At 36.9% G+C, this 72,089-nt stretch overlaps 1 protein-coding gene across 2 annotated transcripts; it reads left to right on the top strand.

Annotated features, from left to right (window-relative positions):
* The first annotated feature begins 9,017 nt into the window (after nt 1–9,017).
* LOC131044344 (fluoride export protein 1) lies at nt 9,018–35,723 on the top strand. 2 transcript variants are annotated; one of them, XM_057977652.2, is made up of 8 exons: nt 9,018–9,135; nt 9,281–9,382; nt 22,223–22,595; nt 33,894–33,971; nt 34,295–34,393; nt 34,532–34,724; nt 34,916–35,325; nt 35,416–35,723. In XM_057977652.2, exons 3-8 carry the CDS (start codon nt 22,269–22,271, stop codon nt 35,638–35,640), a joined length of 1,332 nt encoding a protein of 443 aa, XP_057833635.2. In that variant the 5' UTR covers nt 9,018–9,135; nt 9,281–9,382; nt 22,223–22,268; the 3' UTR covers nt 35,641–35,723. The 2 variants fall into 2 exon arrangements, with proteins under 2 accessions (XP_057833635.2, XP_057833637.2); XM_057977654.2 differs by having other exon boundaries at nt 9,281–9,351.
* The last annotated feature ends 36,366 nt before the right edge of the window (nt 35,724–72,089 follow it).

Genomic DNA, 72,089 nt, shown 5'->3' on the forward strand with positions numbered 1-72,089 from the left:
CTCTTAACAGGGTTTCAACCTTTAACAGGGTATATAGCCATCCCTTAATCAGGTGATCCCTAATAGGATCGGTTCCTAACAAAACCTTTATTGTAAAGTCTTTAACTGGACTAGGCTCTTAACAGAGCGGACTTCAAAAGAGTTCACAAACAAACTTGTGGGTATTCATCCCCACCGTGGTTTTTCCCATTTGGGTTTCCACGTGAAAAATCTCTGTGTTATGGGTTGTGAGGTTTTCATGTGATGATTGTGTGATTCTAATTAAGTTAGATATGCATGCAGTGTTAAATGGTTGTGGTATTATTGATACAACTCATGCATGATTATATTGGTGAAGTAGTCATCAAGATTTGAGATTTGTTGAATGTTGTCTGAAGTATTTTTGGTTAACTAGTATTCCTATGGTTAAGTACAGTGGTGAAGACAACCAGTTATCTGTGTTTTGATTTGTCAAAGTATCGAAGCAAGTTTTTGTGTGTACTGATTCACCCCCCCCCCCTCTCAGTATTGGTTAGGACCTTAGTAGTTCATCATTATTCATCAGTTTCATCCCATTTGCTACAATTGTGTATATATTCTTTCTTTCGTCATGTATTGCCTGTCTATCAAACTGCCAAGGTCTACCCAACAAAAGGTGACAAATATCCATAGGCATAATATCAAACAAAAATTCATCATGATAATTTCCAATTTTCAATTTTACCAAGCATTGCTCACTCACTAACAACTTATGATCATCTTGAATCCAAGCTATCTGGTAAGGCTTAGGGTGTTTCAATCTTTCCAACTTTAATTTATTCACCATTTCTTCTAAGACAAGATTATCCTAACGACCACTATCAATAACTACTTTGCAACAGTTACATCTAGTCTTGAACAAATTTCTCCTCTGCAAGGGCTCTTCATCCTCTCCAGTATGACACAAAGCTCTCCTCATCATCAATAGTTCTCCATCTTCCAGTTTGTTAGTTGATCTGGTGGGGTTTTCTTCTACCAAGGATGTTCTTCCAGTGTTCTTTATCTTCCTACATTCAAAAGCACGATGCTCTTCTCCTCCACACTTAAAGCAAGTCCCTCTAAACACTTTCTTATCTTTTCTTCTATCATCTTTTCCAAAAGTTTCATTTCGGTAGCCATCAGGTTCTCTTCTCCGATAGAAATTTATGTCATCCTTTCGGTATGAACTACCATATTCTCTTACTTTTTTGTCTTTGTTTTGATCTGTACAAGTTCCTCTCCCTCTGGAATATCCTATTCCTCTCTGAAATCTTCCTTTGGAAAACCTTCCACCTCTACCACTTTGTCTCTGCTCATGTCTTTTGTTCAACTTCTCTTTTGCTTTTAGGGCATATTGATAAACTTCTTCAACACTCTACAACTTGATCAAACTAAGTTCATCTTGTATAGACATCCACAATCCATTCAAATATCTGGCCACTTGTTCAACCTCATCATTGACATGTCCGAATCTAATATACAACTAGTAGAATGCTTCAGTATACTCCTTTAGACTTGATTCTTTCTGCTTCAAGTTCTGCAACTTCTAGAATAGGTTTACTTGGTAGTCAATTGGCATAAACATTGATTTTAACTTGGCAACCATTCGCTCCCATGATTTGATCTTCTCTTTACCTCTTCTTTGTTTATCAACCTTCAAATGTTCCCACCAAAGAAATGCATGACCTTTCAACCAAGTACATGCATTTCACCTTTCTTTCTTCTGCGATATTCTCAGAATCAAAATACTTCTCCATCTCTGAGATCCAATACATTAATTCATATGAATCCAACTTTCCATCATACTCCGGTGAGGTAAAATGTGGTTTGGTGTTTTCCCTACTCAAAACCCTCAAGAACCTCTCTTCATTTAGATCGATTGCCGGTGGATTTGTTGCTTGTTCTGCCAGTGCTCCCCTTCTTCATCATCACCGCTCACAACTTCAATATGTCGACCCCTTCTCTAGGTTGTTTCAACAACTTCCAACAGGGTTGCAATTACTCTCAACATTTCCATCACCACAGGGTCTGCATTCCCACATGCTCCACCATTCTTATTTCCTCTTCATGCTAGTCCTCTGCAACTGTAAGTTGGATCCACAATCCACCACCCCACAACAAAATCTTCAGGACAACGCAATCTCTAGAATGAAATCTCCCTTTGATACCACTTGGTGCAGTCACGATTAGGAGGGACCTCAATGAGATCTATATGGACCGTGCATCAAGAATAAACAAAACGAAAGAAAGACAAGATGATGGAGGCAATGCAAAATTGATTGATTATATCATGAAAACTGATTACAAATAACTGGTAACATCTGAGATACAAGATTCGAATTACTAGCCTGCTATATACATGCTCAATTACATAATCGCTCAACTTGAGACCTCTAATTCTTAAGATATGTCTTCTAAATTATCTCGAATGAATTATGATGTTTAATTACATTGATTTATATGGTCTAGAGGGATCTGGGTCAGCCCAAGAAGAATCAAACAATGATGAACATGATGAAACATGTAAAACCACCAGGTCGACTTCCATCCAAATAGAATCCTTCGAAAAATCCAAAGGACGAAGTGAGGATCAAAGGGAAGGCCGGCCACACGCCAAGGAACATTAGAATCAATGAACTGAAGCTCCACAAGCTACGTAAAGGATCTGCAAGATTCACCAATAGAAAATAGGTCCAAGTGGTTATGGGGTTCTAAGCTAGAAAACTATCTCAGAATCTAGAAGTGCTAACTTGCCAGAAAAAGATCCAAATGTTCAATGGTTTAGGAATAAGGAAGATAATCATGATTACAATCAAAATCCAGCTCCACAAGATTCGGCAAGAAAATGCAAGAAAATGCAAGAAGAAATGCTAAAACTGAAAAATAGAAAACAAACTGAAAAGAAATGTTTTTGGTTGATGCAAGATTGCCAAGAACCAGGGATACTCCTGCATCACTTATAGTTATGTGTAGTGAAATATGCTTTCAAAGGAATTGAAATAATTTGAAAATCAATTCAAAAACATAAAATAATGCAACAATCAAGATTAGGCGAAAGAGGTAAAACACGCATATAATTTAATGAAATCAAACTATATTTAACCTCCTGTTTAGTAGATTTTCCCATGATATTCTATTGGATGTGTGCTCACTCAAAAATTTGACAATATAAAGACACTAAAGTGAAAAAAGAGTGAGACTGTTATAAAAATGGTCAAGGGTTGGATATATAGATTGAGGGTAAGATTGAATGGATGGTGGATATTAAATGATTAAGATCAAGGATAGAGAATATATTAGTTCTCTTACCTCATGGGATGGTGCCAAGTAGAACTATTAGGTGAGTTGAGAGGGAGATGAAAGATTGGAGGGGAATAAAGCAATTAAAAATTCATTTTGGGTACTTGAGGGGATAAGCCCATGTGCTTGATATGATGGGAGGAATTGACCATACTTAATTATTATGTATATGATTATGGACTGGGTTAGGTGGAGATTATGAGATAATAAAAAGTGATGGAGGATGTGACATCTGAGGGGGAATTATATTTGGAGGAAATAGACTAAGGATGGGGGTAAATTATTAAATTAATCATTTAGCTTAGGTTAATATTTAGAATAAAATAGAAGAAAACAAATGATATTAATTAAATAATAAGATATTATTTAATTAATATAAATGATGGTAAATTAGATGAAGTAGGGGTAAATTGACCAAAGGTGGTCAATTTTAGGTATCCACAATAGTAGTTTAATCTCCACTGTCCTCACAGGTACTTGATTTTAGGTAGTATTGTACTTGATAGTGTTGCAAGGTGTGTGCCCTTGGTCTCATTGTGTTGTGTTGTGCAACGCTCGGGTTTGTGACATGGCTTAACTGCCTCCCATGGATTCTATAAGTCTAGTGATTGTATCGAGTATTAACAAGTCGATCTTTTGGTGCAACGACAATCACACTTGTAACAAGTGGTATCAGAGCTTGGTCATAGGTTCAAACCCCTCATTTGCGCTAGGGGGATTGTTGCAAGGTGTGAGCCCTTGGTCTCCTTGTACTATGCAGCGCATTGCTCGGGTTTGTGACATGGATTAACCACCTCCAGTGGATTCTATAAGTCTAGTGGTTGTATCGGGCATTAACAGGTCAATCTTTTGGTGCAACGACAAGCACACTTGTAACATATAGAGGCATAGATACTTTGTTCAAGTGCAATAAAGCACCAAGGAAGAAAATATTTGAATCTATTGGCTCTCACTTTATATATATTTTTATAAAATTAGTGTTGTATAAGGAAATATGCCTAAAATCAGCAAAAGAACATTATACTCTATCTTCTTGGGGATTTAAATAATATTGGTGTTGTTTAGATCTTTGAGAATTTCCCTTGACCATCGTGAGTTTTCTACTACTTCAAATTGGTCCTTCCTAATTTTCCAAAACTTCTAAAAGGAAAGAGTGGGGAAGTAATTTGGCCTTGGTGCCTTATCTAAATAGAGTTGGAATATGGCCAATCTCAACTCCTCTTCAAAGATCAATGCCATAATATTTTAGTTTTTTGTTGTTCTTATCAACAGATGATATTACCTAAAATGTTGCCAAATCTTCCTAGATTAACAACACCTTCTCTTGCCAACAAATCAAATGAAAAAATTCAATTACCTCTCTTTGGATATCTTCTAGCCTTTATAAGGTGTGCACATCTTAGGACATGATGTTATTGATTTTATTTTTAATTCTTCTCATATTTAACACATTATAGAAGTATTTTGTGTTTAGATCCCCATCTAAAATCCAACTTCTCTAAATTTAGCCTTCCACTACATCTCTTCCTTAGCAAGGATATCTGAATGTTTTACAATATTTTTGTAGGCTTTGAGAAATATTCTTGGAACATGATGTGGGAGATTAGGCTCTTTTTTTAGATCTCCAAACCATTCTTAATTCTTATTTTATCCATGAAGATATTCTTAAAAGAAATTTTGTTTTGGTCTCTAATTTTTTATTTGAGATACATTAATCTTTTTTAAAATAAAATATTCTACCATTGATAGATTAAATCCACAAGATATTCACTCCTAAACAACATTGGCTTGAATTTGAATTAGTGGGGAGTCAATAGTTTGTTTTTAGAAATTAAGAGCGTGATAGGGAAATTTTTAAAGACAAAGACTAGGATGATAGAGGATTTGAAGAATTGGGGTGAAGACAACCTATTTATTGAATATATCCATCCATTTTACTATACTTGTGAAGCATGGGTACAGAATGATAGATCTCTATTCGTACTCTCAACTTATCCTCATTTTTTATGGGACCATAGATGTTAAACATATGAAAGGACAAATAGCAAGGGCACAACTTACCTTTAACAACGCTCAATTGGATGACAATGATAAAGGATCCACACATGCATGTTTTGGATTTCAAAGGACCCCGAGACCACCAACAACGTTGTTATCCCCCACCCTAAAATTGCTCATTCCTTTACAATGGTTTGTAAATTGTAGGATTTCTTCTATCTTTAGCTTTATTTCTCGAAGAAGTACAATGCCAGTTGACCATCATATTTGTCAATTTGACACTTTATTAAGTGTCATTTGCTAGGGGAATTTAAAACCTAACATTTTGCATGCAAATATTCATTAATCTGTATGGGAGGGGGCTCCTCCCTTATATCTCAATATATATTCCTTCAAAGATGACTAGTTCATAGCTAGAGTAAATTCCTCTCTTTTTTATTTATTTAATTTATCTTCATTCATTTCTTCTTTCTTAATTTAATATTGTATTTTAGAATCTTGGTAGAATTTTCTGCTATAGCCCTCTCATTATGATAATGGATCATAGAGTGTAATCCAAAATGTTGATGCAAACAAAATCGCACACAATAAAATCTAGAAGCAAATCAATAATGCTCCTCAAGTCAATAATTTCTAATTCACTCTCCAAGTCCTTGTTTGAGTTTACCATGAGTATGAATCCTCATCTTTGATTTTCTCTTCATCTACAATTTCTTGGAACAACACAACTTTCTCATAACAACCACTAAGAAAGGGGTTTAGTAAGCTATATTTTGGAAAGAAAGCACTAGATTGGCCTTATTTAGCTCCCCTACCTCTATGGAGGCTACCAATTTATTTAGAGATCAACCTCGTTACATTTGGTTCTCCTAGGTAATCAGATTCCACATTATTATAAATTTTACAATAAAATTGTGGCTCTTCAACTTCTATTGATTAAGCACAAGAGTTTGTGGATGTAACTAGGTTTATTCCTTTGGGGATTTTATGGATTGAGGCAATCCAAATTATTTCACAAATGTAGGAGTTTCCTTCAAATAAATCATTGTCTTGGGAGATTGTGTGTCCTACAATATTTTTGATCTTTGAGATTCTTTCTTTTGTCCAAAATTTAATTAGAAGGTTGTAAACCTTGAACCAAATAGGCAAATCTAGGGGCATGCATGCATTAGGATTAAAATTAGGGAACCAATTTTATAGGAATAATGATGCATAATTCAAGCTCCACAAGCCATTATAGACAATTTCATCTCTAACCAATTTAAATTCAAAACAAGCTAAAAAGAATCCATTCAAAAGGAATTTCAGTGTGAACGACACAAACCAAGATTCCTCCATTCATTCCATAATTTTGTCCCTTGTAAAGTTTTTCCCAAAAACTTCTCAATGAGGGCACAATCTTGGAAGATGGGCACATCTCCACCATCATCGAAGCTGATTGAAAATTTGAAAATTGAGGAATCTCTTCACTCCATGTCATTATTTTTCTTTCAATTTTCCTTCACATGATTTCAAATGCAAGTCATTTTTTATTTCTATCAAATTTTATCTTCTATCAACTCCTTATAATTATGTCGAGAGGCATAACACTACAATGGCACCCACCTAGCTATTTTTTTCGTGTAATTTTAATGACTAGATAATGGATAATTTAAAAATAAGTTAAAGACTAAAATTTAAATTAAAAAGAAACTTTCTATTATTATTATTATTATCTATTAAATACAAAAATATATATATTTAAATCTAGATTTAAAAGAAACAAATCTAAATTAAAAAGCAACTTCTTGTTATTATTATTATTTATTAAACATAAAAAAACAACTATATTTTTAAATCTAGATTTAAAAAAAACTTCTGATTTAAAAAATTATGTTTTTAAATCTAGATTTAAAAGAAACTTTCTATTTTCATTTTTTGCATGCAAATCATTTCATATTCCATTTTTTTAATAAAAATCGTAAGACTAAATTCTAATAAATATTAACCATATGAAATTAATTATCTATGCTAAAAGTAAATATTTTTAAATTTGATATCTCTACATAAATTTTATTAATAAAATATAGGTATGTTAGTTTTTGATAATAAAGCAACCAAAATAGGGGGGCTGACCTGAAAGAACAAGTCTCAAAATAGAGCTAAACCAGCAGACACACAACAGTCAAACAACAGTCATCCAATCCCTACCTTAAACATCAAAAACAAAAATCGCCTATAGCTATTGGATAACCCAATATTGAAACCAATCTCGTCCAAATAGCCCCTTAAACAATAGATACACAACATAATGTTCATAGTATAATAACTGAGGAAACTAGCAAGAGTCTTATACTTAAAAGGGATCCAACCGATCCAGAAAATAAAACTATAACAAAAAGGAACAACTTCCACCATTAAACATGTTTTCCAGCTCCCAAGTGCCCTGAGAGTGTGAGCCCAGTCCAATCTTCAGCAAGGAACTCAAACAATTCCTTCGTGGTGTCGCCTTCCAACTTGCTCTTATCCAATTTCTCCTGATGCAACAGGCACATTGAAGTAGCCAAGGAGTGCATGACCTTTATGGGGAATTTCTCAATTTTGTTGACGTGGGACTCGAGATTCTCCAGCTTCTTCTTCACTCCATTCAGGTCCTCGAAGATGGCATTACAACCCGCACACTGCACTACCACCTCCTTCTCCCCACCTTCAGCAACAGTCTGCCCACCCTCAGGCTTTCCTCCATCCTCCTCAGAGATATGCGGGGGGGAAGTGTTAGAATAATGGGAGGCGATTTTATTATCATCCTTGTTTATCTCAGAGTCAGGGGCCTTAGTACCCAACTTAGAGGAATCCGAGCCTTTCGTAGCCTCCATCTCATCCTCAACCTTATCACTTTCAACCTTCTCAGAATCTCCCTCCTCCTCATTAACATAGTTCTTCCTAACAAGCCAACAAACCTGTGGGATCTTCGCGGGGTCACACTATCCTTCGCGTCAAACTCGACTAACAAAATTTTAGGTATGTTAGTTATAAAATAGATAACATACACATTTTTTATTTTGGAGAGCAACTCCACATAATGAAAGATTACTTCCCCATGTTACTAAAAAAAAATACAAATATTAAAATGAACAATAAATATAAATGTATATAAGCATGAATGCAATAAATGTGTATATATAAAAACAAGTCCTAATAAAAATAAAATAAAACCAAATATATACAAATAAAAAATCAGTAACAATAATTACTGAAAAAAAAACTCAACTTTATATAAAACTGCACCATTTATTACTATATAATTACACATACCACTCTCTCAAAAATAGAAACCCGATGCATTAAAAATTAGGCCAGTATATCAAAATATAGACCCAATACATTAAACGGCATGTCAAAATAGACCCAATACATTGAAAATTAGGCCGGTACGTCAAAATTGACCAAATACAAAAGAAACGAGTCCCTAAGTTCAACAAATAAAACCTATTTCGAAAGTGTGTGGTCTAAATTGTCCATCAAATTCTCTTTCTAATTCAACGTGCCAGCGGGGCCTTCCTAACCGTGGTTAAGCATCCGGTAACCGCGAAGGCTGCCACCCGTAAACGATACGCGGCACATGGTAAGCCTTTTCCGGAAATCTCCATTGTACAGGTGTTGCAAAATTGAACGGTGGTGAGTTCGAACCGCAGTAGGAGTCCGGTGAAATATCCCGAGACACGCTATAAGTGCCGTGTTCGAGGAAGTTCTTTTACCTCCATATGTGAATAGCTAATCTGGTGTTCCCTGATTTTTCGGGCGAGGGTTTTGGGGGTTATCTAAGGGAGGTGTTATCTGGACGAGGAGAAACGAGGACAAGTAGGGCCTCTGAAGGATTTTATTTTCTGTATTTTGTTCTTCTTCCAGTTTGATTTCATTATTATTTCCTAAGCTTTTATGTGAGGAAGGTGTTATTTGAGGGAGGGCAGCCTGGGCCGTTTCATATTTTGCCTCCGATTTGCAGGTTGAATTTTCTACGGAGCGGAAAGGGTTCGACTTTGACAGATCTGAAGACTCGATCAGGCAATATTTAAGGTCGGCTACATCTTTGCTTTCAAAACAAAAGGTGCGCTCATCAGCATTTAAGAACCTCATTTCTATTTGTCTGCTGGTGTTTTATGCCATCTTTTGTTTTCTTGTTTGCTCGGATCGGATATATTTCAGCTAAATCTTTCAAGTTTTAAAATAGAAAATGCTCTCTCTTTCTTTTTCTCGTTGGCTCGGATCGGCTATATTTGAGCTAAATCTCTGTGGAACTTTAAAAATAGAAAAGGATATTCATGACTATTATTAGATGAAATTTTTTCCGTTTAAAGGAGAAAAACAAATCTGAAATAGATAATGCTCTGTTCATATCTATGTTGTTGGATGAAATTTTTTCCGTTTTCAGGAGAAAAACAAATCTGAAATAGATACTTAGGAAATACACAAGCATACAATAGCGAAAATATCATATACATGCATGTTTTGTAAAAATTAGTCAGAGTATAAATATATAATTTTATTTTAATGTTAATGCTTTTAAAGAGTCAAGTATTGTATTGCTGGTAAAGAGTTAGTATTTGTCATGATTCAGAATTTCAGATTTTCAAACTGTAGTCTATCAAAATATTCGAAAAAAGATAAAGGAAACAGATAGTCACCCTGTAATTTGGTGTAGAGGCTAAATTTTCTTTATCGATTTTCCTTTAGATTTAGTGACGGCGTCTGTTTTAGAACTCTAAGTCAAGGAAATGTGAAAATAAACAGATATGTGATAAATTTATTCGGACTTTACGCTGAGAAAGCCATAGCCAATCATATTCTCGCTTACAGATGCAGTCTTTGGAAAATTAGTTTATAATTTATGGCAGTTTTTTGTATTTTATGAATGTAAATAGAGTTGTGGTTATGAGACGAGCCACGTAAAGCACGGAGAATGTTGGAAAATGTGAAAGGTAGAGTCTGAAATGTTTGATCAGTTTTGAATACGTGGCGGGGGATGTCAATTGCAGACTTTCTAGAAAGGAAGTTTTGTGATGTGAATAGAAGACTTTAGAAAGGAAGTTTTGTCATGATTAGCACGAAAAAGTATATTGATGTCATTCAATCCTAGAAAAACGCCTATTTGTTGGCATATGGAAATTCTTGTTTTTGCATGCCATAAAGCTGTTTTTTAAAATTTTATTTTGTTTTACCTTTTTGTGTTGTTTATCGAATTGGAAGGTTCACTTGTTTGTTATGGCCAGTTGTGGACCCCTCCAAAATGGAGGTTTGTGCCATTTTTAATCAAGGTGAGCACTGAGACGACGTTAATACAATGGGGCTGGGGCTTAGGCTTTTATTTTCATGTAGAAAGTAGTCCTTTGGTTATGGGATTAGAATGCCCAAAAGAATCTCAAATGTGTAAGGGGGAGGTTTTATGTAGTTTAGTTCTCTCCCTTTTTGTATGGAGTTTAGGTATATACTTTAAAGTATTTGTCAAATTTTTTTTTTGGAGTCATATAAGTTATTTTTGCTTTGAGTTGTCCTTAATCAAGATGATGTCTATGAGAATCATGGTACATTTTTTTTTCTATTAATTTATCAAATACCAACAATTAATGTAGGTTAACAATTATTAGGAATTGAGATTCTAATATAGATTTTTTTTTTACTTTCATGGGAGTCGATTCAACTTCCTATCGATTCTTTCTAATCCATAAATCATATATAATGGAGCATGCAATCATTTGTCCATGTAGACAAATAGGTAGACAATATAAAATAACAATTATACACCTTTCTTAAGGGTATGGCATGTATATAATAAATAGTCAAATTATCAAACAATGATATTTTTGTTATTTTGATTCCATATCTCTTTCTTTTTGTATCTTATCTCAGGCTTCTACAAATGCCTACAAATTCATCAAGATCCTCATCTAGAGAGTTGTCCACCAAGATTCAAATCTAGGTCCTTTATTAGTGGTATTAGAATAGTTTTTCTTCATTTTAGATTAGGTCTATCATATGCAATTAGATTACCTAAGCCTTGATATTATATCATGAGAAGCATCAAGTTACTTGTAAACTTGTTTCAACATGGCGAAATGAACACAAGAGGATATACGCATGATAAGTAATAGTGAGATTGAAGAAGCAATCATAGATCAACAAAATTTTTTGCTCAACCAATTTTTAGATATCAAGTGGATCCTTTGGTGATCAAGTCTTTCTTAGGTTTTAGATAAAGCTAGACATGCTTGTGTTTGAAATTAAGATTAATGTCTATCTAGATAACTAGTTAGATTCTTACTTTACCATGGATGACTTCTCCAATTAGAGAAGATTATAATTGCTCTCATAAACAATTTATTCACTTGTAAAGAAGTGGTGGTGAGCCCATGCACTTTGAGATGAGGAACAAATAAAAGAAAAACATATAAGCCAACTTAGGAGAATTACATGTAGTGGCCACAATAGTTGCAAGGAGAAAACTAGTTAGTCTAGGTCTATATTAATGACTTTCTTGATTTCTATATAAAATTGAGCTCATTTGAGTCGAAGTAGCATCAAGTCCTCAAGTATTATATAAGTCTTTGACTAGCCATCTAACCTAGGTTGGAGTTAGTCAAGGACAAGATGATGAGAGAGGCTTATTGCTATGTATGAGCAATTGAGGAATTCAAGGAAAAAGCTAAGTAGGAAGTAGCTAATAAATTAAAAAAGATATTCCATTTAATCAAGAGAAAACCATCCAAGATAAGTAACTGTTGTGATAGGAAATAGAGGTATAGACATTTCAACACTCAATATAGTGCTTTGAAAAATCTACTTACAAAGGTTGAATTAGAGGATGATGATGTCAATCTATCAGAGGAAATCGCTAATACAAATCCTAATGTCCTTAAGCAACAAACCCCTTAACAAATGAAGTTGAAGCATAAAAAATATTTTGGACATCTATGTTGGTGAAAATGTAACCATTGTAAATTATAATTAGTGATGTTAGCATGAAGAATCTGATCTCTTCAAAAACCATTGAAAGATTAAGGCTACCAACCATACTTCATCTATAGCCCTACAAACTAGGATGGCTCAACTCCTATAATACTTAAGGTATACAAGTTGATTTCTCCAATATCACTCATATAATATTCATCCTTTTCAAGAAGAGATAATCTATGTTAAATCATCCTTACTTAAGGTATACAAGTTGATTTCTCCAATATCACTCATATAATATTCATCCTTTTCAAGAAGAGATAATCTATGTTAAATCATCCTTGGGCATCCTTAAGTGCATAGTCTTAAGTGTGAGTGTAGTGGAAATCTACGCAATGTAGTCGTAACAATAGGCAATAAGAGAAATCAAATTCTTGAAATGAATTCATGCTCTTAAACACTTGTTGTGCTTTCTCCAAAGAAGATCGTGTTATTTAACTATCGATACTTGACATTACACACCTTACCTTAATGGAAGAATGGCTTATTGTGACAAAGACATTAGATTTTGGAAACCATGTTTACTTAGGTTATATGCTTGTACATAGAGTTGTAGAAAGGGCAAGCTATTATAATAAGTTAAATGTTTCATTGAATAATAGATGAAATCCATGATTTTGAAGCTATTTCCTAGTCTCAATGCAATTGAGACTATTGCTTTTTTGATAAGCGAGAGAAATATTCTGCTTAGACTAGATTTTCTAGATATAAAATATACTAAAAAATCTATATTTGATTAGCTTACATCATTTAAAGTTCAAAACATTTATATCACTATAATGATTTAAGTTAATAGGGTAAATCATCGTTGGTCATTTTCTTTATAAAATTTTGATATAACTTTGATCTTTCACATAGGATTCTTTAGTTTGTGGTACACTAGATTACACCTCAAATGGTCATGGTGACATGCAGACTACTCACTAGTCTCCACCAATTACCTTTGATAAATAACATTATATAGGATCAAACACTTTTGTGGTAATCATACCTCATCTCCAAACATTTCTACGATAGCTTCACTAGGCCCCCCTACTTCTCTAGAACACACTAAATAGTTTGACTCACAATTTTCCTAACATATCAATCTTGAGTGCCACTCTACAAACTTTGTATAGTAGGTTGACACAAAAACCATGGTGGAATAGATTAGGCTTATGATATGTCATCATCTACCAACTCATCAAGGACACACTAGCAATTAATTCATATGTGTGACCATTGGGAGATGAAAGTCAAACATAGGAAATAAATCTACTTCTATAGGAGATAGTTCAACATCTTAATAACTCTCAACCTATATAGCATAATTTTTTGTAACCTATATATAGATATTTGTAACATAGCTTTTGCACATGTGTACAACTTCATTTAAATCCTCATTTAGAGAGCTATTCACCAAGATTGAAACTTGGGCTCTAGATCAAAGGACTAGTCATGATTGAAGCCTTTTTAATTTGTCTAATATCTAGCCAAGGAATAATAACTTTAGATTGTTTTACCAAATCATAATTCCATCTTGTCAAGTTATGTATGTTGATCATGAACTAAAAGGATGTTTTTATATCAGGGCCAAATTTTGTCATAGATATCATGTATGGGATCATGAAAGTAGTATGATTTAAACATTTTTATAGATGATTTTAGAGTTGGTAGATCTCTTGATGTGCTAGGTCTATGTCACTTTTGAATGCAATTAGTTATTCTACATTCCACTATCCTATCTAGCCACGTGTTAATTATGGTGTTTATTGGAGTACGATGGTTTTTTTTTCTATTAATTATAAGGAGAACCAAGTACAAATATACAACAATCAAGAGTGTATGTTGTCCAGAGTATACTAGTTACATAGAGTATATTCTATCAAGAGATTACAATCTAAGTTCATATAGTGTTGTTCCAGTATTTTGTTCAGATTACATCCAGCCTATGATGTACAAAAAGGATCAACAAAAAGATAAGTGTCTAATATCAACTAAGACTGAAAGTGATGTGTCTTAGGTGGCTATGTCCTCATTAGCATAAGTATCCACCCAAGCTATCTAGCCAGCTGACCCTTCCATCCACTTGAGTTCCTTTCTCCCATAAGATCAGATCAATTGGGATTTGCTATTTTTTTTGCGGAGCCACTCTTCCACTCTTGTTGTTTAACTCTCTACCAAAGTTTTCTAGGCCTTCTTCAAAAGGGGTTATCTCCTGAGAAGTTCTAGCCCAAGAGAAACCATGTGAAATCTCAGTGGTGTAGAAGTTGGCTCTTCCACCTTGGAGTGAGGTTTCAAATTTCTTCTTAGGAATCCTGAATGCTACTATGACTTGCATCATAACATCACGAAGGATGAGTCTCCTCAGAGACTGAGTAAGCTGTCTAGACCTGTTACTAAATATATCATTAGTCCTATATTTCTAGATAATCCACATAATTTCAAGAGCAAATACAGACCAAAACAAGTTGCCACCTTTCTTAATGCCGGAAATGAACCTAGAAACAATATCAAAAGGCAGAATATTACCCCCACTGAACAGTCCAAAACCATTCCAGATCTCTCTAGCAAACAAGCACTTAAAGAAAATATGTTCAATTGACTCAGGAACTTGAAGTTTGATGGGCAGTTTGCTAAGGATGAGTTTCCAAAGGAAATATTTCTTCTTGGGCTCAACAAGTTTGTTCCATAGACACTCAAAGGTTTTCTGCCACTGTGGGGGGTTGAGGTTGAGGGACCATGATTGGTTAAGATGGTCAATCACTGAGTAATTATCAACCAAGGTAGAGTAAATAGTTTTGGCTTTGATGCTAAGCAATGGGGTATCATCGGTCCAACAGTAATCCACAAAACTCTGGGTAAGGGGAATACAGGGTTTAGGGAGGCCAAGGTGAGAGCAAGCATCTAGGAGGATAGTATAGTTTTTCGACTGGGTATGGGGAATATCATAGGATTGCATAATATGTTGCTCGCTTAGAAGACTACCATTTTGAATGATGTCTGAAAATTTGTTTAGCCCTTTTGAGTTCCAAGTCTTAGCAGAGCACCCTTGCAATGCAAAAGGGCTAGTGTCTTACCTTTGTGCTCCAAATTCCACCATATAGACCTATCACCATTGATTTCCTTCTTTGAACCTAGAATGTTACTGCCAGAAATGAAGGTTCTTACCATGTCCCATTCTTTCCATATGGATTTAAAGACTGCAGAGCCCTTTGGTTTGACCTCAATATGTCCTGCAATAATGTCATTAAGAGGAAGTCCCCTCCAATGTGGGCTTCTCTTTAGGGACAACTCTGGCAATGTTGTTCCTAATGAAAAACTTCCAAGGCTCATCTCCATTAAGTGACTTGAAGATCCACTTGGCAGCCAGAGCTATTCCTTGCCATCTCAAATCTTTGAGACCAAGACCTCATTTGCATTTGCTCATACAACACCATTGCCACTTAACTGGACTCTTTCTTCCTCCTTTACCATCTGACCATAAGAAATCTCTAACTTGTTTTTGTATATGACAAAAATGATAATTGCAAAAGAGCCATGTAGAAGAGAAATATATGTTGTAAGAAGAGAGTATCTTTCGGCACACCTGGGCTCTCTCTGCTAGAGAGAGATACCTTTTATTCCATTTTCTTAACTTCCTATCAATCCTATCTCTAATCCAATCCCACATTTCTCTTAGATAAGGACTGATAGAAAAAGGGATACCCAAATATCTGACTTGAAGGTTAGGTTCACCCCATTGCATAGAGTATTTATTAAACCAGTTAGGAGCTTGTTCATTCCATCCCAGCATGATGGATTTGGTGAGGGAAAGCTTGCTGCCTGAGGCATCTTAAAAGAGTTGGAGTTTGGCCATTATATTCTCTATGTTTTCCTCATCAAGTTTTGCAATAATAGCTGTGTCATCAACAAACTGAATATTTAGTTCATCACCATTAGGGAGTTGTACCCCTTTAATTCTAGGAGAGGTACTTTGATCTCTCAAGAGATAATATAGGGAATCTGTTGCAATAACAAACAGGGCTGAAGAAAATGGGCACCCCTGCCTGATAGACTAAAATAGCTCAAAAGGTTCAGATTTCTTGCCATTGACTTCCACACAGGCTCATGCCCCATTCATGAGAGTTCTCACTATTTGACAAAAGTATGCAGGGAATCCTAGAGCTTCAAGCATCATATGTACAAAAGACCATTCTATTTTGTCATAGGCCTTCTCAAAGTCCAACAACAACATGGAGATTGATTGTCCTGAGACTATCCCATTCCATAGCTTCCCAACATGACAAGAGGTTTTCCAAGATGTATTTGCCTTTAACAAATCCGGTCTGTGACTGGTTAATGATTTTTGGAAGGACGTTTTTCACCCTTAGTGCCAAAATCTTTGCTAAGATCTTATAGGAGACATTGAGTAATGTAATAGGTCTCCAATTTTTTATCAAATCTTTGTCTCCATCTTTGGGGATAAGTTTGATAAGGCCACAGTTAATATTCTTCCCCAAGAAGCCTTTCTTAATGGCTTCACTGTATACTTGATTCAAATCCTCCCCAATCCATCCTAAATATTCTTTATAGAATTCCACTGTAAGGCCATTTGCACCTAGGGCCTTGTCATTACTGAGTGATCTAATGGTATTCTCTAGCTCTTCTACCGTGACTCCTTTGTTCAAGGTCTCGACATCTTCCTCTGAAATCTTCTTAGGATTAATGTTTTTGATTCTAGATTTGTCCCAAAGTTTACTCTGCAAATTATCTTTCGAAGTGAAGAGTTGCTTGTAAAATTGAGAGAAGGCATCCAGAATGTCTGACTGATCCTCAAGAGTAGTGCCATCCTTGCAGATGTTGTTAATGCTTTCTCTGGTTTTCTTGCTTTTGAGAATATGAAAGAAATATTTAGAACCTCTGTCTCCTCCTTCCAACCAATTAAGCCTAGCCCTGATTTTGGCACCCTGAATTTTAGTGTTCTGAGTCCTTCTAAGTTCATCCTTGGCCTGACATAGTTCATCTAATGCACTTGTATTAAATGGGTCTCTTTGAATGGCTTCCTCTGCTCTAAGGAGCATTAGGTGTGCACCGATTTCTCTATTCCTAGCATCCTTAGCCCTTTTCTTGCCCACTGTTTGGAAAAGATTTCTCCAACTCTTAATACATTCATTCCACTTGGAGATAGAGCTGCAATGTTGAGCAATCCTACTATTAAACATCCTGATGATGAATATTGCTTGCATAAGATCCTCATCCTGTAGCATTAGGGAGTTAAGAGCAAATGCTTTTGGGTCTCTACTTCCTCTCATAGGGGGGGTGCTGGGAACAACATTGGTTAAAATTGGATGATAATCCGAGAGGGTGAATGGAGAGACTTTAACAAGGATGTCCCCTTCTCCTCCCAAGTTTTTAAAAAATTCTCGATTAAAATAGAATTTGTCCAATTTGCTATAAATTCTTTTGCTACCCTGCTAAAATTTGCACCATGTGAAGCAGATCTGTATGAAGTCCCTCCTCCTCCTAGCCAATGGGTCTCATAGCTTATGCTTGTGGATCATTATATTTCAGAAGAATTTCTCATCACCTTTCCACTCAAATTTGGTACCACCACTTTGTCCAATGGGTCTTCTATCATATTAAAGTCTCCTCCAACAATCCATGGGATCTCCTCCATCTGGTACATCCATCTCCATAGTTCTATTCTCTCTCTGTGATCATTGGGTGCATAGATAGAGTAGATTCCAAAGAGTTGGTCCTTATATTCTAAGATAGCCCACACCACTCTATTTTAGGGTGAGCAACCCCATCTAGAGACATATTTACTCCATTTATTACTGATCAAAACAACACCTCCTTTCCCTTTGGTATGATTAGTGGCATAATAATTTGCATCCTTCCAGATGCACTTCATACTGATATCAAGTTGAAAGCCAGTTGCTTTTACCTCCTGTATGAGTAGGATATCTGTCTCTCTATGCATCCTCAAAAATCTTTAAACAACATATTTTCTATCTGGGGATTGTAACCCCTTAACATTCTATGAGAATTTTTTAAAATCCATATAAACTTAGGGGGCATTGTCCATTGGGGCTCTAAAGCTCTTAAAGAAGCTAGGTAGAGGGCTTGAGGTGGCCTTCTTAGGATGATTAATAATAGCACCCCCACTAGGTCTCCCTCTCCTTCTCCTAAAATCAACAATTTGTTCAGACCCTGTTTAGGGCTACTCATCTTTTTATCTTTATGTTTCTTAACCTTACCTTTTCTCTTCCTCTTCTTGCCCGCCTCTCGCTGTCCCATCAATTCCATGGCCTCCTCCACTATGCTCTCATTATCCCGAGCCTTATAAGGAACAATGGCCCAGGATGTGGCCTTCTCTTCATCAAGAATAACTTCTACTTTAGGACAAACCTCCATCCCCTCTGGTTCTTCACCAGTACAAGTCTGGCCAGGGACATCTTTAGCAATTCCCATCACTCTGTCGGAGTCCAGACCAAGAGGGAGGGGGGGGGGGAGGTAGTAGAGGGCATACTAGGCATAGAATCTCTAGTCCCCAATTCTGAGTTATCAACAACCCTTATTATATCAAAAGCGGCCTCATTAGGGTCTACACTATCCAAGGGAGAGTCCTTGCAACAATGGTTTGTTGACCCCTCCACTGCCCTCACCTCCTCTGGTTGTTTGAGGTCCCCAACACAGTCATGAGGGTTGTCCTCAAATATTCTGCCCGAGCCTACATTGGGGGAGTTCAAAGTTTTGGGATCCTTAGTAGTGTCTTTGACAGACTTAGTAGAGAGATTGTTGAACACAAGATGTCACTGAGAGGGGGGGTGAATTAGTGATTTCCAAATCTTTTCCCTTTTCTATCCTATGTGTATATATCGGTTAACTGATCTAACATAAATCATACATACTAGTTAGATGGGAGGATAACACAAAAGGAACCACAAAAGGGAAATCACATAACACCTGATGTACGAGGAAAACCCAAGATGGGAAAAACCTCGATGATAAGTGTTGTTGGAGACTACTGCTCCAATCCAACCTCACAATGAAAACATCGGTTACAACATTTAGGGCATCAACCTAAGGAGTACCACTCCCGATTTAGGGCACCAACCCAAGGAGCACCAACCCCTGATTTTTGGGCACCAACCCAGGGAGCACCAACGCCTGCACCGAGCTCCAACTCAGTGATCTACAATAAACATATAGCAGATACAAAAGTAATATTCTTGTTACAAAAGAACTTTGTAACTCTCATACACGTCTCTCCACCAGTTCTCCAATTCACTACCGGTTCTGCTTTCTGAACACTACCGGTTCTCAACTTGCTCATTACTTCAGTTGCAGGTTTAACTCCTCACTGTTCTCTGGCTTGCCGGATCTCCTCAACTGCTTGCACTGCATTTCAACTCCTCTGCCCTTTTTGCAGGTTCTAGCACTGTTGATTTACATCACTGCAACTCACTTTGCAGTTTACCAGTTTCTCTGTCTTTGTCGGTTTTACTTCTGCCAAAACCTCTCACCGGTTGCACCTTCAACTCTCAGTCTCTATGATCTTCAATGAAGTCTCTGACTGGTTGGCTCATTGCTGCTCGTTCACTCTTTATCCTTTATCATCCGGCCTACAACATCATCAATCGTCTTTAGTCATCAGTCGACATACTTATATTTGATTTTTCCCGTCATGACCGACATTCAAACTTTTGGCTTGCTCGAGTTTTCTCATCGACCTTGAGGCAAATTAAATTCAATCAGATCTTCATCCAGAGATTGACCACCTACAAAAGATCAACCAGACTTCACCAATCGTTCTATGTTTAGAACATGTTTGCCCTATTTGGCAAACATGACACCTGGACACTCGACCTCGATCATGAAGTCATCAAATCAGATCTCTGTCCTCTAATCAGTCTCAAGCCACAATCTTCTACTCTTGACCCATGAAACATGCTATCCACATTAATGTCGACCACTCACCACCTACCTCACTGACAACACTTCACTGACCATAGTGTGCATGACACCTATCTCCTACATGTCATCATAGTCGGCATCCACCTCTTCTAGGTCTTCTGTGTGGATCCAGACAAGATCATTGACGAACCACACAATCGGGTTCATCTACTGTTTCACACACTGCCGGTTTATACCCTAATTGGTCTGTCTTCACCCTTGCACTTTGCTTCTCTTCCGGTGGAACACCTAAACCAGTCAGCACACTTGCCAACCTTTTTTTTGTGCATCTTCAATAGATGGGAGCTTTCTGCATTTGCACTTTGTCAGCTTACCTGTTGTCATCTATACTGGTACTATCATCTACATGTATACTAGTAAGATACCATGCACACCGGTGGTACCAAGCTTCATCTATATTCCAACAACATCCTCTATCTGCAATTGCTCAATCTTGTCGCCTTCATCAATAACCCGTTCTCTAATTAACTAGTTTGTCAAAGTGACAAACATATCCTTTCTTCTCTGTATCGGCAACTCATCATGTCTACCAGGCTGATCCGGTGCATATCTCTGATCTCATGCACCTAAGGCAACTTAGTGTTTCACCAATTCATCCGGTGTGAGCCTTCAATCACCCGTCTTCTACTCTTCTGTCTTATCTCAGAGGACTATGATGCATTCCATGCATAATAGGAGATAAGCTCCACTTACCAGCGGGAGTGGATCCTTGTCATCTGCATCCAACATTGCACCAATATGGTTTCCCTGGTTGAGTATGCATATCTTCAAATAGGCACATATGATCCGGTTGGGCACACTCACTATCAGTCATCTCTTCATATGGTGACTGCATCTTTATCCGGTGGGAGTCCTATTGTTTCACGTCCACACAACATACTAGTAGCCTGCACATACTTCACCTTTGGTGTTGATGTGATTTTTATAACATTCCGCCTTTTCATCACAATCAACAACCCAACATCTTACTCTCTTGTTGGTTGGCAACAATGCATTGCCAACATGTCAGTTACCGCTCTGCAGTCCTTATGTCTTCAACTCAAGTCAACACTAACCTGTGTACCGGTGACCTGCTAGGCTAGGTGACATCAAAGACATCATATCATGTATGTATCAATGACAATACTGTACATACATCTCCCATATCGGTTGCCATCCTATACCGGTTGACATCAGTGACAACCTAATGACAACATAGATTATCTTTAATAACTTTCTGGATTCTGTCTCTTGTTCCCACCATGTTCTTAAGTTTTTCTAGGATAATTTGTTGTGCATTGAGGGTTCTATGAGGTGGGGGGCTCATATTACCCTTGGTGTTGGAAGATTTAGTATCCATAGGAGGGCTCATTGAAGGTTCTTTAACAGAGCCTTTGGAAAGATCCCTAATCTTATCATTGATCCCATTCAACTTGTCTATCAAAGAATTGCCTTCTCTGAAAACCCCTATTCCAGGGGGGTTTGGATTACTCTTGGTTTGAAGAATCCGTCTCGTTACTATGTTCTTCATTATTTTTGGAGATGACTACTTCCTTGTTCAACTTTTTACCCTCATTGGGGACCTCCTTAACACTAGCCATTTCTTTATTGGATCGATTATTAGAATTATAATTTTTTTGTCACTTTCATCGAATTGTATTCTTATATAACAATTTTTTGACAAACTGTAAGGATAATGTTATAGAATAAAAAATTAAATATTTGAATATCTAGATTTCTTTTAAACCCCTTTCAAAATAACGGATGTTTTTTTAATTTCTTTACTAATGTTTTTTGAATTCTTGAATAGTGATTGTAATATTTTCATGTTTAAATTTTCAAACAATTTTATATTTTATTTATATTTGTGGCTCCAAAATTTGGGAAATTTATATTATATGTCAAGGTATTGAATAGATGTATTAGAAATACCTAGATTGAATGTGGACCATCAAGTATTCATACAATAATTTCTTTTAAATTATATGCATTTATATATTTTCTTCTTGGTTTTGTATAGATTTGACGACAATTAAAGTATTGTTGGTTAGACAACCAATCTCCTAATGGAATCAACAATCGTAGAGGAAATTGATGAAAGTGAGAGAGCAGTAGAGGCTGGTGATGATGGTGGAAGACGATCGCTCCAGGGTAGTGCAAGGTATGAAATAAATGAGAATGCAATTGAGATGGGATTAAATGGTGTGGGAGTGATGCCAAATGATGCTTTCATTAATTCTTACCCACATGGAGATCCTACATGGACCGCAACTTTTCTTGTATCACCATTGCCTTCCGATATTATTGCACCTCCTTTGTCAAACCACTCTTCAATGGTTCTAAAAGAAGAAGATGCAGATAAAAGACAACACCATCAACACTCACAAAAGCAGGTTAGTTGCTAAGTACTAATCTAATGTGACGTAATTCATGTTTCTTTTATATGCATCTTATTTTAGCCATATAGTCATAAAATGATGTACAAGATTAGGTCTTCCCTTCTAGGTATTTAATAATATTAAATTCTTATTAACCATATTAAAAGTTTATGAATAAACATATTTTTTGGTTAATGTTAAACTTTTGAAAATAATTATTGGCACATGCTCTAATATATAATCTATGTTTATAAAGATATCATTCTCAATTGATTTTTCTTATAATCTGACCATTCATGTGACAAACATTATCATGTGGTTCATATTCTACCCTCTTATTCTTTTATATTGGTAATGTGAGAATTTGAGACAAAAATGATTACAACAACTTCAAAGGTTGAAGCTTATAGAAAAAACACCCAAAATACATACACTCCTACAAAATTTAAAAAATTAATAGTCCATAGTGGCTTGATATTGACATAGCAGTAAACCCTCTTAGGAACCATAGGAACCACTTAAGACCATAAAAATTATCAACTTTATATCCATTCAATACATTAAATTGAAAATAGAGGATTCATGTTGTGCATGCCTCTCTAGCTATGTCCTAGTAACTAGCATAGGATCATTGATTATCATAGATCTTGCAACAATTTGTTAACTAGGCTAATTCTTATTTTCTAAATTTGGGCTTGTACCTTTTTCCACCTTTGTGGATGCACTTAAAATTATCCATAACCCAACCCACTAATTCCCCTTCCCTCAAGGAGTGAGTGATCAACCTTGGTTTTTTCACTATTTACCTCTAGGCTCTTTTGAAATCTTCCTCAATAAATACAAACATGGTAATACAAATTTCTACACTTGAATTCCTATCCCAATTCACAATTTGAAGGCCATTTAAATATTTTAGAACAAATAGCCTATTATACTTCCTAGCTATATTTCCCTCCACTCTTGGATGTCTAAAAGACCCTTCGGATATCTCCAGTCTTTCAACATTGTATGAAAAAATTCTTCCACAAGGTCTGTTTCCATTTTCTTTTAAAAAATATTTTATTTCTCGAGCACCATCCAAAAAATCCATCCGTGAAACTCCTTATTTTGGACTATTTTGTGTTATTTGTTTTAACAATCCAGTGAAAATCCTAAGTCAAGTTCTTGTTCTTTTATTTTCAATATATTTGAATCCACCACCCCCCAAATCATTCTCAATGTTGCAATCGAATCATCTATGAAAACACATTCCTCAATTGTCCATCTAGGATTTGCACATCCATACAATGAATCCTTATGTTAACTATCTTTTTAAGGTTTACCATTAAACACCTACTAAATAGCATACTATATACAAAAAACAAAATAAAACCATATGTCATGTTAGATCCAAGAAGCCTAATCAAATTAATAAAAAATTACATGCTTTTGCCACCCATCTAAGCCTTTACTATGTAGGGAATAATGGAACACATTTTTTATTGAGTAATAGTTGCATTTTTATACATATTACTTTATCCTACCTTTGACACCTTGAGCTCCTTGAAAAATGAGATTAGTAATTTAGAAAGTTAATAATATTTTATTCTAATATAAAACTATAAAAAATTAATCAATTTTCTTGATTTTTTTTAATTTAAATTATTACTTCACAACTTGCTAACAACTAGCCAAGGTCTTTTCTAGACTTGTGTAGGCTAAAGGAATCAAACTTTTTTTTTTTTTTTTTGGTAAGCACTATCTTTATGGGGATAGCTCCCTATATTAAAATCAAACCAAGTTACATATAGATTACCATCATATTTTCCTAACACACTACCCATTACATCCGACCTCCATTATTAACAGACCCTCCTATGCTAGAGACCACCCCCTCCCAAAACATAGAAAAACACATGTCCACATCCCCCTTAGATATATTGTAGAATGATGGCCAACTACTCTCCTATTTCCATCACAACTCCAATGGAAGTCTCTAAGAGCCAGTTATCCCCCTTATCGACCATCCCTTTGAAAAGGAGCCAAGTTATTGTTTATCACTCCTACCTGATAAACCTCCCAAGCTTCTTCAATGACCGATCTTTTCTATATCTTTTCTGCTTTATTCTTAATAGCTTCCTCGTCTTCCTCCTCAGACCCAACAGACCCATCCTCCTCCGGATCACTCTCGGAGTCTGGTGAAGCATAATTATTGGGGTTGAAAAAGGTGCGAAACACGCTAGCCCCCAAGTCAGCCTCCTCTAGAATGACATTGGCTACTGCATGCCCATCAACTGCCTGAATGAACCCACCAATCCTTTGGATGCACACTTCCTTGGACTCCACAACATCTTCCAGCGGGCTAATTACAACCTCATACACAAATCCATCTCACAAGTGCTTGCCTACACACACACACAAGAGGACATCACATAACACCAGTTGTATGAGGAAAACCCAATGTGGGAAAAACCTCGGTGATAATAGCTACTGGAGTCTACTACTCCAATCCAGCCCCACAGTAAATAACAATTTACAATATGTTTTAGGGCACCAACCCCTAGTTTAATGAGCACCTACTCAAAGGAGCACCTACCCCTGCTTTGAGCACCTACTCAGAGAAATACAATGATTGTTTAAGTTTACAATGCAATGATAAAAGCCCCCATTACAAATGAATTTTGTAACACTTACAAAATTCTCATATCTTGAGAATGACTTTCTTTGCTCGCTGAAGTTTTTCCTCTGTTTCTCCTCCTCCCTCTGTCTAGTTAACTTCTTCTCTCTGCTACAACATCACACTCCAAAATGCTCTATTCTTTCTCTGTTTTTCTCTTAGCAGCAACACCCTCCATCTCTCTTCCAAATAGCAACACACTTTGTGCTTCACCGCAACTTCACACCTCTCTACAACACATGTTTTTTATCGACACATAGAGATACCTTTGTTTCCACCTTTTGTCTCTGTTTCAACAGTCACACCTACCAATGCCGAATCACATTTACAACTACTACTAGATTAGATCGATTCTGTACACATTAGATTTTTCTTTTGCTACAATCTTGAATATTTTATTCAAGTCGGTTGTCTTGGAGGTTCGCACCTCGAGATTTTATTCTCTGTCTTGAATAAGATCTCAGATCAACTTCCTAAATTAAATGCATCTTGTTTGTCTTTAGATCATTCTCTGTACTTGGATTACTAAGTTTAGTAATCTTCCTCTGCCCAAAACGATCTGCAATCTTTCCTCAAGCCACACAGCCTGCTTGCAACTCAGTCGCCATTAATGAGATCACCATCCTTTGTCAACCTATTCAGACAAGATCGACAACTACCACACTGGAATCCACCGTCACTGACTTCTACGTATCAGATATTTTCTTTGATCAGCTAGGGAGCCATATGTCTCCATTTTATTTGTCCAGATCATTCGGTCAAGGTCAGTCAACCACCATGTAGATCATTTTGCCTATCGGCATGCAGACATCTTATTCGGGACCAAGTCACTTGGTCAAACCTGGTCAATCATCCATGTGGACCTATGAGTCTATCGGCTTGCAGACATGGCCGCAATGTCGATCACAATCTTCAACTCTGTTAGCAAAATACCCTTTCATCATTTCGACAGGTGTCCTCTGATTCGCTCCGTACATGCCACGTCGTCGGGTCAAACTTGGTCAATGCCCAGGTGGACTATCGGTCTGCTCAGTTCCATTGAACTCCATACTGTGCCTCACATGTATGTTCTACTCATGCGGGATAAGCTTCTGTCATTGCTTTTCCTTATCCCATAGGCTCACTGACTTCATCCTTGTCTCGTGCGAGATGAGCACGTTCAAGTAATCATCCTTTGATTTATTATCCTGCAAGAGCATTTCTCTCCAAGTTTTACCACGCGGGCTAAGGAGGTGTCTTTACTTTTGTTATCCCGCGAGAACCTTGTGTAGCCTCTTACTTCGTGTTGGATAAGGTTTCTCTCTTTTGCCTTCGTTATTCCTTGTCTCGCGAGACCAACACATAACCATCTGTCTCATGCGGGATAAGGTTTTCATCACGACATGCTTTCACTTGTTAGCTTGCGCAACATTTAAGGTGCATCTTAGCCTGTGCGGGATAAGGGAATCCACAAACTTCCCTTTAGTTTCTTGTCCCGCGCGACATTTGTTGGTCACTTTTGACACCGTAGGATAAGAGGGAACATCTCTCCACTTTGACCTCCTTTGACTTTCTTATCCCAGATAATCATCGTTGATCACATTTGACAATGCGGGATAAGATATAACATTGTTCTCTCCACTTAAGTGTTATCTCGTAGGGTCTCTTCCTTGCTCACGAACACAACATGAGACCCATGGATACATGTGAGCCAAATACCCGTTGCCACATGGAAAACGAATCGATGATTGTTGCTGACATGATCGACGTGTGAAGACGTTGGAACTGGTCGAAAACACGACGATGAATCTGTTCGAAACCCCTGTAGTATAACACGACATGTGACTACTATCAGCTTCTCAGCGACCTGCAACCTCTGGGCACCCCTTGACATCTACTTGCTTCTCTACAACCATTCCTATTGACATTAATGACAATAATGCCAACACTTCCACCAATCCTATTCTCCGGACGATCCTCCCATTTCCACATGATATCTCAAATCTGAACAAGAGCATATCCTTTGGGGAAAACAACTATGGATGTTTGATGCTAACCAATCCCCTGCCTTGGAAGCAGAGATGAATCTCCACCTTCCACGACACCTATCTCACGGATAAGATCTACCGAATAGTCACCTCCAACAAGAACTTCCTCCATTTTGCAATCCACACCTCGATTCGCTAGCATGTCAACAAATTTATTCCCTTCCCTAAATGTGTCTGCCAACGCATAATCTGATAGACCATCCAACCATTCTCTGATTACTTGAACCCATTGATCCAGTTTCTAGTTATCCATTCTTCCTTGATTAATTGCATTAATGCAAATCATCGAGTCGCCTTCTATTTCCACCCTTCTAAACCCATTCGACACACAAAGCTGCACACCTCTCCTCATCGCCTCCATTTCTGCATGATTATTGGTTAAGGTACCCAAGAATCCATACAAAGCCCATAGACATTGACCCCTATCATCCCTGATCAAGCAACCATAACTAGATTCTCATGGGTTACCTCTAGCAGCCCCATCGAAATTGAGTTTCACCCATCCCTCCTTCGGTGGCCTCCAACACACCTTCCTCCTATCTTTCTTTCCCCCCAATGTTAACCTGATCCTCTCAATAGATCCCAATTTTTCTGAATCTGAACATCCCATCTAGAGATATAACGAACCTTCTTACACTTCACTTTATTAACCACCACTTCACAAACTTTTTGTATCCTCTATAACATATTGTATCGACCTAGCTTGATGTCTAAACACTCAGAAGTTCCTTTCCTTCCAAATCTTTCATGCTAACATTGAGGGCCCCACAACCCAAATATCCCCCCATAGGGATTGTTTCCCCCACCTAGGCCATCCACTCAGAAAGTCAAACAACAATCTAGGCTTTATCGTAAGCAATCCTACTGACTCAAGGAACCAATCCCAATATTCGCTCGCAAATTCACATTCAAATGAGAGGTGATTGTCACTCTCTTCTTCCTTGGCCCATAACAGACAAATACTGGGCCCAGCTATTCCAATCTTTTTAAGCCTATCACCTGTGAGGATCCTATCATGAAGAGCGATCCACAAGAAAACACCTGCTCTGGGTGCTACTTTATTTCTCTAGCACAACTTAGCAGGCCATACCCCCTCAGATCTATTTTTTAACAATTCATAGCGAAGTTTGACAATGTACTTCCTTGAAGAAGCTGCACACCAAATGATCTCATCCTCTCTAGCTCCCACTACAACCATCCTCTCCCTTAATTTTGTAATAATCCTCTCCCGTTCATCTTCTCTCAAAATGCCCTCATCTTCTAGTTTCCAAATTGCCAGATCTCCTACCCTAATATAATTTTGGAAGTAGTCTGCCACTGCTCGTCCAACACATTCTTCCAAAGCCGCAACCTTCTCCTTATCAACTAACAAATCTTCCAACGCTACCCCTCCATTCCACGAATCCCTCCAAAATCTATCTCTCCTGCCATTTCCAACCTTCCATGAAAGATGGCCGGTTATAATTCCTCTACTTTCCCACAAGAACTTCCAAATTGAAGACCCTTTTGCAAAATTGGCAATCGTTAAAATCCTTTCCGGATCATCCATGTCCAAATATTTATATCTTGTGAGTTTGCACCATAACTTCTCCAGATGTTTAAACATCTTCCACATAAACTTAGCTCCTAATGCCAAATTCTGATTGAACATGTTGCACACACTAGCTCCTCCCTCAAGTTTATCCAAACAAACAGTATCCCAATTGATCAGTGGGATCCACTTAAATTCCTTAGAACCTGCCCACAATTTTTTTTTGAAAATAATTTCTATCTTATGCACTGATTCCTAGTTGATGTTGAAGCATGCCATAGAGTATATTGGTATAGTCGATAACACCACTTTGAGCATCACAATCCGACCCACCTGCGACAACCAACTATTTTTCCAATTGGCAGCCTTCTCCCTACATTTTTTAACCAACTCCGTCCAGAATTTATTTTTGTTGCTCCCATCAAAAAGAGAGATCCCCAAGTATTTCACTGGGAAAGACCCGACTTTGAAGCCCAATATATCCACTATTTTCATTTGAATCCCTTTGCTAGAATTAAAGAACAATATCTCTGATTTATCTTTGTTCATATACTGACCTGAGGTTGTCGAATATAAATCCAAGGTCTCTTTGATAATCTGGGCTTCCCGTACCATGGCCTCCCCAAACAAGAAGGTGTCATCTGCAAATTGAGAGTGAGTGACAGGTTCCAATCCTTCATGAATGATCACCCCTCTCCACATTTGCCTCCTCCTATTAGCTTTGATCAACCAACTGAGAGCCTCCATCAACAACACAAATAAAAACGGGGAAATAGAGTCTCCTTGGCGAAGACCATTTTGAGATTCAAAGAAACCATATAAGGATCCATTAACCAAGATAGAGAGTCTAGGACCCACTATACAAGTACAAATAATACTATTCCATTCATCAGAGAAACCAAACCTACCAAGCACTTTAAATTTTTTTTTCCCAAGAAACTCTATCATAAGCCTTACATCCAGTTTGATCGCCATACCTCTATATTTGTTAGCCTTGATAGAGTGATAGACCTCCAATGTCGGTATAATGCTATCTGCAATGTCTCTACCCGGAGTGAAACCATTTTGTTCTTCTGTCACCACATAAGGAAGAATCTTCTTCAGCCTATTTGCCAATGCTTTGGACAAAACCTTGCATATAGTGTTACACAAGGAAATAGGTCTAAAATCAGCCATAAACTTGCAATCACCCTTCTTTGGGATCAACACAATAATTGTATTATCTATGTTCTTAGCACATTTTTTACGAGCCCGAATGTCTTCTACCAGATTAAAGATATCTTCCCCCATGAAAGCCCAACATCTCTGATAAAAGCCAACCGGGAATCCATCAGGACTCGGAACTTTATTGGGATGAAGCTGGAAGATTGCCTCCTTAATCTCTTCCTGAGAAAACTTTGCATTGAACATCTCATTGTCCAAATTGGAGACTAGCTTAGGAATTTCTTCGGGCACTCTGTTTTGCTTCAACTTGTCCTTCGAAGAGGCATTACACATAACTGATTCAAAGAACCTGACCGCCTCAGCTCCAATTTCTTCATCCTTCAAACACCACTCCCCCCTTATGTTTCTAATCCTATCAATTTTGTTCATATTCCTCTGGTCTTTAACTGAAGCATGAAAATAACCTGTGTTCAGGTCCCCTTCCATGAGCCATGTCTCTCGAGCTTTGTCCTTCCAATATATTTCTTCTCTCGCAAGCAATTCTAAAAGTTCAGACTTAAGATACTTTTCTGCTTTGAATTCCTTCTTTCCCATACCAAATGCAATAACTTTTTCATTAAGTCTTTCCAAATCTTCCTCAATCCGGTTCTTTTCTACGAATATGTTTTTGAAAGTGGATGTGTTCCACTCTTTCAATTTCATCTTCAAAAAACTCAGCCTACTTAGAAAGTGAAAACTAAGAGTATCTTTGAATTTGTTGCTCTCCTAACACCATCTCTCCAAATTAGGCATGAGAGAATCATCCCGCCACCACATTTTCTGAAATTTAAAATATCCTCTAGTTCTCCTATCACAAAGCTCAACTTTAAGAAGAATAGGAAAATGATCTGAAGCCGAGTATGGTAAAATTGAGGAGAAGAATGAAGCCTCCCTTTCCACCCATTCTTTGGAGATTAGGAATCGGTCCAACCCTTTAGAGATGCTGATAAAGCCAATTCTCTTATTCGTCCAAGTAAATTTCCCATTGTTTGGCTCAATATCACACAATTGAGAGGCTTGAACAAACTACCCAAACCCATCCATTTCTTTGCTACTCCTTATCAACCCACCAGCCTTCTCATTTAAATTAACTATTGCATTGAAGTCTCCTCCAACAATGACTTCCTTATAGTTGGCCTCACTCAGGATAGTCATCAAAGATTCCCAAAAATCTGCCTTTTTTTTTTTTCGGGTTGGTGGGCCCATATGCATTGATCAAGAGAAATGATGTATTGGATGCAATATGTCTTCCTAATCCTGCAATCCAATGATCACTCTACTCTATGACCCTGAACTTGATAGATACCAGATTCCATAAAATCCCAATCCCTCCTGACTGACCACATGCCTCTTGGAAGACTCCATCCCACTCTCTACAATATTTCAAAAATCCCATCCCACTCTCCTGGCTAAACTTTATTTCTTACAACAAAATAATCTCCGGGAACTCCTTGCACAAGCAAGGTTTAACCAGCCTTCTCTTGTCAGAGGCCGAGAGACCCGACATTCCACGACAAGATCCTCATCTTCCTCTACCTCCCTTGGATGCCTTGAGAAAATCAAAAATACTTTACAAACCCTTCTGGATAGCGTCATCCTCTCTCTTTTGCTTGTTAGTTCCTACCCCTTCTCTTCTTAGAAATACCAATCTGGACCACCGTCGATTGGCTTAGACATCTTCTATCAATAATATCTAACAAATCCTCCCGAGACCTGTTATCTTCTGATAACCATAATTCTTCCGTCTCAGAATCATCCAATGCAACCGAAGCATCCTCACATTTATCCCCTACGTCCTGATTGACTTCGGGTACCCCTTCCTTCGAGCTTGATGGAAGGGCCTGTGCCTCCTCTATATCCAACCTACCCACTTCCGCTTGATCCTTGCTGGTTCTCCTACTCCCACCAGCAATCAATGCAGAGGAATCCGTAATCCCACCACCAATGTCTTTGTTGGGGGGATTGCTCAAGGATGGAGTGTGATTATCCCTCCCCTTGTCCATAGTAACTACCTCCGTCGGGGTAACTGTTTGGCCTAATTCAGGCTTATTCTTCCCCAAATACTTTTTGGAGTCCATCTTGTATTGATCCGATTCAAAGGCCTTGCATTCTTCCTAGGATCCCTCCTTTTGCTTCTAAATCTGGAGATATTGATCCTCCCAACCTCTACCTCATGGGCCCAAAGTCGTCCATTGACAATCAATCCTATCCTTCTTGGAACTTCCATGACAGCCGCAGTTTTCATTCTCGCGTATACATATTGATCTCCATCTGATATGACTTCATCTACTTCCATGAATGTGCCAAAAGACCTCCCTATCTTGTCTAGACATTCTTCATTCCAATATTCAATCGACAGGTTGTAAAGTCTAATCCATATCGGCGAATCATATGGCGAGCATTTGAAAGGATTAAAATTCAGGGACCAAGGTTGAATATACAAAGGACAATCTTCGATCATCCATACGCCTCCATGAAGCACTTTGTTTCTATTTTCTTCTAATGCAAATACCACTGTGAAGAAGTTCTTGGGCAGGAATTTGACAATACAATCCATTTTCCAATTGCCCTCATTCCATGATTTGATGGCTACCTTGGTTCTTCTCTTGCCGATAATTTTGCAGATAATGGCCCGAGTTTCCATCAATATTCTATCATCCTCAACTTCCTCCGAAACATCAATGGAAGGAAACAAAATTGTTTCATTGTCTTCCTCCGAGCTTCTTTCAACTTTCTTTGTCGAAACCCCTTGTCTCCCGCCATCGCATTGCAACTTCTCCATCCAAGTCAAGAAATCAAACCTTCGGATTCAAACTTTCTTTAGTTGAATGACGATATTGACTAATCTTGAGACCAGGTAGCCCATCAATGAATAAATTAGCCTCACAAAAACAATGAAGAAGATAATTTATTGAAAAGATCGCATGTCCTTATATATCAATCATGAGTTTCCTTCCACCACTAACTCTCACTCCCTTTTTTCCACACTAACCTCAACCTTTCACAAAGAGCTTGCACTTCATCTTGATTATTCATTCATGGAAGAAAAAAGGAACTTTTAATAATGAAAGTTATATTAGAGTCTCAAATAACACTTGATCATTATGTGCATTACTCAAATTTCCATAGGCAATGCCATCAAAGTTCAATATTTAAACCTACAAATACTAATTTGTAGGGGGTTTCTTTTATTTTTGACTATGTCTTCTCCCCATTATCTCTTACACATTAATGAGCATAATTTATAAAAGACTAGCTCCATTTCTTAAATACTATTTTTGAGTGATTTAGAGAATCCATATATATGCATTGTTATACCACTTCTACAATCAATAACTCATTTTGAATCCAACATTTCTACCAAGAAATGTCCTTATTCTTTAGCTTTTTCTCATTTTTTAACCAAGCATCTTACATTGAAAAAAAAAATGGTTGAATTCCATCATGGTCACATTCTCCTAACACAAAATGACCAACATAAAAGCAACCCTCAAATTGTAGTACACATATTCTAGGATAAGCCAAGGTACAAACTACTCCAAATAGTTTGTTTTTTTGTTGTTAAAAATTAACTTGCTACAATATTGAAAATCAACTAGGTTAATGCATGAGTTTAAAAGTAAAGCTAGGTATGTTGAATATATTAGTTTTTAATAATAATCTTTGGAAAAATAACTCTAAGTATAAAAGTAAAACTAGCTACATATTGTGGTTGTTTGCAACATCTTTTGAAAAGATGATTTGTTTAGGTGAAGATAAATAAGGTATATACATGAGTTTAAAAATTAAACTAGTTACATATATTATTTTTTTTGCTACAACTTTTGGAAAGATAATTCTTTTTTAAGGACTTGTAGCATTAATGACAATGTTTTAAAAAATTATTACATTGGCAGGTTAGTCAAGAGAAATGTTTATGGGTCATGGAATATATATTGGTCCTTTCTCATCTCGCAATATTTGGGATTATTGGGGTAAGCTTCAATCTCTATGTCTGTTATGTTTTCATATATAATAAATAAGATAGATTATTTTCTCTACTAGTCATACATAATCTTCTTGTGTATTTCTTACTTCATCTATGCTCTGCTATTAACAGGAGAAACTGAAATCTTCTAATAAGTAAAAATTGAATAACATTTGGGTTGACAATAATCTATAATAAACTTGTATATCACTTAAGAATATACTAATATAAATATAATGTAGATGAGAGACAATATGCAATATATTATTTTGTTACATCTATTTAATATTGGTGTGTTTAATATTGAAGCATTGATAACTTTGTGTGTAGATCTTCATAAGGTTTGCATTACAAATCTTATTTGGTCCAGATGTGGCAAATGTGACAAATAAATATAGTGCTCTTTATCTTGATCTTCCTTCAAATATGGTAAGTAACTTCTTTATTTTTTCTCCTTTAAAAGATTATAATACATATATATCTTGTAGATGATATTTTTAAAAATTGTTAAGGACTAATAATTATTGTAAATGTTTTGATTTTTTATTAGTTACTTTGTGATGGTAGGTTGGAAGCTTTTTCATGGGATGGGTTGGAGTTGTATTCAAAAAGAAGATTTCTATTTTCTCAGAAGCATTAGCTATTGGACTATCAACAGGATTGATGGGAAGCATTACTACTTTTACATCTTGGATTCAAGAAATAGTAAACTTAACAACTAAAGGATATTGGGTACATGGAATTATTGGTCTTCTTTTAGGTATGATATGCAATTGATATAAGCTTTACATTATGTAGATTTGAATTGACTTCATCTTCGCATTGTTTTTTTCATAAACTATTATTTGTTTGTTATATATGCATTTCTTAGGGATTTTTTATGATTTCTTGAACAAAAACAATCTAATGATTAGATTTTTACCATATAATAAAATGTTTGGAAAATGACAGGAATGGAATTGGCCCAAATGTCACTTACTTTGGGGATTGAATCTACTAAGTTGATTGCATATGTTCATAGTAAAATCAAGAAGCAACAAGTAGCCTTCACATGGATCTCATCCTTTGAATACAATCAATACAGCTTATTTGGTTTTATCATGCTTATGTTCATAATTGGAATACTATGGGGAGGAAGCCTTGTTTTATCAGTTTTTGATTTCACATCCCACCATAAGACAAAATTATGGATGGCTTGTCTAGTTGGACCATTTGGAGTATGGATAAGATGGTATATGGCACGTCTCAATGGACAAGGAATTGGAGCACAAAAGCGCTTAAAGTGGCTACCAATGGGAACATTACTTACAAATCTCATAGCAAGCATCATTATGGCTACATTATCAACAATTCATCTAGTGGTACAACATTTTGTTAAAATTATTTCCTATAATAATTTAAATTTTTCTATCTACTATATCATTGCATTAAACTCAATTTCCTTATTGCAGGTTAAGGATGATAATAGAAAAAATGTGTTAGAAGGCTTTGAACTTGGGTTTTTAGGGTGCTTGAGTACCGTGTCTACATTTGTTGTAGAAGTTCGAGCCTTGCATCAAAGTAGCCAGTCTTGGAGGGCTTATGCATACATATTATTATCATTGTTTCCAGCATTTATTTTTGGAACTTTAATATACTCAATACCAGTATGGACAAAAGGATACTCTCAAACATGAAATATTAAATTCCAACAATTTTGTTACAAAATTTCTCCCCCATGAATCTTTTTTATCAATAAAAATTTAAATTCAATGGTTTATTTAATTGATTTATTAATTTATTAAAGGAATTTTAATATATTTTACAAACTAACTAATTATTTTACTATATTAAAAAGAGAGCATATATTTTAGATATCTTGTAAAAAGATTGTACATATCCACTTGTCTTGTATGTTGAATTATTATGAAAGGACATTCATTGAAGAGGCTTAAATAAACATACAATGTTTAGTACATTCAAGAATTTAAGGAATTTCTATTATATACGTCTTATATCCTATTTCATATTTTCAACTAAAAAATATCCCTTATAATTATTTTCATGAGATATTTTCATGAGATAGTATAAAAGTATATATTTAAAAAGCAACACTTCTAAAATTGAGCTAAAATTGAGCATGTGAGGTATAAAATTAGAATATTTAAAATTAAATCTATGTTACAATTCTAGTTTTACTTTACTAAAATGACAAAAATTAGAATATTTAAAATTAAATTTATGTTACAATTCTAGTTTTACTTTACTAAAATGACAAAGTAAATTGACGAGCTATTTTATTTTAAGATAGCATAGACTAACAATACAAAACATTACCAACAAAATGAATGGTCTTGTAAAATTGAATACTACCAAGAACTAGGATTTATCATTTGAGATCTCTTGTTGATGACAAGCGATTTTCACAACTAGAACAAAAATGAACCAATTCTACCTTCAAAGATGACAGGAACTTTAGGAACTAAAACAGAGCAACTAATTGAATGCAGAACATTAGCACACACACATAGTTGGAAACAACCAACAATTTAGGAAAAAAACGTCATCTTACTTCTACCTTACAAAGTGAGATGGTTATAAAACACTGCCAAAAATCCACACTTTTCTCTCGCATAGTCGAGTTTGTTCGGGCTGATACTTTAAAGAGTCAAAGATTGCTTTATGTCGTCTATGTCCACGAGCTTTTTGAATCGTTTTGCCTTGGCACTAATTCTTCCAACCCGATCAATGTTCCTACATTAAGGATCACCCTATTGGAGACTCAAGGCCATGGGCCGGGTTAGGACATGATGATGAGTAGTTGGAGGAGGAGACAAATGGAGATGAAGATGAGGATCTCAATAGAGATCAAGATATGGAGCAAGATGAGGATCATGAGTAGGGTGAGTAGTAAGACCCACCACTTATAGAGGATAAAGGTAAGAGAGTAGAGGAGAGTGAGGATGATAACATATCATTATAGAGGCCTTTCTCTTGTGCACATATATCATCATTACCAGTCTCTTTTATTAAGATACTAAGTTGATTTAAGCATGGAGGGTCGAGTAGAACCATTACTATTGTGCTCCCAACTATAGTACATGCTACAACATCTCAGACTCATATTTTAGTCAACCCTCGGTGGTGAGAGAGAGACCTAGATAAGAAGTTATATATATGCACATTGATGTTTAGATATTTGTTTTGATTTTGATATACATGATGATGTTATCTAATATCAAATTTCTCTAGTTTCTTACAATTGGGACATGGGTATGGCATGACTTTGTGGGACACGTCATTAGAGAGATATTATCATATGTGAGCACCCAATGGTTGATTCAAACTAGTCCTAGATCAAAACATAGTGTAGGGAGACCGAGGACATATTTGGTCCCATAAGAGTAGAATTAGAGACTCTACGAGATGAGTTAGAGTGATGAGAAGCCTCAAAGGAGTAGGTACATCATGAGAACATGGAGCTTAGGGTAAAGGCATTGAGAATTGAAGGTATTGTTAAGGGGATGGAGAGGAGATGTTGGAAATATGAGTTTGTGTGGTTGTCATTGATGTTGTCATTGTTGTCAAACTCGGTTGTCCAACTGGATTCTAGTCCAGATGTATCTTGTGTTGGTATTGCAATTGGTGGAAATTTTTTAGTGTTGGTTGTGGCAATATGCAAGAAAGAGTTTTTAATGTCTCATTGATAGTTTGGTTTGGTTTTCTAGTTTGTGGTTTGCAAAAGTCAATTATTACTGCTTTTTGACAGGAGGAGTGCCTATTAGATTAGTCCAGAAAGTCTTTGGTGGCCTCCAAATATGTTGAAGTTTATGTTGTGGTTTAGAGGACATGGTTATATGATTCCTACAGTATTCTCTATATGATTCTCTTGTGGTGTTTGTGTTTTACAAGTGAGTTATGTTGATTTGAGTGTGATATATTCAGTTATATTGTGGTTCGATGTGTCCAATTTGTTTATCTTATTTGGATCATGTTTTTGGTCTAAATATGCTTTGGATGACAAGTTGGGATATTTTTATAGGTCTCACCTTGGTGTGTGGAGATCTGCATGGAGTATTTTTGCATCGTAAGATATCTTTTGGCTGATTGTTTGACAAGATTTAATGCCTATCTACATGTTATGTTTGGTGCTGACCATGGAGGATGTGTTAGCGTGTGCAAATAATTGGATCTATATTGGAAGGATGTTGTATGATGTATTTAGGTCCCATCTTTCTCTTGGAGTGGACCGCCTTGAGTGTCCAAGTGACTTATTTTGTGCAACAATGTTCATTCTATTTTGGCCGACCTTCAATTAGGTTTTTGATGTTCTATCTCATGTTTAAGGTTCGTGAGAATGGATGAGTTGTGTAGTGGAATGTGTGTGAATTGATGAGGAGTGTATGTAGATGATATGCAAGTAGATTTGAGTTTGTGAATGTGCAAAAGTCAGATTTTGAAGAGCTTTGAAGGTGATATATTCAGGAAGATAGCGTGCAAAGATAAAGACTGTGTTAAGAGATGTTTGCCATTATATTGGTCAATTCTATTGTTCAAGGATAATTTCATGTTCAAGAGATCCTTTTCATATTAGTTCTACTAGTTAATTAGTTGATGTATGACAGTGAGTCTTATAAGAGCATTTTTGTATCTTTCCCTGAAGCGGTGAGCCTCAATTGAGCAAGTCCTTATTTTGTATCTTGCATTAGGTTGTTCGCCTTAGTTCAATAAGTCCATTAGGTGCTATTGCTCCTTGGCAGCGAGCCTAAAACTTTGTATTCATTATTATTCATATTGTGAGTTAGATTCTCACTGTGGTTTTTCCCAGTTTGAGTTTTCCACATGAAATCTGGTGTTCATGTGTTGATGGTTTGTAAGTTTTTCAGTAGTGTTTTGAATGGTTGAATGTTGTTTATTAGATATTATTCTATTTCATAGCCACCATAATGGTCATGAGCTAAGGGTTCTGTTAGCCATTATCCATTGGTTATTGAGATGTATATGATTGTACACATTTTTTCAGTGGTGATTTCTATTATAGATCTTGTATCGAAAGCTATTGTGCATATATGATGGTGATGTTATGAGATGTTTTACATACTTGTGATTTAATGTAAAACAATGTGTTCTATTGCTTTAATTAAATGCAACAAATATGATGACGTGCATGAATGTCTAATTTAATAATGCAAGTGTGATTAATTAAACAACCAATGCAAATTTCTAAATATATGCTAACATGATTAAATTGATTATATGTGAATTAATTAAAGAATTTGATAAGTGGTTAACTAAATGAAACAAGTGATGATGTAATGTACTCATGTTAAGATAAATGTCAATGCGATCTAGCTATAATGTTTTCTAACTAAACAAAACATGATCTAACTAACATGAGACATGGAATACTCAATTATATGCTAACATAAAGAAATGTAATTTCTTAATCTATGAAAAATAAACTACACAATGAATCCAAGACAACCTAAAAGCTTTTCATGAACGAAGCAATGTACACTAAATAGGAAGAGAATCTAACTATCTAACATAACATGCTTTAAAGATTGAAATGCTAGCATATCATTTCATAAAGAAGAAAGAGAAATAATAAATAAGATTAAGCATAGTATCTTTGTAGGTGCATAGTGTTGATGGAATCTTTAAGAGGCGCAACTTCCATGTTTTCTAGTTTGTAGGTGCTTGAGTTGTAAATGTATATGGTGAAAAAATGATGATGATAAACTATTGCAAAACCACAAAGATCCAACCACAAGGAAAACCTTAGTTCTACAGAAAAAGCATTCACCATACACCAATGAAGAAGCCTAAGGACATGCAAATCAACAAATTGAAACAATAATACCATTCACATGCCAAGTAGGGTTTGATCTCCATTGTTTCCTATCTCCATTGATCTTGTTTGATATATTTTCTCTCAGATTTGTATTGTGCACAAGAGGTCAACAAAGAATGGATTGTGGTTGTGACGTCACTTGATTGCATAAAGATTGCTGGATTAGATTAGGATTGTGTTAGCGTCCCCTCAAATTTTTATTAAAATTTCAAGCTTGCGGGTTGCCTTATTGTGTCTCTTTTCTTTTCGGTCATTGTATTCCCTTGCTTTGAACCTATGTCATTGAACTTTTAAACAATTCAAAAGATTCAAGGTTCAAAGCACGTTTTAGGTAATGTCTTTAGCGGCCTTTGTCTTAACTAAAGCAAGCGCGTTGTCGTTATGTGTTTTGAACTTTGAACCCGTGAACCTTTTTGGTTCAAGGTTCAAAAGGTCCTTTTGCGTGAGTCACGACTGTGTAATGTTATTTAACGAGCAAGTGTAAATGTGTTTAAGTCGGTATTGAACTTGAACCTTGAACCTTTTGTATTCTTAGTTCAACGGTTCAAAGTTCGAAGTCCTTTCATTTGTTAGTTATCGTTATTGCTCGTTCCTGGTATTGGTTTGAGCCGCTAGTTCACTGTTGTTCTCACTGAATGAACTTGAACCATTGAACTCCTTGTGAGATGGTTCAAGGTTCAAAAAGTTCACTCTAAGCTGATTCTAAGGATTTTGATAACATTGGAGGCAACACGGTAAGAAGGAATATTCCCAGCATCTAACAATTTAGAATTCTAAATTTGGAAAGTAATCATGAGGACACTAACTATTTGTGTGGAGGTGATGGGCAATTAAGAAAGTGTTAGGTTTTCAGTCATATCAGTGTTACTTCACACGTTTGAATGAATCATTATGAAGCGTGTGTAGATTTCTCTCGATTTTCCTTCCCATTTGCTTAAAAAGACATGTAAATTCATAAGCAAACTAGTAAAGGCTGTAGCTATTATAATTGAACGAATTGGAGACGCCGAAGGTAAATTTAGCTCTACTGAGAGGGTTTCACGGATTCATGGTGGTAATAGGTGAGTTCAAACAATTTCCCTATACAGTATTTCTTTAGTTCATAAGATTTGTCAGTGTAAGAAGAAAATCTTTGGTTTATTGGAGTAGAATTCCATCATGCTTTAGAATTGCTTGATAAAAGTATAAGTAGGTATTATGAGGCCGATACTGCCGAAACTTGGTCATACATCATGTTTAGTGAGCATATTGCCAGAATTAGATGATACTTCTTTAGCTCATGCCGACCTAGGGGATTTATTAGAAAGAGCCAAAAACCCCGAAGTTGGTTCAATGATGGAGAAAATTGTAAGAAGCGATCTCGTTGAAGCTGACACATTTCCGCTTGCTGTCCCATGCCCAAATTTGGTAATAGCCTGCATGAATAGGTATGATGCTGCAAATAGATTTATAAGAACTAGTAGTGGCGAGCTGTTAGTTGATATTAACAAGGAAATAGTAATGGCGGCGATGGGAATCCCACATAAGGAGTCATATGAGGACTAGTCCATTGGGACCTCATACGCTTTCTTCTCTGAGAAGAAAAGTAAATATAGAAGTGTAATTGCAAGAAACTGGCTCCTCAAAGTTCAAAGGGGAGGGTCACGGTTGCCGAAGCCCCTTACCAGGGAGCACTTCATCACAGAAGTGCGAGACATTGTTATACTATTGAATAGGCTAAAAGGAAATTCACACTCCTTTTATTGGGAGGACTGGATGCATTTTTATATTCAAGTGCTTCTATCAGGTGACAGTGAAGAGGGAAAAATAGATTTGAAAGGTAAACTGATCAAAACATAACGAAATAAACATACAGAATGCTAAAATATCATAAAAAGACTATTCACCTTGCTATTTTACCTTCTCCTTCGGATTGAGCTTGATGAAGTGAAGGCGCCCCTTGCTAATGCTCCACTTGATGTGCTCCTTTGATTGCTGGATGTGGATGGCTCTCCAATATTGTGCACAAATGATAAGGATGAGATGATCAAGTTGCCAAGATGATTTCCTGGGCTCAAAAGGGCAGCATAAGCTTACTGAATTTCAAGATGATTTGAATGAAGGGATGGAACCCTATTTTATAGGAAGAGGAGAGGAAAACGGATGGCTAGGATGAATTCAAGATGAAGGGCTAAGATTTACTTGTGAGGTCACACAAGGTCCAAGAGAGGGTGTGGAGACCAAGAAATATGCCTTAAAGGCATTTCGTATCTCCACACTCTACAAGATGCATTGGAGGAATTAAAAATTTTCCAAAAATGGATTTATGGGGATTAGAAGAATAAAAAGGAATTAAAAATTCCTTGGGAGAGGGAAATGCCTAGAGGAATGTAAGATTTCGAAAATCTTACATTCATCTAGAAAAAGAGCATTTAAAGCTAGTGGTTGGATGAAAGGACAAAGAGTTGACTTTGTGGCTAATCATGATGATTAGCCATTAACGACTCATTAGGAGGGGGATTAGAGGAAATGTTAGGTGGGATTTATATTTGTAGGAGAGTTTGACTAAAAGAATAATGTTAAGTGAGTTTAGGGAGTTTCTAGAAGAATTTATTAGGTTAATGATGAATTAAGAAGATGATTTGTAGGAATCATGTAGGTTAACTAATTAATTGAAATTAACTAGCTAAGAGGAAGATTTGTGAGGATTTGATTTTTTAGAAGAATAAAGAAAGGGATTGATTTATTAAATAAATCAATCATATGCTATAGTGACAATATTAATTATATTTAATTAATATTGAGAAGAATTTTAATTAACATAATTAATTAATTAATTATGTGAAGAATTAAAAAATAATTAAAATAATTATTTTTAAGTGTCTACATTTTGCCCCTCTTTGAAGCGAGGTGTGATGACGCATTGATTCAAAGAATAATCTTGTTTTGATGTTGATATTGGTTTGATAGGATGCCCCGACTCCTGATTTATAAATTACGGTATGGTGATGCCCCCTCGGGAGATCAATTGAGGTATTTGATCTTTGGAGTTTTGCGAAATTGATATCCCGATAGATTTGATTTGATTCGATTGATAAGATCTAGATTCAGTCTGGTTTCAAGAAGAATTCATCCTGTATAAGACAAAGATGATCAAAGTGTCTGGTTTTAGGAAGGATTCATCCTGTATAAGACATGATTGATCACAACGTCTGGTTTCAGAAAGGATTCATCCTATATAAGACATGATAAGAGCGTCTGGTTTCAGGAAGGATTCATCCTATATAAGACATGATCGATCACAACGTCTGGTTTCAGGAAGGATTCATCCTATATAAGACATAATCGATCACAACGAATGTCTGGTTTCAGGAAGGATTCATCCTGTATAAGACATGCTCAGAGCGTCTGGTTTCAGGAAGGATTCATCCTGTATAAGACATGATCAGCTCGTCTGGTTTCAGGAAGGATTCATCCTGTATAAGACATGATCAGCTCGTCTGGTTTCAGGAAGGATTCATCTTGTATAAGACATGATCAGATCACAACGTCTAGTTTCAGGAAGGATTCATCCTGTATAAGACATGATCAGATCACAATGTCTGGTTTCAGGAAGGATTTATCCTGTATAAGACATGATTAGAATTAGAATTGATTATGTGAGGAAAAAAAATAAAAATAGAAATAAATAAATAAATAAAGGAAGAAAAATTAGGGTGGAAGGGATAAATGAGGAAGATATATGAAGTAGTCGTGAGGTATTTGGAAAGAAGAATAAGAGATGCGAGACCGTGGAGGAAAATGGGGGCAATTGAGAACTCCATGAGATTATTGAGTTTAGGATTTGATGGAATGATGGTGAGATTTTGTGCACAACAAATGTGGAGAGCCAACCTAGTTTGATGTTGCCCTAAGTGACTTGCACCACTGCTTATGGAAATCAGGATGCCATGAGAAACCCAGGGCGTGGACTGACTCTATAGACAAACGGGAATTTCTTGCACACAACGATGCAAGTGTTAAGAAACACTAATACAAAGTTGTGGGTTTGTGCAAGGAAACCTTCAAACACACCGATACCTCTTGTATACGAGAAGGTAAGTGTTGATAAACACTAGTACCAGGTCGTCGGTTTATACAAGAAGGATCCGAAACATGCCATACTATGAAATATGCCCCAGTATGCACCTATCAGAACATACCTGGATATGGAAGAACCTAGGCAGTCATAAATAGTGGCATTTGTAGGGCAAAAGATGCAAGCCTATATGAAAAAAATCTAACAAAATCTAACAAGTCTCTTCCTTGCGACCAAATGATACCTCTTGCCAAGAGTAGAACTAGGATGGACTTGGGATTGTTTCTCAAGACTTCTTGAAGCTTATACAGAGGCATGAAAGCTCAGTTTCACTGGGACATTTCTTGTTCATGACTTAGGCGAAGACTCATCATCATACACATGTTTTATTGGGAGGCGGAAAAGAAGGAATGTTGTGCATGGGTGGGCTAGATGACAGATGATTTGTAGTATCGACCTGATAGACAGTGGATCCGGTTATTTACCTTGGCACCCGCATAGAGGTTTTCACCAAGATACTTGCCCATAGCGCCACAAATTGTTTTTCTTTCTTTTTTTCTGATTTTCTCTTTTTTTTTTTTTTGTTAATTTTTAATTTTTTTTTTTTTTTTTGACAATTTAAGACTTTCTGAGGACTAAGCATAAAACCTTTTGAGGTGCATGATATTCATTGGATCATCCAAAGGATTGCCTTCAGGAGTAGCCAACTAATAAGCTCCTGATCCATATTTCGCTGTGATTACATATGGTCCAAGCCAGTTAGGCTCGAACTTGCCTTTCTTTTCTCGTTCTTGTAGATTTTTCTGATTCTCCATGAGGACAAGATCACCAACTTGGAATTCTCGGGTTTTGACTTTTTTATGATAACTCATGCGCAGACGGTTTTGATATACCCGGAGATGATTCAAGGCCTTGAGGCGCCTTTCATCTAACAATTCTAGCTCTTGTAAGCGAGCAATTTTATATTCTTCCTCTGGTAGGATGTTTTGCAGTGATACCCTTAGAGAGGGGATCTCGATCTCAAGGGGAGGGATAGCTTCAGAACCAAATACTAGGGAATAAGGAGTGGCGCCTGTGGGGGTGCGGATGGAGGTACGGTAGGCCCACAATGCAGGATGGATTTGGAGGTGCCAATCACAGCCCACTTCATTGACTGTCTTTTTGAGGATTTTTATTAGGGTTTTATTAGAAGCCTCAGCTTGGCCATTGCCTTGGGGATAATATGGAGTGGAGAAGCGGTGTTGGATGTTGAATTTTTGGCAGAGTTCTTTGATATCCTGGTTTTTAAATTGTTTACCATTATCTGTGATGATAACTTTTGGGATGCCATATCGGCAGATTAGGTAATTCAAGATGAATTTGGATATTTGCTTGCCGGTGGTGAAAGTAAGAGGGATAGCCTCTACCCACTTGGTGAAGTATTCGGTGGCGGTGATAATGAATTTATGTCCGTTGGAAGATGAAGGGTGGATTTTCCCAATGAGATCGAGCCCCCACTGTGAGAAGGGCTATGGTGTAATAAATGGCTGCAATTCTTGTGACGGTGCATGAATCTTGTCACCATGTTGCTGGCAAGGGATGCATTTCTTCACATAATTGTATGCATCTTCTTCCATTTTAGGCCAATAGTATCCTGTTCTCAAAAGTTTTTTAGCCAATGTGAGTCCACTTAAGTGTGCCCCACAGATGCCCTCATGTACTTCGCGTAATGCCCATTCGGCTTCTTGTTTATCTAAACACCTTAGGAGGGAACCATCAAAATGCCTTCTGAACAAGGTGTCTGCAAGGATGGTGTAACGGGCACATCGACGGATGAAAGTTTGTTGTTGGGTTTTGGTGAGATGTGGGGGAATGGTGTTGTCTTTGAGGAAAGCGAAGGTTTCTTGGTACCAAGGGGACTCTGGACCAACGAGAACACACACCATTTCAGATTCTGGTAGGTCGTATGCTGGTATAAAGAATTGCTCGACCAAGAACTCGCACTTCTGACTATGTGCTGGCATTTGAAGGAGGGAACCAATGGTGGCCATTGCATCTACAACCCTATTGTTTGTTCATGGGATTTGATCAAACTTGATTGCCGTGAAATGTTTCTTAAGATCTTCAACCATGGTACAGTAGGGAAGGAGTTTATCATCTTTTGTCTAGTATTCATCATTGACTTGTTTTATGACGAGCTGGGAATCGCCATAAACTTGTAATTCCTTTATTTTCCAATGGATAGCCAAGCGTAAACCTGTGATGAGGGCCTCGTATTCTGCTATGTTATTAGTACATGCAAAGGCTATCTTGTATGATTTGGGGATGCCATCTCCTTGAGGTGTGACCAATAATATTCCTGCCCCCGATCCATTTTGAGTGTAGGAGCCATCAAAATACAATTTCCATGTGGAGGATGTGGTAACAGTCATAATGAACTCATCTGGTAATTCTGTGAGAAGAGGATGGTCGCCTGGAAGTGGAGCTTCAGCCAGTTGATCTGCAATGACTTGTCCCTTGATTGCTTTTCTGTCCACATATTCAATGTCAAACTTGCTTAAGAGCATGACCCATTTAGCTGTTCTGCCAATGAGAGCAGCTTTTGACAGGAGATATTTAAGTGGATCAATTTTAGCAATTAATTTTGTCTTGTTGTTTAGCATATAGTGTCGTAGTTTCTGTGTGCTGAATACTAATGCCAAACATGCTCTTTCAATGGGGGTGTAGTTGAGTTCATATCCTACTAATGTCCGACTGATGTAGTAAATGGCGTGTTCCTTCCCTTGATCATCTGTTTGCGCCAACAATGCCCCCAATGCCACTGTAGTAGCACATATGTACAAAATGAGGGGTTTTCCAGGGGTAGGTGGCATCAGAACTGGAGGTGATGCTAGATATTCTTTTAATTTTTCAAAGGCTTTTTGACAGAGGCAATCCCATTTGAATTTTGTGTCTTTTCGTAACAAATGTGCAAATGGATGGCACTTGTCGGCTAGCTGTGAAATGAAACGCCTGACAGACTGGAGTTTTCCCTGGAGACTGCATAGTTGTCTGAGAGTTTTTGGTGGAGGCATTTCCATAATAGATTTTACTTTTGCGGGATCAACCTCAATGCCTCTGTGGGAAACAATGAATCCTAGTAGTTTTCCCGATGTGACGCCAAACACACTTTTTTGGATTTAGGCACAGCTTGTATTTTTCCAATCTTTCGAAGATCTGTTTTAGAATAGGGATGTGATTTTGTCTTGTCTTGGATTTGCCTAGCAGATCATCCACATAGTCCTCCATAATTTTGTGCAAGAGGTCATGAAAAATTGTTGTCATTGCCCGTTGATATGTAGCTCCAGCATTTTTAAGGCCAAAAGGCATGACCCGGTAACAGAAAGTACCCCATGGTGTTGTGAATGCGGTTTTATGTTGATCCTCATCTGCTATCCTGATTTGGTTGTATCCAGAAAACGCATCCATTAGCGATAGCATTTCATGTTCTGCTGTAAGATCCACAATCATATCTATGTTTGGAAGCGGGAAATCGTCTTTAGGACAAGCTATATTTAGATCTCGAAAATCTATGCAAATGCGGATGCCCCCAGCAGGTTTGCCGACAGGCACAATGTTGGAGACCCATTCAGCGTAGTCTATGGGTTTGATAAATTCTGCGTCTAACAACTTTTGAAGTTCTGCCTTGACCAAGAGAGCAATATGCGGGTGCATTTTGCGGAGTTTTTGTTTTACAGGTTTTGCATCTGGGCGGACGGCGAGATTGTGAACCACCAAGGCAGGATCCAACCCTGGCATATCAGAATAGGACCATGCAAAATTGATTTTAACCTCTGTAAGGAAGTTGACGAAGTCTTGTTTCTCGATTTCGGTGAGGGATTTGGCAATGAGCACATTTTTTGGAATGACTTCAGTGCCCATGTTGATGCTGTCTGTTTCTTCTATCAACAAATTTGATTTGTCCTGTGGAAGATAACCAATGGTAGGGAGGTCAAATCCCTCATCATCAAGTGCCTTTTCCAGGTTTTTACTTTCAGATATGCCCTTTGTTTTTATTTCTTGTTCATCCAAAGGCGCCTCAGGGAGGTTTTCACCTAGGAAATCATATCTTTTTCTTTTATTATCTTTTTTGTGGATAAGGGTATTGACTTGACTACCAAAGTATCCCTTTTCGTGCAGTTGAATACCCTCAATTCTATTACCATCTTCCATATTTTGCGTTGTTAGGAGAGCAATGAGAGCATTATCGTTGACGCAAATATCTAAATTGGGTTTGTCTTGTTGGCCCCAGTCAATGAGTTCAGGATGGACAAGATGTAGCTCATGTGAAGTGGGAGGGGTTACGGGGGTGATGGTATTGATGTAAGCATCGAAGAAGGTATCTTTCTCGTATTCATAAGGCATTTCATGGGATTCCTCTTCGTCAGCGCTTACGATATCCAAAGAAGGGCTAGAAGGGGCACCAGCGATGGTAATCTTAGGCACCGGGGTGTACCCCAAGCCTCTGTTGTATCTGTAGGAGATAGGATTTATGGGTGCTTTTCTTCCTTTCTCCTTTGGTCCCAGACCGTGTCCTTTGTAACCCATTTTTTCAACTATGGCAAATGCTTTTGGATACATTTCTTTGGATATTCTTGTTGGATCATCGTCCTCTTCCCGGTACAGCCATGAAGAAATATCTGCTTCGAGGTTCTCGTTATCAAGTGGGCCCCATTGCTGGAAGGTGGTGCTTTGGCATTGCATGACTAGTTTCGGGTCCTTTTTTAGCTCTTTTGGTTTGCCAAATGACTTAGGAGAGAGAGGGAGGTTTCCTATTAATAAGACGTCCTCCAATTTGTATTCTCCACAGCCATTATCCAAGATCTTGATTTGATTATTTGGTTGGGATGATGTGGAGGCAACATTTGATGTGTCAGATGGAAGCATTGGCGAAGGTCTATTTAGTGGGCAATGATACGGATGCTTCCCCTCTAATAGTTTGCAATATTGAAAAGGTTGGGGATCACCTCTGATAGTGATCACTCTTCCATTATAGGGGAATTTGATACATTGGTGATAGGTGGAGGGTACGGATTGCAAGGAATGAATCCATGGCCTCCCGAGGAGAATGTTGTAGGGGAGATCAAGATCTAGTACTTGGCAAGGGGTTTCAATTGTAATGGGGCCCACTTGAAGAGGTAAGGTGATCACGCCCTTTGAAATTCTTTCTGCATCATCATATGCCTTTATTGTGATCCTTCCTGATGTGTCTATCAGATCCTCAGAAAGTCCCAATTGTTTTATCAATTTGTATGTACACAAATTAAGCCCGGATCCACCGTCTATCAGGATTCGTTTGACCTTGTGCTTGTGGATGAGAGCTTCGATGTGCAAAGGTTTGTTATGGTCCTCATCTGCAGGAGCATCTTTGGAGTTAAATACAATGTGTTGCTGGGTAACAAGGTTTCCAATGAGGGTTTGAAATTGGGTGGCATTGATGTTATCAGGAACGCATGATTGGAGAAGGGCTTGTTCCAAAATTTCTTTATGGACTGGAGAAGTCTTGAGAAGTTCCAAAATGGAGATCTGTGCGGGTGTCTTCCCAAGTTGATCAAGGAGGTCATATCGGTGGGTGGAAGACATGGGTGGAGGGTTTGGTGGGGGAGGAACTCCTTGGATGGTGACTCTTCCTCGGCGTGTAGTTGCATTACAGTCATTCTGGAAATGGGAGGTGGAAGGCGTGGCACCTTGAATGACTATTCTAGCCGGGTTTGGTCTGCTTTGGGAAGAAGGAGGATTAACTCCTTGGATGGTTATGACATTGACATGAGTGTCTACAGGTTCAATGCGACTTACTAAAAAATCAAAACCGGTTACGTGATTAGCATAGTCATAATCCATTACGTTAGATGATGAGCCTTTTCCTTTATCATGCTTTGGGAAGGGTTCTTGGTACATTTTGAGTTTGTCATTGTTATTACCAGGTTTTGCATTTGCTACCTCAATCTCACCTCTATCAATGAGATCTTGTATGTAGATCTTCAATTTCATACACTTTCGTGTATCATGTCCCTTGATACGATGGTATTCACAATACTCATTTTCATTATACCATCTTGGCTTAGGTTGATTGGGATCAAACAGGCGAGTGATTGGAAAAACCACTATACCTGCTTGGACAAGTTTTTGAAACACCACTTCAATAGGCTCAGCAAGAGGAGTGAAATCTCTTGGAGTCCTGTTATTCGATCAGGGTGGTCGTGCTTGGATTGAGACATTGTTGTGAGGTTTTTGAGATTGATTTGAATTATTTTGATTGTTGAATTGATGAATATTGGTGGTGGACTTTGGGGGAGTGGCCACGGTTTGAACCCGCTTCACATCAGTTATACCATCATTGACCATGTTTTTATTTTTAGCCCAGAATTTTGGCTTGTCGTTATGATAAGAGGAAGAACTTTGTGATGACTTCTGGTAATGTTTCAAGGTTCCTTCCTCCAACAAAACACGTTCGAGGGCGAGGCCCTTATCGGTCAATTTTTGGAAGGATTTGATACATTGAGATATTAAAGGTCTTGAAAGTTCAGGCACCAAGTTCTTTTGAAATAGTTCAATTTGATGTTGTTTTGGCATGTCCCACTGGAATTTTTTGATAAGATGTCGCCATCTTTGTAGGAAATTTGCGAAGGTTTCTCCAGGCCTTTGTTTTGTATTACATAGGTCCATCATAGAAACATCATTACCCATGTTGTATGCATAGTGGGCCACAAATTTTTCTGCCAAGTCTGGAAAAGAGACAATGGAACCTCGTGGTAAAGATGAGAACCATGCTAGGGCGTCTCCCGTGAGACTCTTGGGAAAGAGTCTGCGAAGATAAAGGTCACTATAGGAGACTTCTTGGCATAAGATGTGGAATTCACGGACATGGTCGCGGGGGTCTCCTTTGCCTTCATACTTGGTGAATTTAGGGATCTCAAATCCCGGGGGATACGGTGCAACTGATATAGATGGGTCATAAGGACAAGTGCAAAACTCTTCGAATGAGTAAGCTTTCCTTTTATTAGTCTTTTCTTTCATGCTTTTGATGATATTCTTCATGTCTTGAATTTCCTTGATGAGGTCTTGTTGTGGACTTTGATATTGATGAATTGTATCTGCTCCAAGCATTGGATGAACTAAAGAAGGTGCACCACCACCAATATATTGATATGACGAGGAAGTGGGAACGTGGGATGTGATGACTGATGTTGTTGGGGTTTGTGTGATAGTTGGTTGTGATCCGCCAACTGTTGTGACGGGATTGAATGCGGTCTGGATAAAATTTGCGACATTGTTGGGAGAAAGGGAAGTTTGTGGAATAGAAATATGTGGTCGAATAGAAGGAGGTGGTATAGAAGTTTGTTGGAGAATGGATGAGATTGGATTTGATAGTGGTATGGATGGTAAGGAGGAAGAAGGCGGGATGGAGATCATGGTGGGAGGTGTCGCGGGTAGCATTGATTGGGCTTGTATGATTGATGGGGCTGCAATTGATTGAGTTTGAATAGTAGGTGCAACACTTTGTGTGGGAGCGAGATCTCCTTGTGGTTGTTGGACGAGAGCGGATCTATTAAATTCAGGTGGAAGTTGAGCTCCATGTTCAAGAAGAGTTTTCAGAAGTGCAGTAGGATTGTGTTTAATAAACTTTTCTATCATCTCTTGGTTATAAGAATCCGCTAGGAAAGTTTGCACTTCCGGACAAAGTTCATCTTGGTTAACCATGTCAAGATTTTGGCTTTGATCTTGATCGCTTGGTTGCCCACTTTGTGTATGATCTTGTGTGGGATCTTCATATAGGACACCAATGTCTGGCATGCCATATTGTTGATCAACCATCTTTTTCTTTTGGGATCGAGTTGCGACCATACACGATATTTGTGATGAAAAGACTTAGGAAAAATGTGATGAAATGACTTAGAAAATTTGTGATGGAAGGATTTTAGAAACTTGTGATGAAAGGACTTAAGAAATTTGAGAATGAAAGGACTTAAGAAATTTGTGATGAAAGGACTTAAGAAATTTGACGATGAAAAGAATTAAGAAATTTGTGATGAAAGGACTTAAGAAATTTGTGATGAAAAGAATTAAGAAATTTGTGATGAAAGGGCTTAAGAAATTTGTGATGAAAGGACTTAAGAAATTTGAGGATGAAAGGACTTAAGAAATTTGTGATGAAAGGACTTAAGAAATTTGTGGATGAAAGAACTTAAGAAATTTGTGATGAAAGGACTTAAGAATTTTGTGGATGAAAAAAAAAAAAAACTTAAGAAATTTGTGATGAAAGGACTTAAGAAATTTGAGGATGAAAGGACTTAAGAAATTTGTGGTGAAAGGACTTAAAAAATTTGTGGATGAAAGAACTTAAGAAATTTGAGGATGATTGATGAAGAAGGTATGGTAGTGATGGTTTTAGAAGAAAACTTGATGACTAGGTTGTCTTTGGCATGAACATGAAGGATCTATTTAAATGGCAAGTTGTATGAAGGGATATGACCACCCTGATTTGGACGATAGTAGGTGTTTCAAGGGACAAACTTGAATGTTGATGTAGAGGATAAACTCTTAGCTTCTCTCTTAGGCTTATGAAAAATGGGACGGACGGAGTTTTGACGCAATTTTGAACTTGGTGTGGGTAATAACTTAGACAATTTGTTTGTGTCTTGACAAATATTTTTGCAAAGTTTTTTGGGGATAGTGATGTGTTTTTAGTCTACTCTTGGCAAGTATGTATCAAACAAAGCAAACACAATGATTAAATGCATATTATCTCAAAGACACTCATGCTCATATACAACATTCTTAAGGCTGGCAAGGACAATAGTCATTGAATCTCAATTGGTTTCCCATCTACGCTTACCTAGAGCGGACACTTAGATGCTTGACCCCACTGGCTCCCCTCCACGACACTCACTTCTTGGGGCAGCCAAGCATCAATTCCCATGAAAACTCCTCATGGCGAACTTTGTGTCTCTACTAAGGGCCGTAAGAATATGGGCCGCTTCAGAGGTCCGACCTCCTGCACCAATGACTAGAGGGTTTTTGGCCACTATGAACAAGGTGTTTAGTAAGTCTTCCCATTAGGAGCTACCCTTCGAAGTTGCGCAAGCACAATTGAGGCCTATAGCCCAATGAAGCACCAAGAACTTAGTAGTCACGCAAGCATGATTGAGATCTCTAGGATCCTACTAAGCACCCAATGTGAGAGTGAACTCTCATATAGCCCCAACCATTAACCCTTTCGTAGTCAATGGCCTATTTATTATAGTGAGTTGGGAACCCCAGGTCCGGGTGTACTCACTTGGGTCGTTCCCCTCTTACCTTCTCAAAGAGCAAGTTGGGAGGGCAGGCCCGCTAGAGATAAACACACAATCAAACAAGAAAAGGTTGGAGGGTCTGGATTTCTGATCGTCTAATAAGATGAGAGCATACTTTCCTACCTTTTCGCTTTTCTTAAAGACACATAAGACAATGGTTCATTCCATTTTAATTAATATCTAGGTGCCTAATTTAAATAAATGCACAATATTTGGTTGAATCAGCTAGGCAACCTGCAAAACCACTTGATTAGTAGTTTGAAAAAATAGTCTTCAACAAGCGTCCTGCAAAACAACTTGATTAGTAGTTTGGAAAAATAGTCTTCAACAAGCGTCCTGCAAAAAATCAACAAAATGACAAAAATATTAATTTTTTTTATTTTTTGGGAATAAATAGAAAAACATGAATAAAAACTTTTTTACTAATGACAAATGTGGATTTGAAGAAAGCTTTGATGGGTAAATGGGGTTTGACTAGGTTTTTACCACTTTCTAAGGGAGATGCAAGCGAAAAAATGGGGATTTTGGAGGAGAGATGAAGGAATGGGAAAATTTGTCCAAGAGGGACAGAGAAGCAAAAGTTGAAGATGGATAATATGGGAAAAATTTGGAGGTGATTGGATGAAAAGGGAAGAAGTTATGACAAACCCTAAAAACAGAGAAATATGGGATTTTGGGCTTCAAAAAGTGGATTTTTGAGATAAGGCCTCCAAGGAAGAAAATGTGGAAAATGGCAATGTAGAGAATATGGTGAAGTTTGAAGGGTAATGGAGTCAAGATAAAGAAGATATGGCGAAAAAACAGATTTTTTTTTTTTTTTTTTTTAAACCCTAGATTTAACGGAATAGAAACCCTAAATTTAACAGAACAGAAACCCTAAATTTAACAAAACAGAAACCCTAGATTTAACAGAGCAGACAAAAACCCTAGATTTAATAGAGCAGAAACCCTAAATTTAACAAAACAGAAACCCTAGATTTAACATAGCAGACAGAAACTTTAGATTTAATAGAGCAAATTGTCGCACTAAATAGAATAGAATAAAAATGTCAAAGGTCCGGATTTCTGATTGTCCAGATAGACAAGAGCATACTCTCCTACTTTCACACTTTCCTGCGGGTGGACAGATTATATTTAAACAGAGCAGATAACAGGAAATAAATAAATAAAATGCAGACTACAGTTAGCGCCTACAATTTTCAGACAGGTTAACAAAGCAGACAGTAGCACTACACAGATAGAAAAGTGTCAAAGGTCCAGATTTCTGATTGTCTAGATAGACAAGAGCATAGTCTCCTATTTTCACACTTTCTTGCGGTCAGAGTATACAGTCGTGCTAAACAGAATAGAAAAGTGAAAAGTCTGGATTTCTGATTGTCTATATAGACAAGAGCATACTCTCCTACTTTCGCACAAATTATACTAAAACAGAACAGACAACAAATCAAATAACAAATCAGATAACAGAGCTGTCATGCTGCAACAAAAACAAAAAAAAGAGAAAGAAATAGAACAAAATAAGGAGGAGCTATCGCGCAGAAATGCAGAGCCACGATTCTGGAACCTGCGAAAAAGATATATATATATATATATATATATATATATATATATATTTGTTTTTATTTTCTGCAGTTGCGCTATTCTGGAACCTGCGTCTCACAACTCACAAAAACCTTAAAAAAAAACAATAACATTAGTTCTCAGGGACGTGAGTCCCACCGGGCGTGCCAAAATGAAGAGGGAAAAATAGATTTGAAAGGTAAACTGATCAAAACATAACGAAATAAACATACAGAATGCTAAAATATCATAAAAAGACTATTTCACCTTGCTATTTTACCTTCTCCTTCGAATTGAGCTTGATGAAGTGAAGGCACCCCTTGCTAATGCTCCACTTGATGTGTTCCTTTGATTGCTGGATGTGGATGGCTCTCCAATATTGTGCACAAATGATAAGGATGAGATGATCAAGTTGCCAAGATGATTTCCTGGGCTCAAAAGGGCAGCATAAGCTTACTGAATTTCAAGATGATTTGAATGAAGGGATGGAACCCTATTTTATAGGAAGAAGAGAGGAAAACGGACGGCTAGGATGAATTCGAGATGAAGGGCTAAGATTTACTTGTGAGGTCACACAAGGTCCAAGAGAGGGTGTGGAGACCAAGAAATATGCCTTAAAGGCATTTCGTATCTCCACACTCTACAAGATGCATTGGAGGAATTAAAAATTTTCCAAAAATGGATATTATGGGGATTAGAAGAATAAAAAGGAATTAAAAATTCCTTGGGAGAGGGAAATGCCTAGAGAAATGTAAGATTTCGAAAATCTTGCATTCATCTAGAAAAAGAGCATTTAAAGCTAGTGGTTGGATGAAAGGACAAAGAGTTGACTTTGTGGCTAATCATGATGATTAGCCATTAACGACTCATTAGGAGGGCGATTAGAGGAAATGTTAGGTGGGATTTATATTTGTAGGAGAATTTGACTAAAAGAATAATGTTAAGTGAGTTTAGGGAGTTTCTAGAAGAATTTATTAGGTTAATGATGAATTAAGAAGATGATTTGTAGGAATCATGTAGGTTAACTAATTAATTGAAATTAACTAGCTAAGAGGAAGATTTGTGAGGATTTGATTTTTTAGAAGAATAAAGAAAGGGATTGATTTATTAAATAAATCAATCATATGCTATAGTGACAATATTAATTATATTTAATTAATATTGAGAAGAATTTTAATTAACATAATTAATTAATTAATTATGTGAGGAATTAAAAAATAATTAAAATAATTATTTTTAAGTGTCTACAGACAGATATCTTGACTGGGTGCAAGTGATTATAGAGAGACTCCATGAAAGTTTGAGTATTTTGTGGGCATGTTTAGCTTTTATATGTCTTCTTATCTATTCTACACATTAGCCTGTACTAGAGATTGACACGTCTTGCTCAATGAACCATGGGTGGATGGTATGAAAGTCTATGATTACTATCCTTTATTGCAGCAATAGAAATATGTGGAACATATTGTCAGATGGAATGGTGTCTTTGCAGGAAAACTTGCTTTTGAGCTACACGGTGATCTAAATAAAAGAATGTCAGTTGAAGCTATGGAATTGATAAGTATATATGGCAGCTTCTTCATTCAATTTCCTAGGTTTACCTATCTTCGGGTAGGTGGTTTTGAAGGTGATCCGTTCAAGCTACCTAGGTACGCCTTTGATAGCCTTGTACTCATTGAAGTGAGCAGACAACTAGCTCATGTTGATAAAAGGTTAGGAGCAAAAGGTGAATCTGGAGTTGCCTTTCCCATTGAACTTGGATACTACAACTGTAAGTCTGTGTCTGATGCTTTGAATTTGGAGTTGGAATTTAAGAAGATGAATTTGCAGCCCTATGTTGTGTTAGTGAACAGATTTGTCCTTCTAAAATAACTATACAAATAAACTCAAAATGCCTAGAATGAAGGACAAAAAGAACTAACAGTTGGATAGATTATCATTGAAGTGATAATCTTCCTCTGAATTGAGGTACAACTCCCTCTTAGAAGATTTACAAGGAATTAAATTGCTGATATGCTTTTAACCTGAAAGCAATAAAGGAAAATAACATTCATGCATAGCCATGAAAATGAATGCCAAAGATTTACAAAATAGATATAAATGAAGACCATTAAATCAAAGTTTAATTGTCTGCACTTATGGATAACATTTGGACTAAAAACTAATAGAGAATGTTGTTGCTCCAATATGGCTTACTTTCAAGAACACAGTCTTGTAATAAATCCACATACACAATCGATTATAGCATAAAAGACATTAATAAACAACTACAAAGGCTCAAAGTCTAGCTACAGTCATGAGAAGAATATCAACAACACAAAGATTGAAGATATCATCTGCATTCTATTCATGTCTGAAAATCAACTCAAAGATTGATATTTTCTGTACAAAACATTGCTTAGAAAAGCTTCAACTCCTCCCTTACAAATAAAAATCTACTCCCTCTCACCCATAGGATGCTCGAAGAAAATAAAAGAAGACGAACCCCACCTCCCTCAATCCTTTCGCAATAAATAGCTACATGAGATCTTTATTCAGTTTTATAACTGAATCTTGAAAAACCTTTTAACTTATGCTTTTCACTTTCCCCATTACTCTTATTTATAATATCAAATATTTATAAACATTATAAATATAATTCTCTAAAGTTAATAAGAATATTTGGACAGGTGGCACTTGAATATTTTATCCCAAAATGAAAATATTCTTTATGCTGGGCGGACTGAAAATATTTGTGATAGTCAAAATCTGTCTTGGTGCGGGGGCCGTAACTTTTTTTTGCACTGTTGGATCTTTTTCAATTTTGGATATGTTGGTCATAACTGAGTTGTCTGAATTCTGACTGGAGAGATTTCAAAACTAATGTCCGAGTAAAAATATATGTTCTACTGTGTGAGGGTCCATATGACTGTCATAAAATCAGACTTGTCAAAATAATGTTCTCAATGATTTTCACATCTTCTGCTCTCAAACACACTGATTTCTTTGAAATTAGAATCGACCTTCTATAGATTTTGATAATTATAGATATAGCCAAGATGAACAATGATAATTCATATGGGATTTAAATCCATCTGAAGTATTTGAGTTGTCTTATCGTGACAACTTTTGAACTTGGCCCTATCGAACCATCTGTACCTGGGGAACAGTTGAACTGCTTGAACTTTGAACCTGCAAAGCTTGAACCTTGAACCTTGAACCTGCGAGGTTCAAAAACACAAACTGCACCCATATTTTTCATTGATTGCTTTGTCTTTCCATTTTGGTTGCGCGTTGAACCTTTGAATTTCATTGAACATTTTGAACATCACTGAACTATTCAAACTAGGTTCAAACGGTTTACAGTTTGGAGAAAGAGTATATGAAACATCATCCGCGATCGTGAAATAGAGCTACTGCAAAACACTTGATATGAATGTTAGCATGAAAATGTCTTAGACACAACTTAGAACTTGCGGTATCTAAATGAACACTATGAACTCTTTTCAGGATGGTTCGAGGGGTTCATGAGGTTCAAACCGACCATTGAAACGTAATGCTAAGGATTTAGAAATGATTTACCAGAGGATTAGGGATTGAACCAATGAACTTTTAATAAAAATTTTGCAAGGTGACTCACTCTTGTTATGAGGTACGAATGACAAGGTAACATTGGCTCTGATTGGGGACCGGGACTGTAAAGGACTAGGAGAATCCAGAATGTCTTTGGGAGAGATTAGTGCCTAGCCATTGGGCAACAAAGTCAAGAAAAACAAAGCACGGGGAGCTTCTTGCAGACGAGGGAAGAGGCGACAAGGTAAAACTAACAAGCCAAAATCCAAACTAAACCAAGGCTGAAAATCAAGACAAGCTATACCTAGATCACACCAAAGAATTATTTACAAAAATATACAGATAGGAAAATCCCACCGTGAGAACTGGGGCCAAGAAATTCTTACACAAAACCATCCACCGGTTGGGAGAAGAATGATCCTTTCCAGAAAAATGGCTTGTGTTCAAATGAAGCAACCCAAAACCATGCTCTTCTGGTAACTTCTTCAATGTTGAACACCAAACTAACAATATGCAGGAACTTTGTGAACACACATTCATGCCCAAAAAGCCATGTTTCATTGTGAACTTCTGAATTTTCTGGAAACATCTGGACAGTACTTCTCAAATAATGTTCTATTTCTGGCTGAAAAAGGTAATGCTTAGAAATTCGTAGGGAAAAGGCTGCATCATTCTCACAATCACCACTATTAAGACCATCATTCTTAAAGTAATTTTCAGCATTTGAACTAATCTCGGAATCAAGAGACACTTCATCATGCATGGGGTCCAACTCAGCCGAAACAACTTCAACATCTTTTACTGAGATTAAATCTGCAAATTCCCTATCCAAACTTAATGCATGAAATTAATTAATTCCTGAATCCTTCTCTTTGAAATCCCCTTCTTCAATGGATGACAAGAACTGCTCTATGATCTCTTCTTCACAAAAAGAAGTACTATCCAAACCGGCCAATAGTTCTTGGGACTGCAACACTTCATGAGTTTGAACATTATTTTGTTTCACTTCTAAATTTTCTTTTTCAATCGGATTTTCAGAATGGGAAACATCTTTACCAAGACATGATTCCACCTTATTATGAACACAATCTTCATTAGGAAGACATAGTATTGCTTTACTGTCAAAATGAAATAAATAAAAATCCATTTAATTAATAGAAGGCTTAGGATAAAATAATTAAATAAATTTATTTAATTAAGCTACGACAATTTTAGGTGTCTACATTTTGCCCCTCTTTGAGACGATGCAGCCTATCACATTATTTCAAAGAAGATAAATTGATACAAAGTTGCCCCAAGATGGGAATGATATGCTCCCTCCAGAGATTAGATGAATTTTTTTATTTTAAAAATGCAGACAATCTCTCAATAAGAGAGGCTTGAAAAGTAAAGGATAAAAGGTAAAATTGTGTAAATGTAGCGATGACTCATATAGGCGTGGCCTTAGTACGTTTGTGTCTAGGTAGGTTGAAATCAACAATTCTATGATAGACATACGTTGTCAATTGGATAAATTGTTGAGAGGAATCACTCAAATAGATGCCCCAGGGAAGAGAAATTGAAAACAAGGATAAAATTGGCAACCATGTGATAGACATGCATCGACAATTGGATAACCTAATGAGAGGATTCACTCAACTAGTGCCCTAGCAAGGATAGGTCTAGGATAAGACGTCAAATTGATAAAATTTGGTGAGTGCTCTAGCAAGATAGGTTGCAAAGCTAAGTATAGGATAAGTTGTTGAATTGATAGAATCCAACAAATGATCTAGCAAGATAGGATCAAGTGCAATGTGATGTGGTCATAACTTACAAATGATGACCAAGCAGAAATAGAGGATAGGCAAAGGACATCTAGCAGTGGGGTTATGGGTCCACCACCACCACCAATAGCAGGGTCCAGAGGCGGGGGCAAGCGAGATGATTGAGGGGATGGGCCTTCAAGTTCTTAGATTCTGTCGATGCCTACCAGCTCCTAGGGAGAGTCTTCATAATAGCTCTCTTGGATCCAGTTTTTTTTTTGTATCAATTTTTGTATGGTGATATAGACACCTTCAGGTAATTTTGTAGCCATATGATATTTTGATATCATTGTATCATGACACTAAATTTTTTGATATATATATATATGAGTTGACCTATCCTTTGTGGCGATTATATGCATGTGTTCTTATGTGATTATGTGATTTGATGTGATGATTCTATATGAGGATGAAGTCTATGTATGATGCTTATGGTATGGATGCGTGTTTATGATGATCTATGATTACTTATATGATGCAATGAAATATATACATGATGTGATGCATTTTTTTATGTTGTTCTTATACTTAGTTATATATGAGGATGCAAATGAATGGATGGTATGCAAATGCTTATATGAGGTAGTAATAAGTGGTGTGTGTAGGATGTGATGCTATTATGATTTCTCTATGCATATGATGAAATTTACTAACATGTGATGATGCAGATGAACACTACATGAGATGCATATATTTTTGGTGTGTCATTATCACTTAGTCATGTGATAGCAAGCTACATGGACTCAGGAAGGGACAATGGAGGAAAAATGGAAAAAAGGGGGGTGGTGCTTTATCATCATTGAGCTTTATTAATATGGCAAATAGGTTATGACCATCTAGATATGTGTTCGACTTAGAAATTCATTGTATCTGTTTGCATGGAAATCAGATAGTCACAAACAAGGAATGCCCCCAGTTAACACTAGACTCATATTGTCCTCATATCTTTGGACAAGCCATAGTATTACTAAGAGACAATCCACAACCAACAAAATAGGTGAACATACCCCATCCTCTCCTTTCTACTCAAAAAAATCTTGGAGATAGAATCTCTAGTCAAAGACATCCTAGAAAAGCTAAAAGACATGTCACCAAAAGAAAACCAAGACTTGACACCAACATAAACTGCCATCCTCCAGTTATTAGTGTCTCTTGCCACATATGTTAACATGTTTGATTTGGTCACAATGTTGTTTTCCTGATAAAGGACAGATAATGCTGAAAAACCATGTCATTGTCAGAGTCTACTGAAGGATTTGATTTTTTGAACGCCCACTGCTGATTGCATCTCACTTGAAACTTATTGAATCCATGAAACTGATACTTTTATTGTGGAGAATAACGAAACTTTATTGCGGAGTGGCAATGCAAGTGACCTTTTATTGCAGATTGTGCATGAAAAGGAGGAATGAAAAGACGATGCTCCTCAAAACATGTGATTCTTAGGGTTTCACTTCCATCACTAGATTTAGGTTTTTGCCTTCGTTACAGATTGGACCTGATTTATTATGGAAGAAAGGGTGAAAAGGGGTTTATTATGAATGGAAAACCAATCTTAGGTAGATCAATAATAAGCCATGATGGGAATGGGTAAATTTATTATGGGATGGTAGGTTGTGATTGTGTGCAAAGTGAAAGAGTGAGATTGAATCTCAAAGGAGGGAGAAGCAAAGTCTCTACACATGGCGCAGGTAACCCGGTTTTCACCATGGTACTTGCCCAGAGTGCCACCAAAGTGGTTTTCACTATTGGACGTATTTTTTTCTCTTTCCCTTTTCCATTTTTTTCCCTTTTTTTTGTGTCACATGGCACCTATTTGCCAGGTTTTCACAATAGTGACGATTTTTTTTTTTTTTTTTTGATTAGGGTACTCTAAAAAACTGTGTAAAATCTACGAAGGTGCATGTTGTTAATAGGATCCCCTAAAGGTTATTCATCTAGTGTTGATAGCTGATATGTACCTAATCCATATATTGTTGTTATGACATAAGGGCCAAGCCAATTTAGTTCAAACTTACCCTTCTTTTCTCTATCTTGCTAAATCATAGGATTATCTCTGAGCACTAAGTCACCCACCTTGAATGTATGAGGTTCTGCCTTTTGATTAAGTTGTGACCCATTCCTTGCTGATATGCTTTGAAATGATTGAAAGAAGTTTGTTTATGCGCATCCAATAATTCTAAATATTGTAATCAAGAGACCTTGTAGTCTTCATCATTGATTAGATTGCACAAAGAGACTTGTAGGGATGGTAACTCGACCTCAATAGGCAAGATGGCTTTGACATCATAAAAAAATGAGTAAGGAGTAGCTCCAGTAGGTGTGCAAACACTTGTGCGATAAGCCCAAAGTGCAGGGTTGAGTTGGATATGCTAGTTGCGATCAACGTCATCAACTGTCTTTTTGAGGATTTTGAGGATAACTTTATTAGACGCCTCAACTTGACCATTACCTTGAGGGTAATATGGAGTGGAAAAGTGATGATGGATATGGAATCGATCACAAAGCTCACAAACATATTGATTTTTGAAAGGAATCTCATTGTCTGTGATAATGGCAAGGGGAACATTGTATCTACAAATAATATAATTGAGAATAAAGGTTGCAATTTGCTTTTCGGTAACTTGGGTGAGAGGAAAAACCTCAATTCACTTTGTGAAATATTCTATAGCTGTAATGATGAATTTGTGGTTGTTCGAAGAGGGAGGGTGAATTTTGCCTAGGAGATTGAGTCCCCACTAGAAAAAGAGCCATGGAGTGGCAATCAACTGAAGTTCCTGCATTGGTGTGTGAATAAGGTCTCCATGAATCTGACACTGCTTACACTTTTTGACAAACTGATATGAGTCTTTTTCCATAGTAGGCTAGTAGTATCTAGTCCTCATTAGTTTCTTGGCTAAGGTTGGACCAATAGAATGAGCACCACATATACCTTTGTGAACTTCTCATAATGCAATTTGAGCTTTGCACTTTCTAAACATCTAAGGAGAGTACCATCAAAACCCTGTCAGTAAATGGTATCATAGCATGAGGATTGATGAATGAAGGTATGATATTGATTGTTGGAAATGTCAGGTGGAATGATCTTGTCACAAAGGCAAGTGAAAATGGTATCGTACCAAGGAGATTCAGGATCAACAACATATATCATTTCTACAGGAGTGATCTCATACGAGGGAACCAAAATATTATCCACCAAGAACTCATAGCTAGTCTCATTATGAAGCATGTCAATCAAAGAAGCAATGGTAGCCATGGTGTCAACAACTAAATTATTATCCCTTGGAGTTTTCTCAAAGACTATCTGTGTCAAGTATTTTTTGAAATCATCCACCATTTTCTTGTATGGTATCAACTTTTCATATTTAGTTTGATAGTCATTATTTGCTTGGTGAATCACAAGTTGAGAGTCCCCAAAAACATGAAGTTCTTGGATCTTCCACTGAATTGCGGTTCATAGGCCTATTGTTAATGCTTCTTATTCTTCTATTTTGTTTATACAAGGGAATCACAATCAATATGACTTAGGAATGGAGTCCCCTTGAGGTGTGATAAAGAGGATATCGACTCCTGTGCCATGTTGCATGTATGAACCATCAAAATATAACTATCAAGGCTTTGAATTTGTCACCATGAAGATAGATTCATCAGAGAATTTTGAGACAATAGGAGTGTCATCAATCATAGGTGCATTTGCTAGCTAATCTATAATGGCTTGACCCTTAATGACTTTTTTGTCGACATATTCAATATCAAATTCGCTCAAGATCATAACCCATTTAGCTAATCTGCTAGTGAGTGTCGCCTTATTGAGAAGGTATTTAAGTGGATATATTTTTACAATGAGCTTTGTTTTGTGAGTTAGCATGTAGTGATGCAATTTTTGTGAAGCAAAAACCACAACAAGACACACGCTCAATTGGAGTGTAATTAAGCTCGTAACCAACCAATGTGTGACTAATGTAGTATATAGCTCATTCTTTGCCATCATGATCTTGTTGCACCAAAAGTGCCCCTAGTGTTGTTTGTGTAGTTGATATGTAAAGTAATAGGAGTTTTCCTTGAATAGGTGGAATCAATACTAGTGGATTTAAGAGAGTCTTTGAGAATTCGAAAGGCTTGTTGACACTTATCATCTCATTTGAACTTGATATTTTTTGTGAAGTAGATGCTGAAAAAGATGACATTAATCTGCAAGTTGTGCAATGAATCTACGTATTGATTGAAGTCTTCCTTGTAGAGATCGAAGATGGCTAATGTTATTTGGAGGTGGAATTTCCAATATGGTTCTGACTTTTGCTAGATCTGCTTCAATTCCTTGTTGTGAGACAATGTATCTAAGGAGTTTCCCAAAGGTTACCCCAAAGACACATTTCTTGGGATTTAATCTGACTTTTTTATTTTTCCAAATGATAAAAAACTACTGACAAAATATCCAAATGTGTTTTCCTTGTGACTGATTTGCCTAAGAGATCATCAACATAGTCTTCTATAGTGACATGCATGAGATCATGAAAGATAGTTGCCATTTTTCTTTGATATATTGCACCTATATTCTTTAATCCGAAGGGAATGACATTCCAACAAAAGGTACCCCAAGGACATGTAAATGCTATTTTATGTTGATATTCAACTTCTATTTTGATATAATTATACCTAGAGAATCCATCCATTAATGAGAGCATTGCATGACCAACTGTGAGATCAACTATTAAATCAATGTTTGGCAATGGAAAACCATCTTTGGGACAAGCCTTATTGATATCTTTGAAGTCTGTACATATTCTGATGTTGTTTTTTGGTTTACTGACAAGTACAAGATTAGAAATCCACTTAGGATAGTCAATTAGTGATGCAAGACAAAAAAAGCTCCTTCCTTTAGACTCACAACATTCAACACACATAAAACCCTTCTAGAGACTCTTAGCTACAAATTCAATAGTCAGATTACAACAAAATAAGCTTATATGCTCATCAAATTAGCAACCATAATTGCAACTATAGATATCCTCTAGCCCTCTTGGGTCCTCATACCAAGTTTCAAGGTGTTTTGACAATGAATCAAGGAGAAATTGTCAAAATTCGTGTTAGAGCCCTAATTAGCCTAGCTACCAGGCGACCCCGTGAACAATCTACAAAATCATTTTTTAACAACTCAGAATTTCAAATCATCAGCAAATGGAAGATAAAACACCACTATACACCCAAATGTGCTCACTTAAACAATTTGAATCCAAACAACAATATGTAAATACAAAATTAGAGCAAATTACAGAAACAGAGCGAATTACAGTAAATAAGCTTCCAATTCAGTGGCAATGATTTGAAATTTGAAAAAAAATAGTTATAGAATTACTTTGTAGAACTATCCCTACTCTCATCCTCTCATCTTCTCTATCTGTTGCTCATACAATTTATACCAAATTTAAATTTTCCTGCGGTGACCTTTGGCTTCCTGACTGTTCAATTTCCTAATCTGATAAATCGTTGTCAAACACAAGTGTCAGAATAGCAATGCCGAGCTGATAGACCAACGCTGGGTACCGATAGCAGAATAACAACTCTGATCATGGCTTTCAATCTCCCTTTGGAATAAATATTCAAGGCATAGCAACAAATTTCAGTAATCCCAATAGAACAAACTACTCTGATGTCACTCATTTCAGTATAGCTTATGCCGAACAAGACATGTGGATGACTATCAGAATAACCCATCGAAGTCAGATGGACAATATTTTGCAATCCTGATAGTGTAATTTATCCCAATGACAACCTTGTCGGATTAACTATTCTGATGACAACTTTTCACCACAGTGATACTTTATCGGGTTAACTATCTCGATGCCAATATTGATACCTTATCGGAATAACCATTCAAAATCGGCTGAACAAAATTTTGCAAATCCGATAGTGTAACCTATCCTGATAACAATAATAATACCCTATCGGTTTAACCTATCCCAATAACAATAATGACAACATTTAATTACAATGACATTTTATCGGTATAACTTATCTCGATGATATAAATGACAATATTTTGAGCAACTTTACAAATTTGAAGATCATGACTCCAATTTTGACAAACATACCCAAAAAAACATGAAATAACCTTACAAATGGTCTCAACAGACCTTATTGAATCAAAATATACCTAACCCTAACTCCTAAGACTCAAAACACCAAATTGACAAATTGACTAGACCTTAAGTGCTCTTGCACCAAACACCCAGGCTTGAAAATTTTCCAATTCCCTTGGAAACTGGATTGTCCTTGTTCATCTCTAATCTTCCAAGGTGTCCTCCTTGCTTGAGTAGCTTGAGCTTGTTTCTCTCTCATAGCTGCCATATTTGTCCTTTGACTCTCACCAAACACTCCCAGCTCCTTGTCTAATCACTTGTCCTTTATACCTTAGGTTCTTTGTCACTAGAACTGTTGAACCATCATGTTTATCAGACCCAAAATGCTCTGTCATTGCAGAACATGACTACTTATCAACTTCTTTTATCACTATAGGACAAATTAGAGTCCCAACTAGGATTGTTTTATCCTCCTTCCACCCACCTTGTGGCTACCTATACATCTAATCTTTGGCCTTTGTTTGGTCTATTTTAGGTATCAACACCTTACCTTTGTCATCCCTAACTGAAATAGTCTGCAAACCTTATGATTTTCTATCTCCAAACATAGGAGTAATTGCAACTTTTCTTGACTCATCTTCACTTACCTTCACTGACTCCTTGCCAACCAAGATGATTTTTGCTGCCTTGCCTCTTGCTTCTTCAGTCTTCTGCAATGGGGTTAATACACAAGTTTTTCCATCCTTCTTAACAGTGTAGGTATTCTTTCTACCATCATAAAGTGTTTTCCTATCAAATTGCCATGGCCTTCCAAGAAGTAGATGGCAACAATCCATGGGTAATATATCACAAAGTAGCCTATCTGTATATCCTCCAATCTGAAACTCAACATAGGCTTGTTCATTTACCAAAAGTGACTGATTATCATTTACCCAAGATGCTCTATATGGTGCTTCATGAGGAATTATTTCTAGTTTTAGTTTATCTACCATCTCTCTAGACACCATATTGTCAATAGAACCTGAATCTATTACTACCTTGCATACTTTACCTTTACATTTGCATGTGGTCCTGAACAAGCTCCTTCTTTGAGTTATCTCCTTATCCTTAGATTCCTTCAAAAGTGTTCTTCTCAAAATCAATGATTCACCTACTTCTGGAGCAGCAACATAATTTGTAGGGCTGACACTTTCGTTGTCATATTCTTGCACAATTTGAACTCTCTTTTCACCCCTTCTTACACCACCACTTGTTGTAGACCCTTGTCTCTTAGAACACTTGAATGTTGGGTGTCCAAACTCTTGACAATTATAGCACCTACTTGAAAATACATTCTAACTCCTACCTCCACCAAATATGCCTCTTGTGCCTCTACCTCTAAAATTTGTACCTTGCTCTTGACTCTTGTTTGCATCTTCTTGGCTTTCATTGGATTGTATTGAAGTAGAAAATGTTCCTCTGCCCCTAAGGGTGTTGCCTCTACCCCTACTTTACTTATATTGTCTCCTCTTGATCTTTTCTTCCACTCTAATTGCCAATTGAAAACATTCCTCCACTGTCCTTGGATTTGCCGCAACTAGTTCATCTTGAAGGTTAGATTAGTCCACCAAGGTATCTAGCAACCTTTCCAACCTCATCTTCCATCCTACCTGATCTTATGCTCAACTTGTAGAATTCATCAATATAAGTTTTGACATCTAACTTTTTTTGTTTCAAACCTTGGAGTTTCTTATACAATTTAACTTCATAATCTTTAGGAAGAAACTTACCCTTAAGTTTAGCAACCATTCGGTCCCGAGAAACTATTTTTTGCCTCACCTCTCTTCCTTCTTTCAGCTTGTTCATAGTCCCACCATAATAATGCATTTCTTTTCAGCTTTGTCTTTTCTATCTTCACCTGCTACTCATTAGAAACATCTTCACATTCAAAGTGATTGTCCATAGTTGCAATCCAATCTAGAAGCTCTTCTTCATCCAAATTACTTCCATACATAGGCAACTCAACTTTCACCTTAAGTTTATCACCTTGAACTTCTTTTAGAAGTCTGACTGTCCTTTGTTCCTCAGGGTCCAATTGCTCTTCTCCTTCTGCTTCCTGGGACTCTTCTTCTTCTTCCTCTTCACTCACATCTCCCAAATCAACATTCCTTATCTGATTAGACTCTAAGGCTTCAAGCATTGCCAACACAACATTGTAGGACTCCTGTAGCCTTGTATTGTTCTCTCTCAACTCCTACAACTCTCTGGCAGTACCAACGTTCTTAGGAGGCATCTTGTCTATAATTGCTTACTCACTCTTCTCTCAGACTTCAAGTATCTCCTTCAAGGAATCTACTCCCTTGCTTTGATACCACTTGATGCAGGACAAAAAATCCTTCCTTTAGACTCACAACATTCAACACACAAAATACCCTTTCAGAGACTCTTGGCTAAAAATTCAACAGTCAGATTGCAGTCAACTTATTAGAATTTGAACTATTAGAATATGAGTTTTCAAAACACGAATCTTGTAAATCCAAATCGAGAGGGACAAAAAAATCAAGGTTCTCATTAAGATCCACTAGGTGCCTAGGGTGGAGGAGGTACTGTGGTGCGAGGTCACATAAATACTAATATATATAGATAATTAGACTTCAATGGTCTTCAAGATTTCCAAAATCCAATAGACAATGAGGTGAAGAAGGTTTTACCAAAGTTTGCTGGAAAAATTCTTTGTCTAGAGAAGATCATGTTAAAGATTTTATGAACCTAATGGATGACTTTGATATTGACTAAGAAGATGTGAAGATGAAGTTGTTCATGCAATCTCTCACCGAGGATGCTAGGGAATGGTACAAAGCTTTGCTTGATTCAATTATTTCAGCAATGGTTGAGTTCAAGAGGGTCTTCATGGAAAGGTATGGTGACAATTTTTATCCTAGGTTCATTGTAAATGATTTCACTAACATTCAAAAGGGATACAATGAATATACTACTAAATTTAATGATATATTTACAAAACTAATGAATAAGTTGGCTCATCGCATGAGGCCAAATGAGTCATTATGTCTAGCCTTGTATCAAAATGCTTTTCATTCAAAAATGGGTTATCAATTGAGGAACCACAGACCCTTAGAGATGCTTTTAGAATGACATTGCATATTGAGAAGAATAGAAAAGCATCTAGTAGAGGCAAAAGAGATGATATCAAGATTTTGTAAAACCCTAAAGTTTATCAACAAAAACAACTAGTGAATGAAGATAAATTTGATAAGGTTATGAGTATATTGAAAGACTTGATTTACAAAGTTGCCAAGAATGAGAAAGGGTTGTGAAGAACACAAATGGACACTGAGAGGGGGATGAATTAGTGTATTTTAAAATTTTAACTGTGTGCAAATATTGCTACTGCAAATTAATTGAGAACACATACACACACAAAGACAAGCCACAACACCAGATATACGAGGAAAACCCAATGTGAGAAAAACCTCGGTGAAAATAGCTGCTAGAGTCTACTACTCCAATCCAACCTCACAATAAATAACAATTTACAATTTTTAGGGCACCAACCCAAGGAGCACCAACCCCTGAACTTTAGGGTACCAACCCAAGGAGAACCAACCCCTGATTTTATGAGCACCTAGTCAAAGGAGCACCTATCCCTACTCTGAGCACCCACTCAGAGATTTACAGTGATTGATCAAGTTTACAATGCAATGATAAAGCCTTTTTACAAAATGAGTTTTGTAACAATTACAAAATTCTCATATCTTGAGAATAACTTTCACTGCCCGCTAAAGTTTCTTCTCTGTTTCTTCCTCTTCATTTGTCTCTTCTTCTTTGTCTATCTCTATGGATGTCTTTCTTTCCTCTCTCTGTTTCTGAAAATTACACTCTCTCAACTCTCTGCAACAATACACCTCTCTTCAACACTTCACTACAATTTTTCTATCAACAAGTGGAGTTGTCTTTATTTCCACCTCTATCTTTGTCTCAACAACCACACCTTCCAATGTTGAATCATATTTACAACAATTATTGGATTAGATTGACTCTGCACACATCAAATTTTTGTTCTACTGTAGACTTGAATATTTTATTCAAGTTAGTTACCTTGTAGGTCTGCAACTCAAGAGATTTTATTCTTTGTCCTGAATAAGAAGTAGATCAATTGCTTGAATTAAATATATCATGTCTATCTTCAGATTATTCTCTGTACTTGGATTACTAAGTTTAGTAATCTTCCTTTGACCAAAATGATCTGCAATCCTTCCTCGAGCCACACAACCTTCCTGCAACTCAATCGCCATTAATGCATTCTCCATCCTCTATCAACTTACCCAAACAAGATCGACAACTACCATACTGAAATCCATCGTCATCGACTTTTGCATATTGGATTCGTTCTTTGTCCACCAAGAAACTGTTGGCATATGCACACTCCAATGAGACATTGTATGTGATTGAAGGTTTTGTCATTGATGGCAACCTTGCAATCCTATGGCACCGAAAAAGGCATTATACCGGCATCAGCAGATCACACTCTACACCGGCACTCAGGACACTGGCACCGACACAAGAAAGGAAGTATACTGACACAGAGGCCAATAGGATTTTGTTATATTATATTTTATTTATTATTGAAAAAACTTTGTAAGCCGACTTGGCAAATTGTAAAATGACTCTTATATATAAAAGAGATCATTGTAGACATTTGGTAAGAGTGAGAAAGTGTTAAGGAATAATATTAGGCAGACCTATTATGCGAAATATAGGCTAAGGGTTTATGTAAGAAGAAGAGCAGCAACTGGTACTGGACCAGGCATTATAGATGCTATTGTAAAGCAGTACAAGATATTGGATTTGTATAATCCTCATTGTAAGTCAGTGAGACTTCCCATTGAGCAGTGAGCTCTAGGCAGTTGGCCTTCCTGCATGTGCAGGCCCCTATTGTAAGTAATATTCTCTTATTGGCCAGCGAGTGAATATTGTGGGTCACAAATCCCACTGAGGTTTTTCCCACACCGGGTTTCCTCGTTAAAACCTTGTGTTATGGTGTGCTTTTCATGTGGATGTTCTTGATTATGTTTATTGCATTATTTCTTGCATACCGGTACACTGTTATAATATGTTCTGCATGTTTTAATTCAAAAAATTCTACTCACCGGTTAGATAATGATTCACCTCCCCCCCCCTCTCAGTATCTGTGGGATTCCTAACAATTGGTATCAGAGCTTGGTCCTCTATTTTCAGAAGCCTAACAACTTGAGGAAGATCTTGACACCGGTAAAGATGGAAAATCTGATGAAGCAACTTGAAGGAGCTCTTTCAGACTATGATGCAGAGAAATTGAAAAATATCAAAACTAGAAGATGATTTAAGGGCAACTCAGGATATCATTCAGGCACTTCAAGAAAATTTTATTGTTGCAAGAAATAAGAGAAGAGAACTTTGTGAAAAATTGCAAAATGAGAATGATGAAAAGGAATCACTTAATGATATGATAAGCAAGTTGAAACAAGAGAACATGACAACAAAGAATGAGATGCAGGATATGACTATGAGATTTTGCAAAGAGATTGAGGATAGGAAGAAGAATGAAGAAGAGTTGACCAGAAGACTAAGTGATGCAACAAATGAGAACACAAGACTTAGCTATGAAAATGACATGTTGAAGACAGATCTGATGCATACTCAGAATGACTCAAATGAACTGATGAGACAAAAAGAAGTCTTAGAAAGAGAACTAGAAACTGCAAATCAACATAAAGAAAAATTCAAGAAAAGCTAAGAGGAACTTGGCACCTTGCTGAAGAATCAAAAACCTAAAGGTGACACTTCTAGAATTGGCTTTGAAGTTGGTGAAAGCTCCGGTACTGCAAATACTTAGGATCATAGCAAACCAGTAAGACAACCTAATGCTTATAAATTCAATGGAAAATGCTTTA

The sequence above is a fragment of the Cryptomeria japonica genome, chromosome 2, assembly GCF_030272615.1.
Source record: "Cryptomeria japonica chromosome 2, Sugi_1.0, whole genome shotgun sequence".
NCBI lineage: Eukaryota > Viridiplantae > Streptophyta > Pinopsida > Cupressales > Cupressaceae > Cryptomeria > Cryptomeria japonica.

Coding starts and splice junctions, on each gene's coding strand:
- LOC131044344 (XM_057977652.2), top strand. CDS start 22,269: ATGGAATCAACAATCGTAGAGGAAATTGATGAAAGTGAGAGAGCAGTA. Junction 22,596..33,893: donor ATCAACACTCACAAAAGCAG/GTTAGTTGCTAA, acceptor TTACATTGGCAG/GTTAGTCAAGAGAAATGTTT. Junction 34,394..34,531: donor TTGATCTTCCTTCAAATATG/GTAAGTAACTTC, acceptor TTGTGATGGTAG/GTTGGAAGCTTTTTCATGGG.